The 72089-nt window shown below is 43.6% G+C and overlaps 1 protein-coding gene across 2 annotated transcripts; it reads right to left on the bottom strand.

Moving 5' to 3' along the window:
- Window positions 1-23759: 23759 nt before the first annotated feature.
- Window positions 23760-56778, bottom strand: BTBD3 (BTB domain containing 3). 2 transcript variants are annotated; one of them, XM_065920871.1, is made up of 5 exons: window positions 56652-56778; window positions 31980-32912; window positions 31408-31498; window positions 30742-30860; window positions 23760-27701 (listed from the first exon to the last, which is right to left on the bottom strand). In XM_065920871.1, the coding sequence occupies exons 2-5, from the start codon at window positions 32315-32317 to the stop codon at window positions 26669-26671; spliced, it is 1581 nt and encodes a 526-aa protein (XP_065776943.1). In that variant the 5' UTR covers window positions 32318-32912; window positions 56652-56778; the 3' UTR covers window positions 23760-26668. The 2 variants fall into 2 exon arrangements, with proteins under 2 accessions (XP_065776943.1, XP_065776944.1); XM_065920872.1 differs by having other exon boundaries at window positions 31980-32738; window positions 56652-56737.
- Between the last annotated feature and the right edge of the window lie 15311 nt (window positions 56779-72089).

The raw sequence follows: 72089 nt of genomic DNA, 5'->3' as shown, positions 1-72089 counted from the left end.
CACAGTGGCTGAGTCCAGGATGCAGGCGGGTGGACACAGAAACTCCAGATGCCTGTGTGGGTCCTGGGGCTTGGCTGTCTTACTGTCTCATTTTGCAACTGGGTCCCCTGAGCTATGACACAGGCAGGTGGCTCTAAGCCTCTGGGGCCAGCCCCACAAGGCTTCACTCTGATATAGGCTCTGTCCATCCGTGAGTAGACTTATTTGTGGAGGCAAAACTGTGAGCAAAAGTGAAGGTCTCAGTGAAGGTGCTAACCTTGGTCACGAGGCACAGCCTGACCGTGTCTACGCCAGGTAGACGGCAAGCATCAGCCAAGAGTCAGGGCCTGAGAAGCAAGTACCGTCACGGCCTCAGCAATGAGCAGCCTCATTTAAGGCAAGATCTCCCTGGGGTGGTCTCAGGTGAATGCTGAAGATGACATGTAGTTTGTTCTTGGAAAACATCCCTACATCCAAGGGACATGGGGAGGATACTTACGCCTAAAGTCCAGTAACAACTCATGGACACTGTACCAGTTTTCTACTGCTTTATAACCAACTTGTGGATTCAAACAGCTATCTTTGCCTTTTCTTGGGTTTCTGGGTGGTTCTGTTGACTTGGGCTGGGTTCAGTCCATCTCAGCAAGGCTTGCGGGTGAGTCCACTCTCTGCTAACTGGTGAGCTGGGGACTGGCGGTTCCCACGTGGCCTCAGCTGGGATGACTTGCCTCCACTCCATGTGTATCTTAGATGCCTCTTCAGGGGAGCTGGGCACATTCTCTCAAAGAGGAGTGAAAATGTCCCCGTACCGTGCCAGTCCCCGCTGTGTCCCCCCAGTGAAGGCAGACCACATGGCTGAATGCACAGCCAGGGTGGGCACTCAGAGGGACCCCGTCATCACCGGGGACCCGCCCTCTATGGCACCAGGACCAGTTAGCTGCAGGGCTTGGTTGTGTTAGGAGGTGGGAGAGGGGGTGACGACGGAGGAGAGATGGAGAATAATCACTAGTGGCCTCCACCCCACCCACCAACAGACTCTCTTTTCAATAGACGTTGATCCTGTATTCAAAGAACAGCACAGTGAAGGAAAGACATGGTGAGCTGGCCCTCATGCCCATGTGGCATGGTCCAGAGCTGGTTCTCCTCTCTGCCCCAGGCCCAGCCATCATCTTCCAAAAGCGGAGGTGGAAAGCACGCACTGGAACTGAGTCACTCACAGCCTTTACCATCACAGTTATTCTCTGGGAAGACAAGGTAAATGGAAGAGTGGAAGGGATGAGGAGAGAGGGGGGCAGAGAGATCCATTAGCAGTGACAGGAGTTTGTGGAGCTTGTGTGTTGACGGTGGGAAAGGGCTTGATGAACATTTAAGCAAACAGCTTAGTGGGATGAAGAAACGCCTCTCCCAGGAAGGAGAGGAAACACATGTATCTGACTGGTAACTGATTTCTCTCAGTCCGTGAAAGAAAGAGCTGGTTGGTGGGTTTGAGATGGATGCATCCACTCCCCTTTTCCAGCCCTCTCTGGTCACGTCTCCTGGGAGAGGCTTGAGGACAACAAACTTCAGAGCTTGGGTCCTTAGGCTTCGGACAACAAAGGGGTAATGATGTCTCAGACACATTTTTTTCCTTAATAGGGAAAAGTTTATGCTGGGAGACTGAACAGCCAGGGCAAGCAGACACACAGTTTCTGACACTGGACAAGGCTGCGCCAACCCTATTAACAAATGACACAGGGACTTGTGTGTAGGGATGTCATACATGGGTGGGTATAGTGTACCCAAGGGGGCCGTTCACATCACAGACTATGCAAACACTGCTCTCCGACGTTGTGCAGTATACAAACCACACAGCTGTACGTGACGGCCCTGCTGAGGTGGACCTTTGTAAATTATTAAGCTAATGTGAAAATTCTGTAAGTTCCTTTATTGTTAGTGCTTTGAAACACTAATAGCTTTCTCTCGATGAGGCCTTAATTCAAACTTGATGCAACATTTGGAATAGTTTTTCTACCAAGCCATTTTTCTTCCTGAGAATTTGAGCAGATCTGAGATTGTATATGATCTCCCATGCTCAAAAAGAGTGTTCCCATCCCATGCCTGCCTTCCCATCACAGTGGAGTGAAGACGACTCCCTGAGTCTTCCAGGCCATGCGCTGCTGCTGAGGTGAATGTTGTCTTGTAAACTGCTTGCAGCTAGAGTTCAAGTCAGTCAGAAGTACGTCTTCCTAGTCTCCACTTGAACTGTGGAAGTCTGCGAGTGAGTGAAGGAAAGGGCTAATTCTGATTTGATCAACAGGGCAACTGTCCTAGGAAGTCCTTATGTGACTTGCCTAAGGCTTCACAGTCCTTCAGCAGCACGACTGGGTTTAGAAGCTTTGTGCCTGGGAATCCCATCAGAGCTCTTGGAGTTTGAAACTATTTATACATCATTTAGGCAATGATGACTTACAAGTATCCATTTGTTGTTTAAAGGAATGATAAATAGAGTAGACAGTTGAGACTTGGGAAAAATATGTCCCAAGGTCGTTTGTGAATCTAGAAGTGTTAAAATACCATTGAAGCTATAATTCTGAAACTAGGTGGGGGAATTTGAGGTCAGTGCCCCCTAGACATTTTTGTTGGAATTACAAAGAAATTGTGTATAGTTTAAGAAAAGACTATTTAACATACCAGTGGTATTTTTAATAAAAGCCATAGAACACAAAGGTCAACAAAATCTCTCGATGGGTGGGAAGAGAGAGAAAATAAGCTGAATGCCTCTCGAAAGACATAATTTAAAAGAAAAAAAAAAACAGCTTGAGTAACTGTCTACTGAAACATGTAATTTTTTTCCATAAGAGACAGTAAATTATAACTGAAAATTTTAAGTGACCCGTTCAGACTCTTGAATATTCCATAAATATAGGATTAAAGTCACAGATGTGAGCTTCTGTTGAGTAAGATATTTTACTCTTTAATTTATAGGAAACTTTGACTGTCCAACTAAGAACAGTCTCCCACACATCTCTGCATTTGTTTGATTTTTATAGATGCACTAGCAGCTGAATTTCTGGGGGTAAGGGCAGTTTTAAGGGAGAAAAAACAGCTACTGTTCGGTTGAATTGCAATATCATTTAGGTACTTTTTTGTTCCAAAGAGAAAACTCCAATCATACAGGTTGGCACAATATCAGAATTTACTTAATTTGGCTTAAGTATCTGTAAAGTCCAGGAGGAGAGCTGGCTTGATTCAGATGTCCACACCATCATGAGGGCTGTGGCACTTTGCTTCTGCAATTCTGGTGGTTCTGTCCTTGTTTTGAGGCTGGCTTCAAGCAGCTCTTCCATCTACTTCCTTGTTGATAAAGAGAAGTGAGACAGACAGAGTGACAGCCAATCTTGATCTTGACATTTCACTCTGGCTCCAGTAGACTGATTATAAAAAGGATCCCAATTCCCCACTTTCCCCTGAAATCACGCCCCTTGCAATGAAGTGGAGTCTGTATCTCTATTTCTTGAATTTGGGCCAGCTTCCTGACTTGCTTTAGGCAACAGACTATGGAACAAGTGACAAGGGGTTAGTTCTGAGCATGAGCCTCATGAGAAACATTTTCACTCTCACTTGGAACTCTGTCTCCACCACAAGAACAAATCATGGTCAATGAAAGACCACATGGAATAGAGATAAGCTATCTTCATTGAGACCAACCTCAACCAAGCTACAACCACCCACCCACATACATGTGAGAGTCAGGCCAGGAGCAGCAGGGCCGCCCCCTGATCTGCAGCAGACTACAGACACATAGGTAAGCCCATCTGAGGGCAGAAGAACCACATGGCTGACTTGCAGAATTATAACAAAAGCTCATCACTTAAGTTTTGGGGTGGTTTGTTACATAACAATAGTTAAATGACATGCCGATCTTCTTTTTAAATCACTGGGTCAACCCACAACCAATCGCTATGATTGACTCTAATCCAAACAAGGCCACCTTGAGCTGTGATGCAAAAAAAGTTCATTTGGGTTTTTCCGTAAGATAATACAAAAGCCCGAGCGAACTTCTGGACCAACCCAACAGAAGTGGAAACCAGAAAGAACATCACAGGTTATGAGAAAGGGGATAGGAGGCAGCTGGACGGTGGGGACGGCTGTGCTGAGCTCTGCTTAGTCGCTCAGTCGTGTCCGACCCCGTGGACTGTAGCCCGCCAGGCTCCTCTGTCCATAGAGATTCTCCAGGCAAGAATGCTGGAGTGGGTGGTCATGCCCTCCTCCAGGGGATCTTCCCAACCCAGGTCTCCCACATTGCAGGTGGATTCTGTACCAGCTGAGCTACCAGGGAAGCGTGGGAATGGCTAGGTGGTGGCAGCACCCTGGATACCACTATGACTTCAAAAGAGCCCCCAGGTGGGTGAGGATGGGACGGGAGGATGAGGAGTGCCCCTCCCCCTGGAGAGGTGGGGGTGAGTGGCTCTTATCCAAAAGCCAGCCTCACAGTACATTCAGATATTTCATCTGGCTCCACAAAGTTACAAGTTACTAACAGCCCTGAAATTTCCAGTTGTTTGAGAACTCCTGAAACGAATATGCCAAATCCACCAATGTCAACGTTTTAAGTGCAAATGGTTTCTCACACTCCATATTACAAATATATATATATATATATATATTAAGAGGCCAAATTCCACATCTTTTAAGTTCAGAAAGCCTTCAAAGAAGAGAGCTGACTGTACTAAGTAGGGCACATTTCCCCACGAGTATCTGATGCAGACTTTCAAGGCCCATAAGTCACACATCATTTTCTTCAGGAGCTTTGTGCAGCTGAAGCTTCCTCCTGCAATACAGATCAGTGCCATGAAACTGCCTTGTAACAACTGTTTTTGGAGTTAAAACACCATCAGATTTTGTTTAAATATGTCTTTCAAATTTTCTGTTCTAGGTGTTTTTTCTTTATGCAAGTAGAAAAAGATAAAAATTATGCTTAACATTTTTAAAAAGGGAAAAGAAAGCATATGCAATATAAGCATGCTAACCCGACAGGTATAAATGTTACAAAAGAATCACCCAGGACAAAATCAGCAATGGCAGTTGAACTTCAAAGGGCCAAGAGCTACCATTAAGGAAGGAGGATGGTATTTCTTTCCAGTTGGGGGAAGAGATAATCATGGGGTTTCTGTGAGTCCACATCCCATGCACTGCATTTTCTCTTTTGAATCTCCCTTCTGCTTCTGGAAGAAAAAGACCTATTGCATGCATGTACTGGGAGAAGTGAGCTGCAGTCCTAAGAAAATTATTTAAAGGCATTTTAAAAATTGTATTTGTAAGCAGTCAGGCTTTTATTACTAGACAGCATATCAAGCTTAGGGGAAGCCTCTGGCAACTGATGAAAGAAGGAATTTTGGTGTGAAAACTGACCAAATGGACTGGAGTGGATTTAATGTTAAAAACCCTGTGGACATTTAAGGACTCACTCATTAAAACTTATGGAAAATTGGATTAGATTAAACAGCTGTGGAAAACAGGGACATGTGAATAAGAGGCCTTTCATCTTTAAAATGTTCCTATAACTTGACATATTTAAAGCGACCTCAGTAGATTATTGTGGTGCATTAACCATACTGATAGCCTCGATTCATCACAACTGCCTGTATCCATGTCCTTCAGTATTAGCCTCCCTAAACCCTACGCTTGGACATGTGATGCTCTTTGGCTGACGAAACCAGTCAACCTGACACATACAGATGCTTCAAAAGCGCTCGTGTGTTTTCTCTTTCTCTCTTTGATTCCTATCACTCTTTGTTTACAAGTCCAGCCTTGCCTGCTGGAGTCAGTCCATGAAGTCCACAAAGTCACCTCAGTTCAGTGGGGTTTGAACCCGTGAAAACACTGCATCCAGAAAATTTGGGAGAAGATACAGTCATAAAATCTTTAAAGAATCTTTTGTCTGACCTCGTCTCTGCTGCAAAAACCTGTGTTAGTTACCACTTGAGACATAACAAGTTACCCTAAGATGTAGGTAATTAAAAAACAATAAACATTTATTATCCCATGGAGTTGCTGTGGGTCAGAAATCTGGGTCCAGCTTAAGGGGAAGGGTCTGGCTTGGGGTTTCTAACGGAGTTGAAGCTACGGTGGGTTCAGGCAGCTGAGGACTTGACTGGGGCTGGATAACCTGCTTTCGAGATAACTAACTTGCAACACTGTTGTGGACACCTCAGTCCTGTACCACATGGATCTCTCCCCAGCACGGCTTGAGGCTCACAACATCACCGCTGACCTCCCCAGAGCGAATGGTCTGAAACAGCAGCTCAGAATTGATGGTGTCTTCCATGGCCTGGTTGTTAGAATCACACACCATTGTTTGTGCGATATTCTGTTGGTTTCACAAATTAGTTCCATTCCATGTGTGTGGAACCTCACAGTGATCTGAACATGAGGACGTCTCAGAGGCTGACTTCCACATATGATTTTATAGATTTGATCTACAAGTCAGTGCTCAAAGAACTGTATGTGTCCTTCCAGGTGGATTACTCAAAGTTTTCTCACCTTACCAGCTTGCGGGATCCACGGAATGCTACTTCAGTGGCTTACCCTGAAATCTGTCACTGGCTACCAGGCGGCGAGATCTCAGTCTGTCCCTTTCTTTGTGTCTCTCCGGCAGCCACCAGCGTTGGCAGATGATAGTCGCATTTGTCTCATGTTTAATTCTTTCTAAGCCCTGCTTCTGTCAACTGCAGTTGCTTCTCTTACACCACTGGTCCACATGGCCGTTTCTGCACGGAGCTGTCCTGGGCGCCTGTTCTCTCTGATGCTACTGCTGTTGCTGCCGCTGCTACCTGAACCTCCATTCCCAGGTGCCTCCAGATGCTCTGATGCTGAAGAGGCTTCCAGTGGATCATGTTCTCAGAGCCACCAGCCACACTCTGAGCTCTGGTGTTCACCTCTCTGGCTGAATGGAAGGAACCTTCTTTTCCGTCATGTGTGCACGTGTATGTATGTGCTTGTGTGTAGAAGTGCATGGGGGCGTCCCTGGCGGTCTAACGGTAAAGAATCCTCCTGCCAATGCAGGGGGTTCGATCCTAGGATGGGGGAGACCCCATATGCTGTGGAGCAAATAAGCCCACATGCCATGACTACTGAGCGTGCACTCTGCAACAAGAAAAGTCAGCACCGTGAGAAGCCGGCATACTGCAACTCGAAAGTAACCCTCACTCGTGCAACCAGAGAAAGCCCATGTGCAGCACCGAAGACCCAGCACAGACATAGATAAATAAATAATTTAACAAAAGAGGTGTGTGAAACGCATTTTATTGTTTTAATCAATCTACATTTTCCTCCTTACTATGATGCAGAGGAAGGTGGAAGAGGACATTTTGAGATGTCCTCATTTGAGATTCAAATGAAGTTGTAAGAAGGTAGCTATACATATGACCTGGAACTCAGGTCTCAGCTGGAGATACAAATTTAGAACTCAGTATACATCCTGCCCCCAAACAGTGGAGCTAGCTCTTGGGCTTTGCCATGTGCCTGCCATTTACACATTTTATCCTGTTCATAGACACAGAGCCAGTCCTGGAGGAGGCACAGTGAGCACAGATCCTCTCTGTCCCCTGATGTCAGGGACCTCAGCTGGAAGTGATGAAATGGCTGGGGCTAGAACAGCAGGGCTGCAGGACCCACTTCCAAACTGGCTTCCCTCTCCCATCTCATGCCTGGGCAGAAGGGCCGACTCAGTTGGGAATGTCGACCAGAACACCAACATGTAGACTCTCCAGCATGGTGGTCTCAGGATATTTCCAATGAACCATGCAAGGCTCTAGGAGTAAGCATTTCCGGTGAATGAGGTCATGTCCTTTGTTGACATAGCCTTTGAAGTCACACAGCATCACTTCTGCTGGATTCTAAGGACCGCTGGAGTTCAAGCAAGTAGCCGTTGACCCTATCTCATACTGAACAGAGTAACAAAGAATTTAGGGTCGTGCTTAAAGCTGCCACATCTTACTCATCATCTATCTCTGAGTGGAAAGAAAGCTCTGTGATTCAGAGATTTTTGTCTCTTTTTTTAAACTACTGTATCCCCAGTACCTAGAAATAGGAATATTTGTTGAATGAATGAATAGGGCTATGAAACCATGAAAACAAACAAGATCACTTAGGAAGAAAGTACTAGAGGGTTACAGAGCTCAACACTGAGCCCCGGGGGACATACCAACAACTGGGGTCCGACAAAGGAGGAGGAAGAGAGAGAGCTCTTTCCTATGGATCCCCTTAACCCTTGAAAATCAGTCAAGGGGACATGTCTTCCTAGAACATTTGCTTCAGTCTCTGGATCACATAGTATCTGGTTTTCTGGAATTCTCTGTCCTCGTGGCCTCCAGCTCACTTCTTCATAAGGACAGGACAGGTGAGGACTTGTGCACCTCCAGGCCCCAGGGTTGGCCACGGGGTAACTCTTTGGTGTTGGACTGGGATGGACGGAGTTGAATGGATGGGCTGAGGAGACCATGCATGAGCAAGAAGGCCCCTGTTTTGTGCTGCGAGATAAAGACAGGCTTCTTGGAGAAAGGATGTGGGCTATGGGCAGGGGCCCAGGAGCCACGGACCACCTCTCCTCAACCACCATGGTCCCTGGGGCAGGCCTCTCAGGGACTAAGGATTCAAAATTTGAGCCTGGCCTTACAGGCCACTACAAACTCATACTTGTCACAGTAGAATACTAGAACATATTTTATTTAGTGGTTTGTTTGTAGCTGGACTTACAGCTTTTAATGTTTAAACACATAATACTCAGGTAGCCACTTGTACAACTGTCCTGGGCTATATAACTCTTCAGGTTGGGTTTGGTTCAGTGGAGGGTCTAGGGTAGAACGGTTGGTGGTACTACACCCAGAAGCCAGAATATCTCAGACTCAACTGCAGTTTAGACAAACCCTCACAGCACTTGCAATTAAAATTTGCTAAAATTAGATTAGGTTGCCACCCAGGGAACTGTAAGAATGCCCTAATGGAATCACGATCTAAATGTCCAGGCTTCTTCCAGATATGATTAACAAAGATCAAGAATGTAGAGTGCTTTTCCCATTTAATTAAGAATTTTATGAAGTAGGAGTCTTCATTTAAGCAACTAAGCATACATGTCAATCCCTGCATTTAAGTGGATGTACATTTTGTTTTAAAATCCCAAAATCCAGCATTTATGAAAAACTTAGGCTGTATTATATGATACAGAGGTGGGCTGATCAGGGACCCCTTTGCCCACAGGTGTCTGAAAAAGCCAGGTTTAGTTTCAAACATGCTTTCAGCTGTAACTGACTGAATGGGTCCTGTCAGCCTAGCTAGTTAAATTTAGGGGGGAAATGGTCTCTGCCTAGGAACTACTGTGCCATGCATGATCTCTTTGATCCAATTCTTACCACAATTTAAAGTAATTTTTTACTATGGAAATTTTCAAGTATTCACAAACACAGATTGCACAGCGAAATTCATGTCTGTCTCTCTCACCCACTTCCAACTATCAACATTCTTTTCAACTTTTAGTTTGGTAGTAATTTTACACTTCCACAGTTCTCAAACTGATTCCTCTTCTTGATTGAAGGCAATAAGTTTTTTATCATTTTGGAATTGCTTTTACATTCAATTCAGTTCAGTCGCTCAGTCCTGTCTTGACTCTGCGATCCCATGGACTGCAGCATGCCAAGCTTCCCTGTCTATCACCAACTCCTGGAGTTTACTTAAACTCAAGTCCATTGAGTCAGTGATGCCATCCAACCATCTCATCCTTTGTTGTCCCCTTCTCCTCCCACCTTCAATCTTTCTCAGCATCAGGGTCTTTTTAAATGAGTCACTTCTTCGCATCAGGTGGCCAAAGTATTGGCATTTCAGCCTCAGCATCAGTCCTTCAAATGAATATTCAGGACTGATTTGCTTTAGGATGAACTGGTTGGATCTCCTTTCTGCCCAAGGAATTCTCAAGAGTCTTCTCCAACACTACAGTTCAAAAGCATCAATTATTTGGCTCTCAGCTTTCTTTATAGTCCAACTCTCATATGCATACATGACCATTGGAAAACCATAGCTTTGACTAGCAGATCTTTTTTGATCAAGTAATGTCTCTGCTTTTTAATATGCTTGGTCCTAACTTTTAATAGGTTGGTCCTAACTTTTCTTCCAAGGAGCAAGTGTCTTTTAATTTCATGGCTGCAGTCACCATCTGCAGTGATTTTGGAGCCCCCCAAAATAAAGTCCGTCACTGTTTCCACTGTTTCCCCATTTATTTGCCATGAAGTGATGGGACCAGGTGCCATGATCTTCGTTTTCTGAATGTTGAGCTTTAAGCCAACGTTTTCATTCTCCTCTTTTACTTTCACCAAGAGGCTCTTAAGTTCTTCTTCACTTTCTGCCATAAAGGTGGTGCCATCTGCGTATCTGCTGCTGCTGCTAAGTCACTTCAGTCGTGTCCGACTCTGTGCGGCCCCATAGACAGCAGCCCACCAGGCTCCCCCGTCCCTGGGATTCTCCAGGCAAGAACACTGGAGTGGGTTGCCATTTCCTTTTCCAATGCAGGAAAGTGAAAAGTGAAAGTGAAGTCGCTCAGTCATGTCTGACTCTTCGAGACCCCATGGACTGCAGCCTACCAGGCTCCTCCGTCCATGGGATTTTCCAGGCAAGAGTACTGGAGTGGGGTGCCATTGCTTTCTCTGCTGCATATCTGAGGTTATTGATATTTCTCTCAGCAATCTTGATTCCAGCTTGTGCTCCATCCAGCCCAGCATTTCTCATGATGTACTCTGCATATAAGTTAAATAAGCAGGGTGACAATATACAGCCTTAACGCACTCCTTTTCCTATTTGGAACCAGTCTGTCATTCCATGTCCAGTTCTAACTGTTGCTTCCTGAGCTGCATATGGATTTCTCAAGAGGCAGGTCAGATGGCCTGGTATTCCTGTCTCTTTTAGGATTTTCCAGAGTTTGTTGTGATCCACACAGTCAAAGGCTTTGGATTAGTCAATAAACAGATGTTTTTACTTTACTTCTTTATTTTTGTTTATCTTGTCACCTGTGTGATTCATCCTTCTTTGTAGCCCCAGAATCATGGGGCCTGGGACCAGGGCAGAAATAAATGCCTTCATTCCAGTTAGGGGTTTTCATAGAATTCTTGTTTGGCTACTATTCTCTTCTGATTATTGTGCAAATGTTCCCATTGTTAACCAGAATGGAAAATGCTTCCAGGAAGGAATTGAAAAGATGACATCAATTTAACACTGCCTTTGGGGGTTAGTGCAAAATGACAGGACAGCAGGAAGCAGTAGGAAGAGCTCCCCCCACAAGAGAAGCTAAAAATGATTCTGAGAGTGGCTCCCAATCAGGCGTGGCATTGACAAGGCCCTGATAATGACCTGTGAAAGACTGCTTTCTGGTTGCACTTGGTAATTTGTTTCTCCAACCAGGGTGTCTTAGCAGGAGTTTAAGAAGAGGCACAGCTCCTTGTAAATGGCAGGCACAGGGCAAAGCCTGAGAACTAGCTCCTTTTATCTTTTTAGGCTGCAAGAAGCCCCGTGTCCTGCCTCTCCTTGTCCACTGGCTGGTCTGAGACCCGGGGTCTGGCCGCAGTCGCCCAGGGGCCCACTTGCCCTCGTCATGAGATGGGGGCCTCTGCCCCTCCCTCTCCCCACCTGTTGTGAAGTGCTCTTGTGCCGTGAGAGGCTAGGGCGCTTCTCACCCCCACCACCTTTCCTGATGAATGTGGGCACGCGGTGGGGCGGAAATGGGATGGACTGCCTACGCTCAAGGGTGAGAGCTGGAAGCCGGGGAGCAAGGGGGTGCTGCCATTGAGGAAAGACACAGAAAGGGGAGGAACACGCGCAAGCCAGGAGGGTCCCAGACTTCCCAGATGAGGCTGACTTCAGGAAACTCAACACCGTCAGAGGCTCTGGGTATGTGTGAGGCTCCCCTGAGCAGACTGGGTTCTTTCTTTTAAATTCATTCTTATTGGAGTGTAGCCGCTTGACAGTGTTGTCTCCGTGTCCCCTGAACAGCAAAGTGAATCCGCTCTGCGTCTCCGTATGTCTCCTCTCTTCTGGAAGGTCGTTTAGTTCACTGCAGAGCACCCAGCGGAGTCCCCTGTTCTTTACCGTAGGTTCTCATTACTCTCTACTTTATGCATACTTTGTACAGACTTGGTTCTGTCTGGTGAAGGACATGTCTTTGCAGCGCCTCCAGGCCCGAGGGCAATGCTTGACAAAGATGAGTCAAGGGGGGCCCGGTTTCTGTCTCCCTCCTCATCCTCAAATGGCCGCTGGGTCCGCCCTGCACTCTGGGCTCTATTTACAGGCCCCGAAGCTGAAGAGCCTCTGAGAAAAAGCCCTGAGGAAGGCTTGGCAAGCCTCAAAGGCTCCTTGGAGAGTGGCCGGGGAGGGTCCCAGCCCTTCTTGGCTTCCCATGATTCAGTATCACTCCCTCCACCCGAGGAAGCCCACTTCTTCCTTCCTCCGCCTTCCAAAGACTTCGCCTCTAGAGGAAACTACATCGGTCTCTCTGTCTCTCCCCCTCCCATCCCTTTGCTGACTAATCTTGCTGCACCTTCCTGTTTCTCGTCACGTTCCCGCTCATTTCTGAAGCCGTCAGGAGCTGGAGGCCAAGGTGACGTGTAGATGGAAGATCTGGTTTTCTCCATCTGATAACTGTCTGCCTGGAACGGAGGGAGTTTCTCTGCCGGTACAGCGAAGAGCTCCATCCATTTCCTTCCTGACTTCGGAACTCGGTCTGAATAAACACTGAAGAATGGCAGTAAAACCCACCACAGACAGCCGAAATCCACCCCAAGTTAAGAGTCCCCTTGCACGTTTGGCCCGTCTGGACTTGGGAATCTTACAGAAACGGCTGCGTGCACTCTCTGCTGTCTCGGAGCCGTCTGTGGAGGGAAGCAGGTTCCTCCTGAGTGTGAAGAGGGGTAGGAAAGGGTGATGGGAACCTTCCACGTTGTGTCGCTGGGCAGACATTCGGCCCAGGAGATGCTCATGTTCAGCCCAGGTTTCTGACTGGGTGCATGGCAGCCAATCTCGGGGAAGCCCCCGGGCCTGAGGCACCCATTCACATTGGATGCTTCCTCCAAACCAAGCTGGACCTACAGTCATGGGACGTTTCCTAAGGGGAAGACTGATTTTTCTAGGGCGTGAGTTGCTTCTTTCTGGATTTTTGATAAACGCGTGTGGCAAATAAATCTGACATTCGGGGAAGGCATGCAGCTCTCCCCCAGATGTATAGCAACTCTTTTAGCAACCGAGGCTCTGGCTGGTCACTAACAGTAACCAAGCATAATTCCTCAGTGGGGAACACTAGGATACTCCACCAGTGAAAACTTTCTGTACTGTGGGAGAGGGACAGAGAGAAAGCAGGGAGGCTGGTGAGGGAGGGCTTCCTCAGAAAGGAGAGGAGTGGAAGCAGAATCAAGGGCATTGCCTTGTTTCCCAAAAGACCAGAGAGGCAAGAGCGGACTGACAAATACACGTGTGAGGTGACAAAGCAATGCGACAAAGGCCACAGAAGACACTTGTTCGTTGATAAGGTCACAAAAGACAGAGCAGATTAAGCAGGTTCTCGCCAAACAGACCTTAGGAAAGCAGGTGATACAGCCAGCCCATCAGCGCTGGGCTCTTCCTAAACTTTTCCACCTGCTGAGCTTCTCCTGGGTAGTCCCAGGTCAGGAATTCTCTAGGAGATGTGGAAGTGAGCAGCTCCCAGGAGAGAAGCTACATGGCATTTCCTGCTCACCTGGGACCCCATCCTTCCTCTGCTCCTGCCACCCCTCTATCTATATCCCCCAGGACTGGCTGAGCTGTGCTATCCCAGTCCAATCCCCCTTTCCTTCCTGACCCTCTGAGGGCCAACGCTGCCCGTCTTTGTTCCTGGATGAAGCTCATGGACCAACATAGGTTTCCTGGGGTGTTGCTGTTAATGATGACGAAGACATTCAAAAGGGGACTTTCTTGACGGTCCAATTATTAACTTCACCTTCCACTGTAGGGGTGCAAGATCGATTGCTGGTTGGGAAGCTAAGATCCCACATTCCTTCTGGCCAAAAAACCAAAACATAAAACAGAAGTAATATTGTAACAAATTCAATAAAGACCTTAAACATGGTACACATCCATATTTTTTTAAAAACCTTAAAAAAAAAAAAAAAGAAACCGCACAGAAGGGAAAGGCTCCTTCCCACCCACCTCCACAGCCCTTTCTTATTTCCCCAGGGCCTGGCTTCTGAGGATGGATGACTGCAGAGCAATGCCAAGGGCAGGTATACAAGAGCGGAAGGGATGCTGGAAGTGAGAAGACAAATCTGACACTGAGGGGTCTACCAGCTCCAGGTGAAGGCTCCAGGGTGAGGAGCTGGAGCTAGCGGGCAAGAAGTGGTCTGCGGAGAAGACACAGCTGTGCCTGGGGGACTGGGCACCTCTCGTTAGAACAACCATCTAGTTACCTGCGGAGGAGACCTGCTCAGGGAACGTTTCAGCAGTTTAAGGATGTGAAAGGGATTCCTTCTCCTTTCCCCTACGAAATAATCATGTTCACTAGTGCCTTTTGCTCAGGTGGATGCTCTGTGGACAACTTCAGCAGGAACTGAGTCTGGGGGCCAAGTTAGAAGGAGCTCCGTGTATATATGTGGGCCCCTCCCATATTCCAGGGAAATGTGCTCACTGCCTGATGGCATAAATGGTCCAATTAAATGAAATTGGGTCATTCGTAGAGACACGGATGGACACAGAGTGTCCTGTCCTACAGAGCGAAGTAAGTCAGAAAAACAAACATCCTACACTAATGCATATAGGTGGGATCTAGGAAAATGATGTAGAAGACCTTATTGGCAAAGCAGAAATGCAGACACAGCTAACAAATGTATGGACCCCGAGGGGGACAGGGGTGGGCGGGAGGACTGGGGTTGGCACACACACACTATGGATGCTATGCCGTCCACGCCCACCTGTGTCTGATTCTTTGCGGTCCCACGTACTATAGCCCGCCAGGCTCCCCGGTCCATGGAATTTCCCAGGTGAGAAGACTGGAGTGGGTTGCCATTTCCTCCTCCAGGGAATCTTCCCGACCCAGGGGTCAAACTCGCGTCTCCTGCAATGGCAGGCAGATTCTTTACCACTGTACCACCTGGGAATCCAAAGCAACTACACTCCAGTAAAACTTAATTTAAAAAATTTACTAAAACTTTTTAAAAAAGGAAATGCGAACATAAATAAATGGACCAATCAGCCACCCCTTATTTACTCACAGCCTTCGTCACGTGCCTTTTGCTGCACTTCTCAGTAAAGAGGTGGAATCTAACGGGGTGGGGGGGCCTTCTGACCTATTCTGGCTGATGGAACACAAGTGATGACACACAAATGCTGAACCCAAGCCTCGAGAGGCCCCCCGTTTCCTCCTGATGCAGGTGACCTTCCTGTGCCTCGGTCACCACCACGGGACCACACCTGGCTAGCGTGCTGGAGGACGGACCGAGCAAAGCCGCCCAGCCGAGGCGGCCAGCCCCCACACGTGAGGCCGCCAGTGTGCAGAGCGGCCCAGACTGCCCGCAGCAGCTCCAGAACTTGGGAGCACAGACGGATTTCTGCGGGCCGCTGAGGGTGTGTGTGTTTGTTATGTGGGCAGACGAATGTATTGTAAGTACGCCATTCTGGGGATCGGGTCAGAGGTATGAAGAAAAGAACAGAGTGTGACAGCTACAGAACCAGCTGGAGAGGAGCTTCCACTAGCACCAGGGGGCAGGGAGATCGGCCTGGGCCTGGAGGAGAGGCGGTCAGTTAGCCTGAGTGGCCAGCACACTCCTGAAGGAGGCGGCATGTTCCAGAGACAGGGCTGAGAACTGGTGTGCCAAACGTGGGCAGGCGCTGAGACCAGTTAATGGTGATCTGAACTTAAACAAGCGGCGTGGTCCGTGGGCCAGACACTGATGAAAGGGCTGGGTCTCTAAAGTTTGGGGTGCAGGTTAGAGGGCTGGAGGGGTACAGTGACATTGACAAGAGTGAGCCCAACAGGCAGAGGTCAGGGTCCAGAGGTCAGGGTCCAGAGGTCAGGGAATCAGAGACTGGGCCTTCTGAAAGCCCGAGTTTATTTCATCCACTAACGCCGACAGCAGTTTGGTTTTGTTTGGGGTGAGCTGCAGCATCCATGGTTTCAGAACATAAGCATCAGACTGATTTTAGGGCATGTGTGATGCTGGAGTCCCCAGCAGGGAAGAGAGTGCAGAAGCTAGATGTGCACATGTGTAAAAGTTTTACCACAACTTGTCTACACCAGGGGTTCTCAACCTTTCATGGGCATGACAGTCACTCATTCATGCTTTGCAAAGAAGTGACTGGCCCCTAAAAGAGGATCTCTGGGGGTGAGGCTCCTGAAGTAATATTTTGTAAAACAGAGAATACAGAATAAAGGGATCAGAAGCGAACTTCTGGGAAACCAGGGCCCAGCTCTGATCCTGCAGGTGGGTGCATCGCGGGGAGGTGGGGGCAGGAGGAGTGCCACCCTCGGGGGGACACGACTCAGCTGCCGGGGCTCCTGACACACCTGTGTTTACCTGAATAAAAACAATCAGCCCTTGAAACAGTCCCTGTAATAGTCACATCACTCATAATAAAGGTCAAACCTGCTCTCAACACACAGCAAATCATGTCAAAGCTAAAACTGATTTTAATCCCCAAATATTTGGAGGAGTTATATCCAAAATTGTCTAAGATTCTAAGCCAAGAAAAGAGCTTACTTTGACTCCAGCAGAACTAGGAAAGGGGATATTCATTTACTTGCAAAACAGACTCCTCCTGAAAAATGTCTTCAAAAGATCTTTCAAAAACACCAAGTGCTCTCACATTCAGCTTTTCCAGGGTACTTTTCGGAAGAATCCTAGATAATTTTCTAGCACAGAAGCCATTTGATACACTAGAATCCATCTATCTCATTTGCCTCTCATTACCATCACAGAATTTAAATAATTATTAAAAATTCAGTTAAAATATGAGAATTTCACAACATAGCTCCTTGTAACTTTATACACTCCCTATTTGCTGGATATTTTAAAGGACAGCAACAAAATGACTTAATTTTCGGCACTGACAACTTCTTAAAAGTGTGTGCAAACTGGTTTTTGTACAAGCGTACAGAAGAGGAAAATGCATGGGTTTCATTTGTGGCGTTTTGTATTTTGTTTCACATAACACTATAAAGATGCTTCCTGTTTGCCAGGTACTGTCACAAGCTCCTTAGAAATATTTTTATTTAATCATCAACATAACTTTGTGAGGAAGCAGTTATTACTGCCTTCTTAAGCGAACTGAGGCTCAGAGAGGTTAAGTAACTTGCCTGAAGCCACATGCAATTAGAGCTTCAAATCCACGTAGTCTTCCTGCAGCCTGAGCTATGAACCAGCACCGTAAGTGGACTCTCTTGTTTTTCTTCTTCCTAAAAAGTCCTGAGTGTTCATTGGAAGGACCGATGCTGAAGCTGAAACTCCAATATTTTGGCCACCTGATGTGAAGAGCTGACTCATTGGAAAAGACCCTGATGCTGGGAGGGACTGACGGCAGGAGGAGAAGGGGATGACAGAGGATGAGATGGTTGGATGGCATCACCGACTCAATGGAAATGGGTTTGAGTACATTCCAGGAGTTGGTGATGGACAGGGAGGCCTGGCGTGCTGCAGTCCATGGGGTTGCAAAGAGTTGGAAACGACTGGGCAACTGAACTGAACTGAAAAGAATCTTAGAATCAAGGATGGGTACCTATAAACCATCTACAGAGGATGGTAGAATAAAAGTTGTTTTCTTTCCCTCTCCATAAAGGTAAATATGAGGCTTCACTCCAGTTTCACAAGCCCGCTTCTGACTGGGTGTTACAGCCACTGGACCCTGGCTGTCTCTCCTGTTTTTCTGGAATCCTCATCCTCCTCTCCGTTCCCTAGCCCTCTCTGATCTTTGCGTGCATTACTCATACCCTCTCCTTCTGCCTTTAGTCTGATCCAGGCTGGCCTTCCTTAAGTTCAGAAAAACATTTTTAAAACATGAAACTGCTGCCTTATCTATCTCAAATATGTTCAATGTCACTGCTTTATTCTGCAGATAAAAGCCCATAATTCAGGCGAACGTGTAAGTGCTCCCCGTCCCTGCCCAGGTCATTATCCTGCACCACCGCTGGCACACAGGAGGCAGTCTTGTTCTCCCCCAGGTACCCTCTACGTGAGCTATATTGTTTCCAATACTACCCCTCTGCTCTCTCTTCTGGAATTCCCCCTTCATCCCCATCTCTGTGTGTGTGAGTGAGCGCTAAGTCACGTCAATTGTGTCCCACTCTGTGAGCCTATGGACAGTAGCCCACCAGACTCTTCTGTCCATGGAATTCTCCAGGAAAGAATACTGGGTTGCCACTTCCTCCTCCAGGGGACCTTCCCAACACAGGATCAAATCCGCGTCTCTTATGTCTCCTTGTATTAACAGGGTTCTTTATCTGTTCTTTACCAGGCAGGTTCTTTACCACCAGTGCCACATGGAAAGCCCCAATCCTTATTCCTTCCCTTTTAATTTGTGTCATGAGTCTACACTAAGTAATTCTAACACATTCTTCAAAGTCCAGCTCAGCATTGCTTTTTCTTCCACTGGTGGCTGATCTAGATGCTCCTTCTCATTGGTAACCAAGGCATTTTTCTACTGCCTCTTAGAACTACTGTTGTATTCCTGTACAGACTCCTCCCGATCATCATTCACTTAGGTGGGAGTTACTCAAAGTGTGATCTGCGGACGAGGCTGTCAGTCAGCATTGTGTGCATGCTCCTAGGAGAGGCCATTTCTGAGGCCCCACCCAAGAGCCAGCAAATCAGCACTTCTGCGGGCGGAGGCCAGTAGTGCACAAGGCCCGGCGCCAACAGCAGGGCAGTGCTGCGCTGGGCCAGCGCCTCTACTGCCTGGATGAAGCCAAGGATCCACGAATGAGTAATGAATGAATGAATGCCGAGTTAATCCCCCGAATGATGCATTAAACCTATCTTTCCTGAGAAACTACAATGCTAAAATTCTTATAGTCCACTAATGCCTCCAAATAGTCACAGAACTGAAATTTTTCTTGAGTTTTGAATTGGGTAAGGCTCAGGTGTTCTGAGTGTTTGTTTCAGCATTATTGGACAAGGTGCAGAAAAAATTTTAAGTTTGGAGCTGGTTAAGGCAAGCACAAAAGTGAACATTCTCTAAGATGTAAAGAATCTCAGAAGTGTATTTTTTTGTATTCTACTATACAGCAGAAGGTAGTACCCTCCATTTCAAGCTTTGAAAGATTATTTGAAGCTCCCTTAAGTAGTTATTATCTTCCTTTTGATTATTTTTTGAACATAATAGTTTAGGACGGAAAATGCAAATTGTACAGCCACAGTGAAGACTGCCACATATCAAAATATTATTCTGTACTTTTCTAGTTTCTTCCAAAACAGTCTTTATGCTGTATACTGCTCATGAAGATTTACTGAAGCACTTCTTGTTAAAAGGAACAATCAATGAGGTAACACCTCCTGTCAGTCAGAATGGCCAACATGCTGAGGAGGGTGTGAAGACAAGGGAACCCTGCTACACTGCTGGGGGAATGTAAATTGGTGGAGCCACTATGGAAAACAGTATGGAATTTTCCATAAAAAAACTAAAAATAGAGCTGCAATATGATTTAGCAATCTCATCCCTGAGCAAGTATCTAGACAAAACTCTAATTCTAAAAGATACAAAAAGATAATTCAAAATGATACTTTATTTATAGCAGCAGTATTTACAATAGCAAAGACAAGGAAGCAACCTAAATGTCCATCAACAGATGAGTGGATAAAGAAGATGTGGTGTATATACAATGAAATACTACTCAGCCATAAAAAAGAATGAAATAATGCCATTCGAAGCAACACAGATGGACCTAGATTATCATGCTAAATCAAGTCTGAAAGAGAATACCATGTGATAAAGCTTATATGTGGAATCTAAATTTTAACATAAATGATGGTTGGGTAGTTTAGTCGTGTCCGACTCTTGGAACCCCATGGACTGTAGTCTGCCAGGCTCCTCTGTCCATGGGATCTTCCAGGCAAGAAAACTGGACTGGATTGCCATTTCCTTCTCCAGGGGATCTTCCTGACCCAGGAATCGAACCCGGGTCTCCTGCATTGCAGGCAGACTCTTTACCGACTGAGCTATGAGGGAAGCCCTGGACTTATCTCTAAAACAGAAACAGACTCACAGATAGAGCACAGACTTGTGGGTGCCAAGGGGAAGGTGGTGGGGGGTAGGATGGATTAGCTTGAGATTAGCAGAGCAAATTGCTATATAGAACAGATGAATAACAAGGTCCTGCTGTATAGGACAGGGAATTGTATTCCCCAACAATCTGAAAAAGACCATAATGAAAAAGGAATGTGTATGTATGTGTTCAGTTCAGTCACTCAGTCATGTCTGACTCTTTATGACCCCATGGACTGGAGCATGTCAAGTCTCCCTGTCCATCACCAACTCCCAGAGTTTACTCAAACTCATGTCCATTGAGTCAGCAACGCCATCCAACCATCTCATCCTCTGTTGTCCCCTTCTCCTCCCACCTTCAATCTTTCCCAGCATCAGGGTCTTTTCAAATGAGTCAGTTCTTCACATCAGGTGGCCAAAGTATTGGAGTTTCAGCTTCACCATCAGTCCTTCCAATGAATATTGAGGACTGATTTCCTTTAGGATTGACTGGTTGGATCTCCTTTCTGTCCAAGGGACTCTCAAGAGTCTTGTCCAACACCATGGTTCAAAAGCATCAATTCTTCGGTGCTCAGCTTTCTTTCCAGTTCAACTCTCACATCCATACATGACTACTGGAAAAACCACAGCTTTGACTAGCGGACCTTTGTTGGCAAAGTACTGTCTCTGCTTCTTAACATGCTGTCTAGGTTGGTGGTAACTTTTCTTCCAAGGAGCAAGCATCTTTTAATTTCATGGCTGCAGTCACCATCTGCAGTGATTTTGGAGTTTCCAAAAATAAAGTTTCTGTTTCCATTGTTTCCCCATCTATTTGCCATGAAGTGATGGGACCAGATGCCATGATCTTAGTTTTCTGAATGTTGAGTTTTAAGTCAACTTTTCACTCTCCTCTTTCACGTTCATCAAGGGTGGTGTCATTTGCATATCTATTGATATTTCTCCTGGCAATCTTGATTCCAGCTTGTGCTTCATCCAGTCCAGCATTTCTCATGATGTACTCTGCATAGAAGTTAAATAAGCAGAGTGACAGTATACATCCTTGAAGTACCCATTTCCCGATTTGGAACCAGTCTGTTGTTCCATGTCCAGTTCTAACTATTATTTCCTGACCTGCATACAGGTTTCTCAGGAGGCAGGTCAGGTGGTCTGGTATTCCCATCTCTTTAATAACTTTCCACTTTGTTGTGATCCACACAGTCAAAGGCTTTGGCATAGTCAATAAAGCAGAAGTAGATGTTCTTCTGGAACTCTCTTGCTTTTTTGACGATCCAATGGATGTTGGCAATTTGATTTCTGGTTCATCTGCCTTTTCTAAATCCAGCTTGAACATCTGGAAATTCACGGTTCATGTACTGTTGAAGCCTGGCTTGGAAAATTTTGAGCAATACTTTGCTAGCATGTGAGATGAGTGCAATCATGCAGTAGTTTACATATATGAGTGTGTGTGTGAGACTTTAGCTGTACGGCAGAAACTAACAACACTGCAGATCAACTATACTTCAATGAAATAAGTCAAAAAATACAAAATTAAATTAACAAGCCGACTAGTATGACTTACTTAAAATTTTTTCCTGGTATAGTTTCATTCTTCTAAAATAAACTGATGTAAAAGTGATGGTCTATTAAATATAAACCGTTCATCTAAGTCATAAAAACAAAAAAATACACCTTTACTTTGAAATAATTTCTGTACTGCTGCTGCATGAAGTGAAAAAATCTTCCCTGCCATCTAAAGCACAGCCCCTCATCTTACCACTCAGCTTGGTTCCTACTGGAGGTAGTAGGAACAAACCAAAGATTCAGGGGTAGTGGTTTAACAGGAAATGTTAACTATGTCCAATACACAAAGTATGGATTTGACAAAGTAAATGGTGGGTTTTTTTGTTTAACTATATCTCTTGATATTTGGTTTTTCAGACGGCCAAGTATAAAACAGTAGCATCTGCTGGTACAACTGCTGTCCAATGGACATTTAAGTAAACAGGCAAATAGAAAACTACCATTTTAAGGACATTTAAGATCTGCATAAACAGGAATGGTACCTTCCTCATCGCCCCCACTCAAAAAGGCTGAGAAGGAACAACAGGGGGGTGCCCACCTTAGGCAAACGTACCCAGACACTTCAGTGGGTAGCCTACAGATATCAGAGTCACATACTGCTTGTTGTATGTATGACCAAGTCAACCCCTGTCTTCCTCACAAATATTTTCTTCACACCTACTAAACTGTATCTTGGTTGAAACACTTTTCTCACCAGCCCTTAGGGCAGTTATAGAAATAAACAAAGAGATTCTATTGTTGAAATTTCCCCCCAGTTTTAGTTTTGTTAGATGATCTTCTCTTAAAAAAATTGGAGGATAACATGAAGTTCTGAGCAAAGAAAGTAGCTGACCAATAAATGTAAATGGCTCAGAAAGTATGCTAAAATATATTGATTAGAAATCAAAAAGCACAGTCATCTACTGCAGCACCTCAAAGGCACACACAGCGCTCTCTAATACAAGATACTGCAGGTTCTCAGAGTTACTTCCTTGTTTTGGCCTCTGAGTTTCATGCTACTTACTTCCCCAGGAATAATTTTTCTCCTTCCTGTTTTGTTTTTTTGTTTTTTTCCTCCTCAATGTTAAGTCCATGGCTTTTGTAGGGAAGTCAGAGTCACTGGGAAGAAAGTATAATTTCGGTGAAGTGTTGATCCTGAGTGCCAACAATAAAGGACCATCACTTCCAATTGTCTTGGGATACTGAAACAAACACACGTGGATTAAGCTTAAAGAGCAACAGCGAGGAGATAATAATGGCTAAGACTTTGCTGGATTAAAGATCTTTGCAATTAAGGCTGTAATTAAGCTGATGAGAATGGATATTTCCAGTTCTTTTATTCTACGGAATAATTCCAAAATTCCTTTGAGCAGGTTTGTTATAGAAACTGAACTAAGGGTAGAAGAAGTGGTTAAGCAAATACACAGGGTTCCATAATAAACTCTAATATAAAAGTAACAGAGAGTTATAGTGAAAAAAAAATGCGTGTATATAATTATGTGTGTATATAATGTACTTGATATAGGGAAATATAATGGAAAACCAGTTGAGGACATAAAATTATATTCATCACTGTCACATCACATTGATCTTTACTCCTCGATGTAAGCTGTTGTAGCAGCAGGAGTAAGCAGCACTGGCCACACTGACACTAGATGTGATCTGCTGTCGGCAGCAGTGAGCGCAGGCAGCTCTACAGGTCTGTGAGCAACTGACACCAGAATGCCAGCCAACTGCAAAACTCCGCAACCAGAACATGAGCGCATCCACTCACTCTCGCATCGACTTAACACTCGGGTTTCAACAATGCAACCGATTAACATGTCCATTATTCTATTATTCTTTACCAGATTTTTACTTCTTTAGGGATCAGTGATACGCGAGTAACTTAGCAAACAAATGCTCCTGCAAAAACCATCTCTGTAAAAGGTTAAGTGGCACCAAAATGCCAGAATGGGTTTTTTACTACTTTAAGGGACCTACAACAATGTTAAGGAAGACAAATATATGAACCGGTTTTATTTTATTTGCATTTAACATGATTATACACATTCATGTGTCTAACAAGATCTGCACTGTTACATTAAAAATACAGTACAATAACATTCAACATGAGGTACTTCATATTTATATATTTTTCCTTCATAAATAATGCTGTAAGCTCCTGAATTCAAGCACTCTGATGCACAACTGGCTGTGTCTTGAATTAGCAAGCTTATTTAGACACCTTAAAAAAAAAAAGACATTTCAGTGCAATAATTATGTAGAAATTAGACCATTTACTTAAATACTATATTAAGATATGCTTAAAGAATGTCACATTAGAACTGCTAGCCTAGTTCCCCTTATCCCCAGGATATAAACGACAACAAAGACTGCCAGATACATGGGGAAAAGCATCTACAGGGCAGTGTTTCATAAAATCGTGTTTATGCACTACAGTTGCCTGCCTTGTCAGAACAATGGTTTCTAGTTTTAAAAGCTACAAAATTTGAGATTACCAAAGAAAATAAAGCGAGCACATTAGCCTTAATTCCATGTCATTGAAAACGCAGAAGGGAGAATAGGATTTAAAAGATAACATTTTCTTATTTTAAATACAATCTTCAAATTTATACCACAGCTCTTGGCACCAGCCAATCAGATGACGGGTTTTTTTTTTTTTCTTTTTCAAGTGACAGCAATTATCATATAATTAAGTTCTTCCATACCCAGTATACAGGCTCTCGTGGGGCTCTCACCAGCAGTTTCCCAGCCTCTGGAGGGCAGCTAAGAGGAGCACTGATCGTGGGTGTTACTGAATGAACAAGGTTATCACACTCCCCCCCAACAACAATCTAGTATGATGAAATTAGTGCCAAAAAGTTTCTTCTCCTCTGGCTTATACATAAGTGCCTTCCAATCAGGTAAGTCTATAGTCTACCAAACGCAAGGTAGCTATGAGTTACCGAAACGTTTAACCATAATTTATAAACAAAACCCTTTGTAGAAGTATTTTTTTTAATTGAAAACGTACCTCCGTTTCATAGACGGTTTGCCACAAATACTATCTGTCATCTTGCTAATAAGAAATAACTGTTAGACAACTCTGGAAGGTAGTCCCGGGAGCACTCATCTCTTAGTCACCGGTAACAGCTTCTGACCCTCCATGCTAACAGACACAGTAAGGGCAAAGACGATTAAAGCACTCCTGTAATCCAGTGTTTTTCTCCATCGGGGAAGCCGGCCGAAGCAGCAGCCCACGTCTACGGGGGGGAGAAGCGGCCCGGAAGCACAGGCAGTCCTCTGCGGGCCGGGTGGGCCGGCAGGGGGACCCTTCTGTCCCGGCCCCGCTGGCCGGGCGCCAGGAGACAGTTCCTGCGCCGCTGCGCAGTGCATGCGCACGGGCAGCCACGCGCACACCCACCCCGGGACTAGCCCCCGCTCCAGAGCCAGCTTCGGGCTCACAGAACAGGAGAAGGAGGTGGCCAGGGACCACACTCTGGGTGGCGGGGAAGCCATCTCAGGACCACACTGGGCAGAGAAGCTGCCCAGAAACACGTGGATACTTCAACTGGGAGCGACCGCAGTGGGCACCACTGGGGTCACGGGCACTAAGCCAGCACAAGCCTTTGCTGAAGGAGAATGTTTTGATGAGCTTTTCCCTCCTTTGTTTACACTATCCATGGGAAAAAAAAAAAGAGAGAACTGGATGTGATGCTGAGGCAGTGAACATTAATTTATCAGAGTTTATCACTCCAGACCATTTTTTTAAAAACCCTGCAGGCATACATTGGCTCGTTCAGATGGTCACAGGCCAGATTCTAGCAGTCCAGGAACGGGACAGAATCATAATTAACGAAGAAGAGAGAGTGTGGTCAAAGTAGATTAGGTAAAATATATTTCAGATTAAAAAAAAAAAAATCAATGCATAAAGTATCTTATTACATTAACATGTGGCACTACAAAACTAACTGTTATTCCATTCATCTGAAGAAATCGTTTGGTCCTCTTTTCATGGGAATGGGGGAACAGGAGTTCTATACAGTACAACTTTTGAAAACCAGCAAGTGGCGGGGATCAGAAGCTAAGCAGGGAGAAAAGAGCTTGACTTTTTCAAACTCTGGATTATAATGTGCCATCAATTAAACTATTTGTCATGTGGGACCTTTTCAGGCTTCCTTTTAAGACTATTTTAGTTTCAATTAACAGACCTGCAATTTTTCTCTAGTTGACAATAAAGTTTTGCAATTTAGTTACTTTTAAAAGAAGCCTCTGTACTGGAACTGCCTGTCTTCTAAACTAAAAGAACATAAATTTGCTTGTAGCAAAAGTCGTAATCTAAAACTTCCAATTTCTTACTTATTTTACCTTCCATCGACAGCTGCAGTTTAAAAATTTAACAAACTTATGAATTTAGGATTTAAGAAAAAGCAATGTCCAAAAGCAAATGCCCAAAATATTTAAAAGGAAATAAGAAGGTAAAGATGACTACTGTCTACTTTCTAAATTATTACTTATTATCAAGCAAAATGTCTTTCAAAATTGTACACTGAGGTTTATCTGTTTGGGGAGAGGGAGGGTTTCCATTTAAAAATAATTGCTACTGTTATTTTAGAGTATTTCTTTCTCTTTCTCAAAATAAAGCGCAAAAGGAAATCTGAGGTGATCCAAAAATGTTCTTAAACTGGGAGGTCAGTGGGGCAGTTGGAGAAGAATGCAAAATCTCCCCGGGTGGATAGATGCAACTCTAAGAACCACAAGCCTTGCTAAGAATTTGGCTTTCCGGCATACAGTTAAAAGCTGAGTGCTGCATTTTTGCCTGTACATAATGAAAAAGGTTGAAAGAAATCAGAACCGCACAGCTCCGACCCTCACGAACAGCCCGCCGACGGCTGGCTGCGGCCGAGCCGAGCGGAAGCGGGAGCCGGCGCGCTCAGGCGTAGAAGATGAGCTCGGGGATCTGGCCGCCCTGCACGCCCGTGCCGTTGGTGCTGTCGGACGAGCACTGGAACTGCACGGTGACCTTGCCACACTGCACCTCCGTCATGCCTTCCTGCCCGAAGTAGCTCAGCTCGTTGCCGTCCAGGATGACGCTGGCCGTGTAGAAGGTGTCCGGCTCGATCTGCACCGGGTACTCGAACCACACGGGGAACGTGCTGCTCGAGCCGTCCGAGAAGTACTTGCTGAGGTTCTGCCCCAGGACCACGCCCTGCCGCTTGAGCTCGATCTTGGCGCTGTACTCGGCCGAGCCGCAGCTGGAGCCGTACAGCCCGAAGCCCGCGATGAAGACCCTCTTGTCCACGGCGAACTGGATGCTGTCGCAGCGGCCCCGGTAGCGCCACTGGTTGCTCCGGTAGGCGCAGGACTGGAAGCGGTGGCAGCGCTGCGGCACCAGCCCCTTGCGGGCCTTGCTCACGAACTGCAGCTCGGGCTTCTTGGCCGCCGTGTACCAGAGGAAGATGTCGTTGGTCTCGTTCAGAGTCAAGACGCCGGACTGCGCAGCACCGTTGGCGAAATCGTCCAGGGCCATGGTCGGGATGCGGATCAAGTAGAGCGCCTTGCCCAGCACCTTGCGCTTGTTCTCAATGCTCAAAGCCAGGTCCTGTCGCTGGCATTCCACCTCAGCCCAGTTGAGAGCGGCCTCGAAGACCACAATTTCTTTGGCATTCAGAGTTTCCCTGCGGAGGATGCTTTCCAGGGTCTGGAAGTCGATGTCGCAGAACCCCTCGGACTTGAGCGCCAGCTCGGCCTGGGCGTCGATCACCTCCCAGCAGCGCTGCGTGAGGTCCGGCTCCTCGAACAAGCAGCTCTGGGACAGGAGCACACAGGCGTTCTTGGCGCTCAGGCTGGTCTCCAGGAAATTGACGCAGGCCCTGGCGAGGTGAGGGACGATGTACTTCTTGGCAGCATAAAGAGTGGCCAAGACCGTGTCAGCAGCCAAGTCAATTTCATCACAATAGATGTATCTGCAAGAAAGAGTCCGGCGTGTAAATGGAATTTTCACCAAATGAGCGTGTCCAGCAAGAAAAGATGCAACTACTTTCAAGTTAGTTCCAAGAAAATCATCTTATGTGGCAGTTATTACAAAAATGATTAGACATTGTAGCAACATCTGAAATACATTCATAAATCATCAGCACTTCAATTTAGTAGCAAGTGTGTATAATTAAAGACATTAACTTCATGTAACCACTGTAGCCTCTATCTTAAAGCTATGTTCCCTGTCCTCTCAAAGGGGGTAAAAAATCGAGGATTCTAGAAGTGTTTGAGAAAGGGCTGAGATAAAAGACAGTTACTATTAGGGGAAAAATAGCAAAATTATATTATACATATATACTGCATTATATTTAATTAGAAATAATTCCCATGTTTTAGAAGAAATATATGTATATAGTTTTCTTAAAAATTTTTCTGTGCATTCAGATGGAAACAAACATCTTTAATATTGTAATGTTAGCAATGATTGCATCTTGATGCTTTTAACTAAGAATGACTTGGATTTTCCTGAAGCACAAAATAAAATCTGATCTTAAAAAGATATTTTTCAAGTAATCCCAAGTTCAATGAGTTTTAAGTATGGGCTTTGATGCTTGATGCTATCTCACAGTTAACTTTACATAGAATCCAATGCAGGCTTTGTATCTGCTTTTTTTTTTTAAAAAAAAACCTCTAAATTCTTTCTTCTCCTCCACACATTCCTTCCACCTTCAGAATTAAATAATACATCATTTCCAGATATATTTAATTAAAAGACAAAGTAAGAAAGCCTAAATATGCACTATTTGTGTGCTTCTGTGAAGTGTCTGCATTCCAGGAGACACTTCTTACTGTTTTGGGGGACAGTGGCAATCTCCCAGGATGGTATGTCAAGGTAGAAATCATCTGCTTCTTTCATATTCTATCGTTGACCAAGAGGTAAGTCAGTGAGAACTGCACACAGGTGAAAAATACATACTAATAAACATAATTTTTAAAAAGTTTCTAGCTAAGGTGTTTAGCAACTTGGCTATGAAGTTTTCCTTAGTGAAACAAGAAATTAGAGGGCTTCTGTGAGAAAATACAAAAAAAAAATAAGGATGGCAATGAGAACAATGATTGCAACTACAAATGGAAGCTGCACTTTTGCTCCAAGGAAGCCCTTACTCTTCTCTGAGAGACTAAGACAGCTACTGGCAAGATGGCAAAACTGCTGGCCAAGATGCCCGCAGCAGTGATGCCCTGACCGGAGCTCGGGGACCGCAGGAGGACTCTGCAGCACGGTCAGCACCCTGCGGCTCTCACCCTGGACGGGCAAGTGAGCAGCCTTCTCTTCCTTCCTGGCAACGCCCTTCTCAGCAGCACTGCTGCTCCACCCACAACACAGGGGTGAAGCAAGCCTGGCCTCCGCTCGCCCAGGTGATCACGCAGTGCTGATCCAGCACGGCACGGCAGTAAACGGCGCCTGCTATGTTTCTGATCCTCACCGCTTTACGTGGACTGCACGTATAATTTTAAAAGCTGTGTCAAGATATATTCTAGGCAACACATTTATAAGAAAAGATGTTTGTCAAATGATGAATCAAACGGCTTTGGTGAAATGGAACTGTGTGACTAGTACTCAGGCTTTCTAATTATGCACATATTTCTGCAGCAACAGAACACTCTGCTTGACTACAGTGACGCCAAAACACCAAACTAGTGTCAGCATTCTCCTCTGCAACAGAAACAATGTCAAATATACAAAGCTAACTTCCCGGGGGGAAAACAGCACACAAAAATTCCTACAGGTAAGACAGGTTTCTATAAGTAGATCTCTAAGAGATTACAAAAGTCATAAAGTCTCTGTTGGTTGAAAGAGGTGGATTAGTTTATGTTTTGGTACTTTACATGCTCATTTGCCTCTGATTTCCCAACATCTCCCACTGTGAAAGTTCTAAAGAGTAACAGACGGATTTCAAAACTAGATTATAAATAAAGAATTACAACACTTTAAAGTTTAGGAATTAACTATAATACTTATTTTTCAGTAGGCAGAAAACAATATATATTAACATTTTAATTGTTTGTGGGATTACTGTCCAACTTGACCCAATGAATATTTTTTTTCAACAAACACTGTAATGCACTCCAATGACTCAACAGCCCTACAGCAGCACATAACCTTGAACTCTGATATACTTTGGTCTGCTAGAATAAGGCTCAACAAAAATCACCTAAACATCACTTAAAATAATCACTGGACTCTAATCACACACTGAAGACTATAACATTGTCCAGCATCAAGCCACGTCAGAGAAAAAGATTCTATTTACCTGGTTAACATGTACTGGATTTTGAAAAAGACTCATGAGATAGAAAACTATTTTTTAAATAAATGTGTATCTTATAAGTGTATTTCTGAATGACCAATTAAAGTTTTTCTGAACAAATCCATATAAAACTATAGAAAATTAATCAAATCTTTCAAAAATTTCTCCTTTACTACAAAATGCAAATGCTTCTTACCCTTGAGAAATGGTATGTGACTTTATGTGAGAGCATGTGTATGTATGTGTGCATCAAGATCAGATAATTAATTTTATATTTGCTGACAGGAAACAATAACTTCTAGAAAACTTAAAAACCTCCTAACTGGTAGAATTTAAATAATGCATACAATTTCTGGAATTGTGACACCAAAATATAACTTATGTGTTTCTAAAGACTTCACACACACAGAGAACATATTCTGTTAGATAATCCCTAACCAGAAAGTTATCTTTAATTATAAGTCATTAAAGATGAAATCACTGTATGCCACTTGCCCCTAAATCCCACACCAAGGTGTGATTAGAAATGCCTGCTTCATCCCACATGCTTTCCACGGCAGGATGCACAGGAGTGTTCTTTGAAAACATTTATTAGGTAAAAGCAGCGCCCCTTTCTTCATCAGCCTCTTTTGTGTTACCTGGAAGTTACATTTAACTGTGAAGCCAGCAGAGCACAAACACAGCACAAACTCTTCCCAAACACACGTGTGAGGCTTACTTCAGCATGGTGAGGAAAGCTGCAGGGTCGACATCTGGTATACGGATCTCATCTTTGTCCTCGGCAAGTTCTCCGTAAAACATTGCATGGAACACAGAGCTCCCAACAGCTAAGACGTACTGTGGAAAAGGGGAAATCTTATTTCATGCACCAAATTGAAAACATTTTCAGCAAATCATTCCAGAAAAACAACTCTAAAGTGATCAGTGGACACAGAGCACCTAACACCTGCTCTACTGACAAAGCCAAGGTCCAGAGGATCTGGCTATGAAAGCAAAAGACAGAAGTTCATGCAAACTAGTCTCTGTGCTGCTAATTATCAAGGCTTTCAGAGATTAATACACAGGGTCCCTCAGTATAAAATAAACAAAAGCATATCTAACTGATTTCTAGAAGGGTCAACGTATGACTTTCCCAAACTATCACAACAACTTCCCATGACTGGGGCGTGAAGAGGGCATGTTTTTGTGGGGGATATAAAGCAGGGTAGAAGGAAACAAAGAAAAAAAAAATTAAGCGTGGCCAAGGCCCTCTGGAGAGGCTGTGCCTGCTCTGCGATGGGGAGCCGCGCACTGCCTGCAAGCTGCGCGGCGCCGCTCGGGGCTCAGGGAGAGGGCCCCTCGGTGGCGCGCCCAGGGCGAAGCCGGCAATGCAGCTGCTGCTTACTTTGTGTCCTGGCAACCGCTGAGTCCCGCCTGGTGGCCCAACCACAAAGTGGACGTCTGCCATCAGATCATTATTGAACATCACCGCATTTCTATAAACAGAGGCGACCCATTAATTCACAGCATTGTAACACCCCCTCCCCAACATAAAAAACCCAGGGAAGAGTCACAAGATAAACACCCTTTGAGTAACTTCGGGATAAAACTACAAATCAAGGTTCCAACTATACAACTGCATTTGTAATCACTGCAGACATATGAAAGTAACTAAAGTTAAAAAAAAAAAGTTATCCAAACTTTTTTTAGACCTAAGGACAAATAAGAGGTTTCTATCTCCTATAACCCAAAGACACAACCCTGTCACTTAAATGTTACAGCTTACAAAAACATTTTTATCTAAGAGGAAAACAGCTGTACTGCTCTGGAAAAGATACAAGGCAGTTTTCCATTACCAATAAAGCTGCTGGGAAAGAGGAAACACAGATTTATGTTAAAATACATTACAGGTTGTGCAAAAGCAGAGACTTCAACACAGGAAAACTTTTCCAGTAAATATGCTGGCCCGGCACTTACCTCTCCCTAATGGTGGGATAGAGCCCCTGCCAGTTCGGGGCGGGAATAAGGTTGTTGTTACTGAGATTCTGCTGGTGGTACTGCTGGACAGTGGTGCTGCTGGAGCTGGCTGGCTTTTTGCGGGGGAATATGTCAGCAGCCATCTTCTTCTTCTTTTTAGTCTTCAAGGTAATTATTTCATAACAAACTGGAGGCAACTTGCTGCTGCCGTTGCTGCTGCTGCTGCTGCTGCTCTGATTTGTTTTCTTCGAGCTTTTCTTGGACCTGTTCTTTACCGTCTCTGGAAGCATCAAGAAGAAGGTGAGACATTTCATGTTCCTTTCCTTGTCATCTACCATGAGTACAGTGGGTCTCTCTTTATAGCCAGATATCCCAAGTCGGTGCGAGCATCGGGGAAAAGAGGCTAGCACGAGCTGAGATGAGAACTGAAACCAACAAGCTGATATTTTGCTTCTTTTCTCAGGCAGGCAAGGTGACCTTTTTACTATGTTGAATGAGACACTGGTTTTAAGTTTTATCCAGTACTGGGTCTGTTAAGTACATCCCCATCATGATTCCTGTTTCTCTTATTTGCTCATAAAAATAACCCAGTTTCCTAGATCGCCTGAAAACGCTACACTGAGAGGAGACGACAGGCAGAGAGAGCCGTGGTGCTTGTTTTCTGAATTAGGTTATCAAGATGTGCTGGAGCTGCGTGAGTCTGTTCAGCCGGCTGAAGTTGTGTGGTGAATGGACCGGAGGAGAGTAGGTATTACAGCCCTGCAGATGGAGTCAGACAGCCAGTGCTCAGAGCCAATAGCTGAAGTCACCAACCATGATTGGACCAAGCCAAACAGTGACACCTATTGTAGCGTGCATCGTTCTGACGTTAAAGGAACAGCAGTTGCATTCTCTTGGCTACTATATGACTGCACACTTAAATAAGATAAACACCTATGAAACATATTTGAAAACAGGAAGAGTTTATGTCCACAGAGTTCTCTTCAGCAGACGTGCATTTTTATTTCCCCAGTTAAACAAGCAGGATCAATTAACAAAGCTTAGGGACTGATATCTACTCTATGTTTCTAGTAAAATCTTTCTCCTAGCAGCATTTAGTTTCTAGTGCTTCAAACAAAGCCCTCCATTTTACCAGCTAAAAGGGATTATACATAGAGAAGTCATATTAAACACATTTATTAGAGCTTAATGTAATAAAAGAATGAAATTTTTCTTTTTCCATTTTTAGTCTCTTTGAATGCAAGCTAGAGTCTAGTGCAAAACAGGAGATGAGGTCATGTGTTCATTTTACCTCCCAGTGTTTTTTAGCTCCTATAATGAACTTTGACAGGAGTCCCAGATCACAAAATACTGTTAATTAGACTAAAATGATACCGGCAGGTTTAGCTGCACTGGAACATAAGACACATTCTGAATGTAAAAATAAGATTCAAACGAGACCAATCTGGTAATCAGCATTTAAAGGTTACAACTCACTAAAAATATGTGAAATGGGGCCCTGTTCAGAACTTCGAAAAATCCAAACTAAATGTTATGGTTACAGTTAGCTTCATCACAATTTTAAAGAATATAATCCACAAATTCTAACACACAGTCATTAACAAGACTATGCAAAATGATGTATGTTCTGTTGCTATGTAGTTAAGATGCAAACAGGTTCCCTCTGCTTTGAATCAGAGTAATACCAACTACTGGGTGGTTTTCACAGACGTGAATCCCCCAACAGTTTCTAGCTTCGCTGGGTAAGGACAGGCTCCACACACGCACAGGTACCTCCAGGGGGACTGACGAGACAAGCCCGGCACTCTGGCTGCTCCCAAGGGCGGTCCCATCTGCTGCCCCTGCAGGACCACAGCCCAGGACTGCAGCACTGCCATCCGAACAGCCAGTGCCTGACAGCGAGGGTCCAAGGAACTAGCCCTTCGGTCACCGTTATGACCAACCGTCTACTAAAGAGCGCATGCTGGAAACCAGACTTTAAGTCCCTGGGACCCTGAGTCACTAAGTGAATTGAGGCATGCCCTCCTTGCTGTCATCATGTTACTCTCAGACCTGCTTACAAAGCCACTGCAGGACCGACTGTGAGCACAGAATCATGGTCTTTAGCACAGGTTCTCCATCCCTGCTTCTGCAGACCCTGAGGCGCCGCTTCTGCACGTTCACAGACGTGAACATGCGCACACACACTTCACCACAGAGCGTGTGTGTGAGAGAGGAAGAGAGAGGGAGGGAGCAACACACACGGAGAAAGGCACAGAGAAGAAACGAGTGAGTTCCTATCAGAGCTGACTCCTCAGAATATAATTAGAGCCAAAGGGTTTCGCTCAGGCTCAGGCGCTACTGAGCTTCCTGACCACCACCCTCCCAGGAAAGGCTACACGCCAGGGAGCTCCTTTTGACTGGGATTAATTCCCTGCGTATTTCTAACAAATCTAGTAGCTGGCATTTTAGGTCAGAAGTAATCAGTTAGAATGGAAGGGAAATGAAGGTTTTTGAGACAGACTTACCAGCAGCTGGAAGGACAAAATAGAAAAGGTATAATAGGCAGACACAAGCATGTAGTTTCGTGGTTTTTATTCATTTTTTGCATATAGTTCAACAGCCTTCACCTGTGCCTACAAAAAACACTGCTCTTATGTGGCTAGAATAAAGGGAAAAGCACACGTAATAATTTAAGAAAGAAAATTATATAATATTTTAGAAAATGCTCTTTATTTAGAAAATGAAGTTTTGCAGAGAAGCCTGGAAATGTGTGTTAAATTGGAATCACCTAGAACAGTACTGCAAAGAGGGGCCTTGCCCTTCCTCTCAGATGTAGGGACTGAGGAGATGGCTGTTTTAAAGACATGTCTTTCACTACAAAAACTAATCCAGTTTTTAAAAAACAAGAAAGGCATTTTAATTTTTGTAGCCAATTTGGAAAGGCATGAAAATGCTAATAAAACCACGACAGCAGCTTACTGAGAGCTCCCTCTTCTTACCAGGATAATGAGGCAGTTAATGTATGGCACTTGCGCCTGCACATGTGGTCCAGGGAGCAGCAGCATCTCCTGGGGGGCTGCTAGAAACCTCGATCTCAGCCAGCGTCTGCATCAGAACCTGCGTCTTCAACAAAACCCTCCAAGTCATCTGTATGACATTCGAGTCTGAGAAAACCTCATACAGATGATTACGGGAATGTTGTAAGGTCTTCTCAATGATTGGTATCAACATCTGGGGCCATCTATCACCTTCAATTTTCAAATGAATGGACAAACAATTCAAAATAACTTCATTTTGAACCTGCATGTCTTGTTCTGAGATTCTGATTAGCCCCTCAGAGTCAGATTCTATGATTCAGATGTGCAGACCGAGAAAGCCAATGGAGAGGCCCCCAAATACTTTTCAATACTCAGGAAAAGAAGCTCAAGCCCAAATTATTTTAAAGGGTGATGAAAGAGATAATTAGTGGGAAAAATGGAGGCTTAAAAAAAATGCCAAGTGTGGAACATTTGAACAACTTAATTTTAAAAAATCATCTACCAAAAAAAAAAAAAAAAAAAAAAAAATCATCTACCTCACAGTTGTATTTCAAAGACTTGGCACTCTGCTGCAGCACAGTCAGCAGTCAAATCGCCTGGCTGAGTCCTGGCGAGACACTACAGACCAGGGCTCCGGGTGCAGCGCGTGCATGCGTGCTGGCCGGGCAGACGGGGACAGGGTCCGAACAAATCGCTCAGCCTTGAAGGCGCCTGCACAGTGCAGACGTTCATCCAGAATTGAGGAGTGTTTCTCAAACTTCATCCTCAACCCACAGTGAGATATCTACTTTTGTCTTCAGACCTAGTGCTGACACACATAAACACACAGATCTATACACAAATGAAAACACAGGTTACAAAACAAAACTTACACTTAGCATGTTATGAAACACTCTGATATTTTGTTTTATTCTTTTCTTTTAAATATTGGTTTTGATACAGTCCCTTGGCTTAAAGACCACAGTTGAAGAAACACTGGTCTAGATTATTTCTAAGGACTTCTAAAGCTTAACATCCAGGGTTTTTTCCTACTGGGAATTTGGATTAAGAGCCACCAGATATGGAAAAAAGACAAGGCTTCATCAACCTAATGGAGCCCATGAAACCCCTCAAACTGCACGCAAAATTGGGAGTCTGCATTTTTTTTTTTTTAAAACAGAAGCCATACCTGTCTTTTAGAATAATTCATGATGCAGAACAACATAAAGTGTTATGGAAATCTCAGGTTAATCTGAACAGTCAAAATATTCATATCATTTTTATTTCTATAGTTTATTTATTAAACACAAATAATGACTTCTTTACTCCCCTTGAAATTCAACTCAAATAGTTAAAACCCCTCTATTGAATCTGTAATCCAGAAACACCACCCACTGGGTAGAAGAATAAAGACTACCACCCTGGTATCTACCATCAAATTTCGCCTCTAAGATTTCTTTCTGTCTAGCATATCATTTGTTCCTACATGTTCTGAATTTTCAAAGCTGTTATGAGACATGGTTAATTTGCCCTAATAAAGTAAATAAATAGGTCAAGTCAAGAAGCCCATCAATTTTTTATGAAAGTATTCTCAAAATACAACATGCTGATCATGCAGTGTAATAGGTGTCGAGCATGCAATGGTGAGTAAGATTAGAAGCCAAGCTTAAAAGGTTAGCTGACAGCAGTGGATTTCATATAATTTTATAACTGCCGGAAAGTTCAATCATTTTTATCTCTTTCCATCCAATTCCCAATAATAATAAAACTATGAACAGGATTTAAACTCACTTAGTTCATCTTCCTTACCACTGGAAGGTTTGCCAGACACCCTACCTTCATATCCCTTGGACTGCAAGGAGCCCCTTGGGCTGCAAGGAGATCCAACCAGCCCATCAAAGGAAATCAGTTCTGAATATTCATTGGAAGGACTGGTGCTGAAGCTGAAACTTTAAAACTCTGGTTACCTGACGCAAAGAACTGACTCATCTTGGAAAAGATCCTGATGCTGGGAAAGACTGAAGGCGGGAGGAGAAGGGGAAAACAGAGGATGAGATGGTTGGATGACTCAATGGACACGAGTTTGAGCAAGCTCCAGGAATTGGTGATGGACAGGGAAGCCGGGTGCGCTCCAGTCCATGGGGTCACAAAGAGTCGGACATGACTGAGCGACTGAACTGAACTCAACTACCTTTATATAGGAGAATCTAGTTTATTCAGTCTGGGGACTTGAGTAAGGTTTGGAACTAAAAAGATGAGAGCAATCATTTAATTGCAACTCTGTCCCAAAGATAAGGTAACCAGGGGGTCCAGAAGATTAAGGGATTTGAGAAAGCTCCACAGTGAGGTTGTGGGCAATGTCTGGACTAGGGTGCAGATTCCCTGACTGCTTTTTCAACTGTGTCTGTTCTACTCACTCTAATTTTCACCCACAGTAATCACCCCACATCCTTACCTAATGCTTTATCTTTGTATTTCCAATCTACTTTAAAAGAAAACTACAGGTCCAAATTTACAGCTATGAAAATCATGAGCATATACATACTCTCTGCCCTGCAGGAAGAAACTGCTAGACAAATGTGAAGTCCCTTTCTGGAAAGAAATGGAGAGGGCCTGTAACAGGAAGGAACGCAGGAGCAGCAGTTATGGGGAAGCAGTAACAGAACAGGCTCTCCAGCAAGATGAAAATTACAAAACCAGCCATTCATGGTTAGCACCAACAAATCCTATGTCAACAACTGACAACACTGGCAACTCTTGTTTAACTTGCTCTAACCCTGCACTCCTGCCTGGACTTGTATTTGGTTTACTGCAAGACATCTAAACAGCTACCGCAGGGAAGGTGACTGAAGTTTAAAGAAGGTAGGCTGGACATTTCCAGAACCTAACAGAGAAGAGTAATGTAATCTGATATATTACGATGGAACAGTGTTTTGGTTTTGCTTATTTTTCTCCTCAATACTGAGCAAAAGTTATGCCTGTGATTTTGGAGGGAAAAAAATACATATATAAGTGAAAAAATGTTGACAGTTCCTAAAGATAGAAGCAGTTACTGGAAAACAGGACTATATGTATGCTAAATTTGGAAATAAATATTGAGTCAAGCATTGGCAACACAGTATAGTGAAAAAAGTAAGAGCCAATAACACGTGACCTTTGGGTTAGTTACTCAGAATCTGTGAGCCTCATTCTGGAGTCTGTCAAATGGGGTGATTCTGCTCAGCTCAGTCCTTTCAGGATAATCCTGAAAGCTTACAGGTCTGTGAAAGCACTTTGATAAAAGCTGAACACACTCTGCAAAGGTAAATTTCCACTATTAGCAACAATGGTACCCAAAGCAGGGAACATCTGGAATACAATCTTCCCAAACACAAACACCCGAAGACTGACCCGGCTCCCTGCCCTCCTCATCCTCCTGCTTCACAGCACGGACACTTCGCCCATCCGCAGGCTTGTTCTGCCTGCCGAGCTGCTCGCCTCTCCTCCCGACGCTGCAGGTGAGGCTCAATCAAGGTGTCTGTGGCGCACTGTGACCAGGTCCCGCCCAACGCTCGGCCGTGCCCCTGGAAGACACGCTCCAGGCCGAGTGACCCTGGACTTCAAGACCACTCCTGGTAGATGCCGAGCTGTGCCCTCCGCCTGAGAGCCCAAAGCGGCAGGCCGTCCAGAGCCACCCAGCAGTGTCCACACCAGCAACTCAGTCTGGCCTCTCCACAATGATCCGGCGTGAGTTCTAGCACCAGGTATGATGAAAGCCAAGACAAACCCTTGGGCAAGGCATGCCTCCCTGTGGCTGGAGGGAGGAAGCTCATGGGCTGTTTCACTGCATTTCCTTTTCTTTCCTCCACACCAAGTTCCAGTCAACCTTAAACTGTACATTTGGGTAAACTGTCCAAAGGTAGAATGTGACAATTCTGTGAAGGCAAGAACAATGATTCTTTTAAAATTTCATGTAACAGTTAACATGATATTTGATGATTATAGCTGTGTCTGGGTGTACTTTGTTTGGACTATTAACTCACCTAAATGCAAAATCATTGTCTATCATATGCTAAATGAGGTGATCCTGAAAAACACCATATAAAATATATCATACAAGATACTCTCATGATAGATATTTAAAAGAATACTACTATGATCTATTTTGTAAAGTTTAAGATACTTTAGTAAACCAGGTAATCAATTGCTAACTTATATGTACTCTAGGTGATCTCATATTAAGTTTCCTGATGTGTAAAATTACTGACTACATAATCTCTCTTATCTAGATTTCTAGAATTAAAGAATCTGTATCATGTTTGGCAGAAATAATGATTTATTTAATGTAGTCTTCTTTTATATTTAAATATTATGATTATGATCAAAACCCATCTAAAACTCTATGTGTGTATATATATATATAGACATGATCTACTGATTGTAAGATTCCTTTTTCTCTCACCACCACCCCCTCCCCCGCCAACATTTTAACATCTCTGAAATTGGACTGGATCTTATAATCGATGGCATTCTGTAACTTTAAGCTCCTCCACCTTCTTGTTGGTACATAAAAGCATACCTTGCAACTGATGGCTCCTTACAGTCAGGGAGATAAAGTAAAAGATATACAATTCAAAAGAAAAAAAAGGGCTTTCTGCTTTAGGTTGGCTAATTATTCTGCTAACCAGGTAAGATGATGGCTCAAAATTCTGGCTGAACTGCATCGGGCTTTCATCAGGTAGTCATTTGATAAAGCATTAATATATAATCGAAATTCTCAACTGACACTGCTACTGTTGACAACCGATGACATGGCAAAGCTTATTTTGGATAAACTGAAGACAGTTTACCCAAAGAGAAGTACAGCCAGGCCTCAGGAGGTCTCTTCTGAGGAGGCCCAAGGAGGAGGCTGCTCTGACCCAAAAGAGGGCATTAATTCCATTGGAGACGCCAGAAGGGATGGCCCTGCCCACCATGGCTCCAGCTTTCTCCAGGTTTGCTGTTGGCTTTAGTTGACAGAGGAGGAAAATAATGTTTTAGTCAAAGAAAAAAAATTTTTCCTAAGTACTTTTTTTACTTTGGCTAGTATTTATTTTTTCTGCTATTTGGAAGATAACAAAAAATATCTCCATAATCAGATCATTAAAATTCAAAGGCCTCTTCACTACGCACTTAACTAAAGCATGTGTAGCTTTATCAGATGAAGTCACCCTTTCCCGAAGAGCACATGGGCCAGGAAGAAGCAATCCCAGCAGCCTTCACACCACAGAGGTTCTGTATCAGCTCTGGCCGTTAACAGAGGGAGGGCATGCACACTCCGTCACGGTGACTCTTTGCAACCCCATGGACTGTGGCCCGCCAGCCTCCTCTGGCCATGGGATCTCCCAGGCGAGGATACTGGCACTGAGTTGACAGTTCCTTCTCCAGAGGGTCTTCCCGAGCCAGGGATCAAGCCTTAGTTTCTTACCTCTCCTGCGCTGGCAGGCAGGTTCTTTATTACAAGCGTTACCTGGGAAGGTCTATTAACAGGGTCGGTGTCGCAAACCAACTTCCCCAACCTCCACAAGGTAGTGAAAATGCTCTGCAAGATAAAATAAGACTCCCAAATACAAGTCACATCACCATGTGTGTTTGCCCTAAGTCACTCAATGGCACTTAGAAATAAATAAGCACTGCCCTGGTGGCTCAGACGGTCAAGTGTCTGCCTACAATGCGGGAGACCTGGGTGCAATCCCTGCTTTGGGAAGATCTCCTGGAGAAGGCAATGGCCACCCACTCCAGTATTCTTGCCTGGAAAATCCCATGGATGGAAGAACCTGGGAGGTTGCATTGCAGTTCATGGGGTTGCAAAGAGTCGGACACGACTGAGCAACTTCACTTCACTTCTCCTCTCCCCCGGAGCTGGTGGCTCAGCGGTAAAGAATCCGCCTGCCAATGCAGGAGACGCGGGCGGGTTCAATCCTTGGGTCAGGAAGATCCCCTGGAGAAGGAATGAGCAACTCGGACTAGTATTCTTGTTTGGGAAATCCCGTGGCCAGAGGAGCCTGCTGAGCTACAGTCCATGGGGTTGCAAAAGAGTTGGACATGACTTAGCGATGAAACAGCAGCAATAACAACACAGCTCATTGCCCTGCACTGCCTCAGCCCTTGGAGGGGTGTACCACCTTAAGTATTCTTATCACTGTAAAAGCAGGAGGGTACGCTTGGTAAAGGCAAGGCCAGATTAAAAGAAAAAAATTTAATTTCCTATTTGAGCAAAGCCACTGCAACAGTCCATCCTAAAGGAGATCAGTCCTGGGTGTTCATTGGAAGGCCTGATGCTGAAGCTGAAGCTCCAATACTTTGGCCACCTCATGCGAAGAGCTGACTCACTGAAAAGACCCTGATGCTGGGAGGGATTGGGGGCAGGAGGAGAAGGGGACGACAGAGGATGAGATGGCTGGATGGCATCACCGCCTCGATGGACATGCATTTGAGTAGACTGCGCGAGTTGGTGATGGACAGGGAGGCCTGGCGTGCTGCGATTCATGGGGTCGCAAAGAGTTGGACACGACTGAGCAACTGAACGGAACTGAACTGAACTGACAAGGAAAAGACTAGTTACCAGTTTTCTGTTTTGACCATCAGAACACATGTCCACAAGGGCCTCAGTTAATGACTATTTAATGAAATGCCTTTCCTTCTTTTTTATAATGTATGTGACTAGAATGAAACACAGCTATTTTAGGCAAACAATACAAGATCTAAACATAAGAGATGTGCTACAGGAAGACACACACACATCAGAAATCACCAGGCGTCTTCAGGCCCAACTTTTAACCTGTCTTTTCTGGAGTGGAGACCATCAAATGAAAATGAAAAACGCACGTACATTTCTATACTGAGTCACAAAAATATCTTCTAACAAATAATCCAAGTAGAATTAGAAGCCTGTGACAGAGGGTTATTATAGAAACCAGTTTCTGGCAAAAACTCAAAGTAAAATCTGTTTCTGCTTTAAGTCCAAATAAAAAAAATATGTTTTATGCTACTTTTAATTAGCTTTAAAGTCTACAATTCACCTCCCCCCACCCCGGTGTTTTGAAGGACACAGACTGTAAATGTTGGCACAACCTTAACTACATCAACGTCAAGTCACATTCACAGACAGCCACCGTTTGCTGCAGGAATACTCATTGGCACCACTGACGAGCCCCTTGTTGCTTCCCTCTCACGCTGTTCTCATCAGAATTAAAGTTGAGGGGTTATACACAGTTCTATTGCATGTGTCAGAACTAAGAAAACAAGGTGTTTCAAAAAAAATTCTATTCTAATACTATATTCAGCAAGTTGTTTTTTTAATTAAAAGCTACTCCATAAGTAGGTCAATACTCAAACTGCCCAGAGATATAGAATAAAATCACTGCTTGTAAAACAACACTCAACTAAGCCTCACTTAGAAAGTCAAGACTATTCATGAAAATGTGTACTCAAATTTGGGTCTCCCCACTCTCTGCACCACATAAAAATAGGCAGAGTATTTACATAGGCACCTCAACTACAATGAGCAAATTAAAAACATTCAAGTCAAAGTACATCTTCAAAAAGTAGCAACTTAACTGTTAGTACCTCAAATTTTTCATTTGGGATATTTTTTTTTTTAGTTAACACTCAGAGAGGCAACCATTTCATCACAATCAAGAACTGCAAGGACTCATACAAGAGCCACTGTTATGATGATGACTGGAACCAAACCAGGGCAGAGCTGACAGTTTCTGAAAAGGGTGATCAAAACTTACAAGGGCCAAGTCTCCGCATAAGCACTCCACTAGCCAGCGGCAGGGACGCCGTGATCCACTGGGCCTTCAGTACAGGAGACCTGGCCGAGGTCAGTGTTTGTTTTAATGCAACACTGTTCCAAAGAATTTAAACTATGGCATAAAAAGGAAATGAAAAGTGATATTTAAGTGGTATGTGGCCAAGTCTTAACCAACTGCTCTGTGCTGCTCTTCCGAAAGAGGCTATCATGCGAAGAAGGGTGGTCCTGTCTTTGCAACAGCATGCCAGGGGTGCGCACCAAGCACCTGTCCAGGAAAAAAATAAAAGAAATCCCGCCTCCCCTTTCTCGGCGAGGGGGAGCCACACAGTCCGCAGTGCTTTCTGGATCTCCACGACCTGCCTCCAAGCCCGGGGACCTGTCCTCTCACTGACTCCTTTTACAGACAAGGCTGTTCTCGGACTGCAGTGAGCCCGCCGCTTCCCGCCATCCTCACTGTTAGAAGCCGTCCGTCCTTCACACCGCAGTCCTGAGACACCTCGACAGGCAGGGTCTCCGGGCCTCCCCTGGTCTCCACTCCAGAGGTCTCCACTCCCCAGGCGCCCCGTCTCACACTTCACCTGCCTCGGGTGGTCTGACTGGGTGAGCTCTCCGAGGGCCGCCCGGCGAGACCCAACAGCACCATTCCCGCCGCTGGCTTCCCTCCGACTGCTCCACCGCAGCCAAGAGCACGCGCGGCGCTTCTGAATCCACCGGACCCTAGACCGCCTCGTGGAGTGCAGCTGGTCCTGGGCTGAGGCAGGGCAGCGGGCCTCGAGCTTTCTGAGACGCAGGCTCTCACAAGAGACGGGGAAGAACCGAGACATCCGGGCAAGTGGCCTGAGGCTCCCTGAACATGTCAGCACAAACACAGCTTTATGACCCTGCATCCACCGAGCATCTAGTCCAACTGAAAACAGTAAAGCTCGACTTAAAGCAAGTCCCCACACGCGCTCACACCAAGGCTTCGCTTCATTAGCATCTAAAACTTACTGTGAGCCAGATCTTCACACACTCAGAAGTGCGGGCTAATGAGGAGCAAGCCTCTGTTACCGGGACAAAGCTGCCTTTATCAACGGGTCTCAGCTCATGGTCTAGCGTATTTATTCATAGAACCAGAAGAGAATTTTAGTGATTTAATGAACTAGGAAGGATAATAAATTCTCAGCGACTCACATGAAAGGAGGAAAGCAGTCATATGAATAGTCTTAAAAAATGGGTAATTAAAAAGACGTTTATATGTGGCTTTGAAACGTGTTTCGTTTGTACTTGACGCTGAATGGGTGAATTTCCACTACATTAGACACACCCAACCTTCAAACAAAGTAATAAAACAGGCTTGTGTGTTTAGGGCTGAGTATATGAATAGTCTGGAAACTCACCCCCAACCGGCAAACAAGCCACACAGCTAGGGACGGGCAACACCACATTTTAGATTACTGCACAGCAACAAGCAGAAAAACTCACTTCTTAACATGTGCGTGTCTCCATGAAAACACTCTACTGTCAAGAACTGGAGTGTTAAGTAATCATGTGTTTGATTTTTTCCCCCAAAATAAAGAATTCTCAACTTCAGTTTACACACTACCTGACATCACTGGAGTGAGCATAAACTGAAAGGGTCCCGTCAACAGTGGAGGCGCTCAACAGCCTAGCCACGGCTGCAGTCTTTTGCTGGTGCATTTATTCCAGTCTTACCACCAGCAGCGATTTTTAAAATCATTAGTAGGGTTAAACTGCTAAGAAGTAACGGCTTGAATTGTGTACTGGTAAAAAACATAGCTTGAATTTCTAAATAACAAGTTCAACTGGCAAGAAAAACACACTTTTTTGGAAGGTGGGATGAAGTAAACACATTGTTTTGCATCTGTTGTTTAAAGTGTGTGTGTTTTAACGTATTAAGTATTTTAAGCAGGTCTGAACTGTACTGGTTCAGAAGGTAATTGACATACTGAAGCCCTCTGCAACTGCCTTGTGATACTGGCGGTGGTGACGCCTCACCAAAAGCCCTGCCTTCTGCCCGGAACCAAAAAGGGAGCTTCAAATATATAAGGACTGGTCCACCACCGGGCTCGGGGACCCTCTTTCCCTTTCACAGCTGAAATTGCTGGTTCCTAAACCTGGATGGTCACTCTACTGGACCCTCAGCAGCCAAACTGAACATCACCGAAAGGCATGTCAGGTGGTCTTGACTTCCCCATGCTTCCCCAGCTCATACCTGGGGGACTTGGGGGACTTAGGAACCGTGATAAAACAGCTTGTGTGAAGGCAGATTAGCTACTGTGTGTCCTTTTGCCATAATCAATGGACTATCTCACGGGGAATCTCCGGGAGATGCGGCAGTAAAAACTTTTGATTTTATTAAATCTCAACCCTTGAGTATATACTTTCTTAACATTTTATGTGATGAAATGGAAAGTATGCTTAAAGCATTTCTGGTGAAACTGAAACAGAATGGTTGGCATGGGGAAAAAAAACAAACTTGTGTGAGAGCTGAACCAGCCACTTATTTCATGGAACACCAATGCACTTGAGAAAATATGCAAAATATGCTTATTCACACTTAGGTATTTAGAAGACATTTTCTAAAAATGAATGCAATGAGCTGACTATTTATTGCAAACGAAAAAATTCAAACCTTCGAACAAAAGTTAGAATTTTGGAATTCTTGATTATGCTACTATGAGCTTGATAGCTTCCCAAGACTGTCAAAGACTTCTCAAAGACCATTTCTGATTAACGGTTGGTGACATTAGTTTTTTAATATTGTATAAAGAAACATGTCAACATTTTAAAGATTTGCATAACTCAGTGAACCAATATTTTCTAATAGTATTGCAATTACATTAAAGAATCATGCATGTTGGTAAAAGGTTCACTCAAAGTACACAACAGACCAATGGACTTTAGTATAAGAGGAATACAGAAAGTTCACTGATGGTTTCATCAGTTGATTCCACACAGCAATCAACCTTTAAGAAATTATCATTCAAGTTTCAAGGAGGCATCAGAGAATATTCACAATTATCTCAAAAGACTATTAAAATGCTCCAGCTGCTATCTGTGTGAGGTCATATTTTCTTCATAAGCTTCAATCAAAACATTTATTTTTAAACAAACAAATATTTAAAATTTTTCTTTGTTTTCAATTCTATTTCAGTAAATATTACATAAACAAAAGCTCTCCGGGTTTTTTGAAATATTCCAAAGTATAAGAATCCTGAGGTCAAAAAGTATAAGAACCACTGATGCCCACTTGACATAAGGAGTTTGGATTTTAGTCTAAGTGTAATTGCGGTAAGCTATTAGCAGTTTTAGTGAATATTCCTAAGGAAAAAAAAAAAACTTAAGAGATTAGGGCCAGGGTTTTAAGCATACCTGCTTTTTGTTTCTACTCTTCCAGAAAATAATAATTAATTCCCAGAGCATAATTCTCAACTATTAGGTAGACAGAATGGAAGACACGAGAAAATGACAATCTCTGTCACAAAAAATTAACAGCAGTCAAGGAGCTAATATTCCATTGGTTTTATTACATTGCTTGGCACCTTAACTTTGTCCTGTCCTCAGAAAATTCAAATGTAAGCTGCAAGATATATCAATAGACATCTTCTTCGAAGATCTTAAGAAAAAAATTTAAATGAGCTTTGAGTAGACTATTGTCTCTAGTAGCGTCACATAAACCAGCAAGAAAGAAGCAAGTTTTTCTCTGATAGTTTGCTCTCTGCTATGCAAAGATGAGAAGTAGTAACTTCTGTAAGGTAAGCATGGTTGCCAACATTTAGGAGAATTTTGTTCACATTTGCCTTCATTTAGAGATACATTAGACAGAAACTGCCTCCTCTTCCAATACCATTTTAATTGTGATTTATGTATTATCAAAATATTCCTCTATATTAAATAACTGAAAACAGTGTGATGGAAATAAAGTTTAGGTTAGGACTCTGCAGAAGTCCAAACAAAGGGAATACTTCATCTACCAGCTGTAACTTTTCCTTTAAAAACTGCCTTTTCTTAAAGAGCTGGTGTTCACTTTCTCAAAAGATTTTAGAGGTTGTGTGTGTCAGTAGGTCTTTGATTCTCCTACCTACCCTACATTCAGTAACTAATTACTATTAAAGAAAGACTATAAAATCAAAATACAGGTTGGTCTGATCTCAAGAATCTGATTTTTCTGCAATCCAAACACCACTAGGTTTCAACATCCCTAGCTGACACCCTCCTGGTCGAGCACACGGCGATCTGGGGAGGATTCTGAGAATGTGCTGGGAGCTGTGTGCTGTCCCAGAGCCCAGGCCCGACTCTTTGAGGCATCCTTCCTGGCACAGACAGGGGGAAGCAGCCAGCAACATAGCCCAGAGTCCTCACGTACACACGGGCTGACCCCATAGTCCCAAAGAAAGACGTGTTCAGTAGTGTTACCTTAACTAGAAAATCTCCTCGTTCCCATAAAGGCGTTCTCCAGCATTCACTAGTGTGTGCTGACATCCTCCGGCGGAGGGGTGGGGACTAGGTCGTCAGAGACCCTGCGCAGGGAGCGGGAGGAACTGCCCTTCCTGTGCCTGCAGCCAGGCCAGCTTCCAGCTCCTCAGCTCATCTCCTGAGGCTGCAGGAGGGGTGAAGAGGCCAGGGAGGGGAGGGGGCACTTGGGGTGCACACAGTAGGCGTGTTACACGGGGGTGGGGAAGGCGGAGGGCTGTGCCAGAGAGGAAGCAACAGCCAGAACAGTTGCTGGGTGTCCGAACCTGCAAGGGCAGCAGCTTCTCACATTTTTAATGTGGATGTTAACATTATTTTAAGAAGAGAGGCCTGCTGTAACCCTAGTCAAGAATTTTATTATTTTCTCAACTTTCTAGGAATACAGGTCATTTCCCAGTAACACATCGAGATGGGAGTTTGACGACTACACTTAACTTTCCACTACACATCCCATGAACACAGGTATGAAAATAGGTAGTGGTCTAGATGTAAGCCCTTGTCTTTCCAGAGACCCATAATGGCTGATGGCCAAAAGCAGCCCCTTGCTACAGAGTAGGTGTGTTTGCTGGTGCTGGACAGGCAAAATCACCACTTCTAAAAAACTGGTGGATACAAGAAAAGGTGGCAATTAAAAAGAAAATTTTCACAAAGAAAACAAACATTGTACTTACCCAGGTCCCCAGCCCAGGTGTGTAACTATAAAAAGCAAGGTGTGCTTTCCAAGTGGGCTATCCATTAACAGCCTAAACTAAGGGGCATTTTGTAATTCAACAGCAGAAAGGTAGACCAGGGCTTTCCATTCAACCTTGGCCAAACAGCACTGACTGTTAAAGAGTTCAAAATAAAGTAAACTGTAACAATGATAACTCTTAAAGAATGAATCTCTGTACTAACGAAACACAAATACAAGGATTGGAGCTTCAAAGATAAGGCAGATTCATCAAGTGATGCATTCAGAACAGTGGTGCTTATGACATTTTATTTCTAGTATGTATGGTAATCATGGTTAAAATGTTTACACAGGGACCTACCCTGCTCACATCACTATTACTGAAAAATTAAGATTTAAAAAAAATAAGGAACTAGATATGTTTTGTAGGAAAACATTTAGAAATTGAAGAAAATGTTCATGTTTTTGTTTAGCTCACTGGTACTGGGTTTATGCATTTCTAGAGATAACACACATCATGGTTCTGGTTTATTGTCTATTCTTTGGCTGCTGACATGATCCCTTAAAATCATCTTTTTCTGGCACGTGACCCCACTCAATTGCACAGCAATTCCAACAGTATAAAACACAAATATTTCGTGCCCTATAGAAAGAGAGGGAGTCTGATGTTTCTGAGATGTACTCAGATTTGAAGCACAGCAAACGCGACTCTAGAGACTAAGAGACTGTACGTAGAACATTAAATGACTGCTCTGATGACTGCTGCAGGGATGGCCACAACACATGCTTGGCGGGGAAACTGAGGGCAAAGGCCTGACTGCCTTTGATTTTGTGGATTTAATACCACAATACACGCTTCTCTGTGGCTCTGAAGGACTTCAAAATCATCTTATAAAAGAACTTATTTTCAGCTAGAACATTGAAGGAAAAAGCACTTAAAGATGGGGAGAGAGATGGGCTTAGAGATGGGGAGATGTCTGAACAGCCAGAAAACACAGAAAAGAGCAAACGAGAGGCCGCGTCCCATTCTGAGATGGGTAGCAAATAAACAACCGGAGATCGCCGATACTCACCAGGGATCGCAGGCCCCTTTATTCCGAAATGTTCCTCACCCCACTGGTTAAGACTGAAAGCCAAAGACAGCAGATTCTAGAATCCAATTCACATCATTCAGATGTGAATTAATGCAGTTGGCTAAGGCTTTCTGACAGCTAAGTGGCCTGTTCCTACACTCTGGCAGGGCTCAGCACTTCACAGACAGTACCCTATTTAATCCTCATAACCACTCTCTGTATTATTATATCCATTATGAATTATACATGTTCTGCAACTTCTGTCTTGCTGGGGGGATGCTAAATCACCAGTGTTGGATCCACAGATGCTGTACAACTACCCTGCTTTATGAGAAAGTCATTGGAAAAAAATGGGGTAGACTTTATTAATTTATTCAAAAAAATGTTACTGACCACATTCCGTGTATCAGACACTTGAAGTACATAAATGAACAGACATTAAAGTACTTGGCTACATGGAACTGACTGTCTAGCAGCGACAGGTAGATTTACCAAAAATAATAAATAAATAGGTCATACAGTAATTTAGATGCTACAAAAAATGGAAACATAATGCATTCCACGAAGGATGCAAGGCATAGTCCGCAGCTGTAAACAGCGGGGACATCACTGCTGAGACTGTAGTTCAGTGAAGACCTGAAGGCGCGGAGGGACAGAGGCAGAGTGAACACCCTGCACAAAGCTCTCTGGGGAGATGCGCCTGGAGGGTCCCAGGGTCAGTCAGGAGGGAAGGCTGGCTGGACAGACAGCATTCCATTCCAGGGAAAGGACTGGAGGGGAGGTCAGAGCTGGGGGAAAACAGAATGCACTGGGCTTTGCGAAGCATCATGAGACTCTGACTTTTACTCTGAGGGACATGGAAAACAGGTAAAGAATTTGAAGCATATCTAACCTATGTTTTAAAAAGATCACTCCAGCTGTTATGCTAATAACATACTAAAGGGAAGTAGGGAAGGTGAAAGGAGAGGCCACTGAAACCACCCAGGCAGGAGGTGCTGGAGACCTGGAGGAAGGCACTTGCAGCAGAGGTGGGAAAACGGGCAAACGGGCTGAGCTCCCGGGTTTATCCTGAGGACAGGATTGTGGATACATCTGCAAGATGGAGCAGCAGGATATGCTAACAGCCTGGATGCAGAGTGGGAGAGAAAGAGAAGAGTCAGGAAGACTCCAAGGTTTCTGACTTAAATCACCTGAAAAATGGAACTACCCCAACACAGACAATGGGGCAGGCTACAGGGAGGACAGATGTGCAGAGGAAGATCAGAAACTTTGCTTTAGTCTTTAAAAGTGAAGTATCTTTTACACATTCAAGTCAAGAAAGGAGATGGGTAATACACGTCAGAAGTTTAAGGGCGCCACCCCAGCTGGAAGTGTACGCTAGGAGTCTTAGGAAGCTGCATGGTATTTTATTAAAATCTCACAACTGTTTGTGGCAAGACTCCTACAAAAACTGAGCCCTAAGCATTCCAAATTAACAGGCTGTGTGTGTGTGTGGGGGGGAGCACACATTAAAATAAAAGAATGACTGAAAAGTCAGTGATACATAAGGAAAAGCAGGAGACTGTGGTGTCCTCAAAATCAAATGAAGAATGTCAAATTAAAATGGGAATGACCAATTAAACCAAATGCTGCCAAGAGACAAAGATGAGCGATGACTATTGCAATTTGCAGTATTTTCTTTTGAAAACTCCCTGGTGACTGTATCCCCGCTGCCCCACCCCAGAAGACATGAATATTGTATTAAATACATTATCTTTTTTAAAGATTTCTAAAATAATTTATTATTTTATAATAATTACATAATGTATAATTATATAATGATAATTAAGTGTTTATTTGTTTTGACTTTGGTCTCTGCTGCTGCATGGGCCTTTCTGGTTGGGGAGCCCAGGGTTAGGGCGCGCGGGCTTCAGGAGTTGTGGCACGAAGGCTTAGCTGCTCAGCAGCGCGTGGAGATCCTCCTGGACCAGGGATCAAACCCGCCCGTCTCCTGGGCTGGCAGGCAGATTCTTTACCACCGAGACACCTGGGAAGCCCCGAATATGACGTTACCTTTCAGTTTCGGCACGAACGGAATTTATTTTTCTAAAGAACTATTCAAAAGGGAAGGATTTACTTCAGTTCAATATTTGGGACTCAAGTCAGTAGATTTGCTAAGAAATACTAGTGATAAACTGTAGCAGCTAACAGTACTCTGCTAATATTTCATTCCTCAGTTCAGTCCAGTCGCTCAGTCGCGTCTGACTCTCTGCGACCCCATGGACTGCAGCACGCCAGGCCTCCCTGTCCATCACCAGCTCCTGGAGTTTACTCAAACTCATGCCCACTGAGTCAGTGATGTCATCCAACCATCTCATCCTCGTCCCCTTCTCCTCCTGCCTTCAATCTTTCCCAGCATCAGAGTCTTTTCAAATCAGTCCTATCTCTTAAAAAAAAAAAAAAACCTCTAGGTTAAGTTGGAAATAAAAGGATAGATTTTCTCTGTCCTGATGAGAAATTATGATAAACAAAAGCCAATATTGTACTACTGTTTTTCCTGTTAAAGAACAAAGTTTGCACATTATTGCCATTACTATTTGATAATGTTCCAGAAGTATTTTATAATATTCCAGAAGGCTAACACTAGTGCAGTCTGCCATAAAACCAAAATAAAAGGTATAATTATTAGAAAGAAGTAGATACAAGTGTCACTGTATACAACTGATTATATAACTAGGAAACCCAAGAAAATAAACTGGAAAGCTCTTAGAATAAGAGCCAGGTATAATACAAAGAACAAAAATCAACAACCATCTTACCCAACAATAGCCAACTTGATGAACCCTTCACAACAGCAACAAAAACATAAATACCTAAGAGAACCCTAACAAGAAATGGTAGGACTTAATAAAGATTAAGCAAGCAAACAAAACACCTCCACTAACAGATAGAAGGTCTGTGTAAATTCACAATCCTTCAGGAAAACAGACTACTCTATGTATACATGATGGTCCTTATCAAAGAACCAAAAGAACTGGATACTTCTCAGTTCTAAGGATTCATCTGCAGAGTCTTCCAGGTTAAGATGGCATGTTTAACAAAACATCAAGCAAACATCCTCTTTCTACATTCCATATAGAGTCAGTAAAGAGATCTTTCCAGAAGACACGCATCAAGCATATAAAACCTGCAGTGAAAATGACAACGGAATCATGAAAGCGGAAAGCAGACAGGCAGGCAGAACTCAGCAGACCTGAGTGAGATGTCCCCGATCCGTGAGGAGGGCTGAGAAGCACTCCAGTTTGCGCCAAGACTGGAGCTGAAAGGGTCAAGGTGGGGTAAACTAAGCCCAACTCCCTGGATGCCCTTTCCACCTTCTCACTGTTGAGTTCTGGCCCACAGTCCCCAGAGCCGAGCCAGACGGGACCTGATTAAGTCTTCAGACTTCGAGAGCACCAGAACCTTCCCCAAAGTGAAGAGGATGCTCAGACTCCAGTCAGAGGTCTCAGGAACACTGGCAGCTGGACCCTCTCCCCAGCATAGGGTGCCACCAGAGGACCAGCCTCTGACTAGCCCAAGAGGAAAAGACTGTACTTGTGGCCCCAGTGAAAACTCAAAAAAAAAAAAAAAAACCATCAAGAGCCTAAAGGCTGCCACTGAGGAGCCTAAGGGGATGTAGAGACAGCCACTTATTTTAAGTAAGTATTTTAGTACTCTTAGATTTAATTATGTGCATGCATTAGTATAAAGATAATAAGATCATCTTTATCTGAAAGGACAGATGGCTGTAAGAAGGATTTTTAAAAGAACAGTGTGACTTGCTCTAGCAGATATTTCCATATATTCTAAACGTACAATTAAAAAGATTTAGCATTGATTAAGATTAGAGATCAATCACTGATGAGTAAGACCTAAAACAGAATCAGACCCAAAAGTTAGTCAAGATCTTAAAATGTAATAAAGGGAAGACCACAACCCAGTGAAGAAAGGGTGGAATGTCTAACAGACCTGCTGGTAGACAGGGCTGACTCACGAGGAGGGCGTGTTGTAAGACAATCCACACCCGTGTGCTAACAGAAAATTAAATGTACATACCTGTACTGTGCTAAGTCACTTAGCCGTGTCCGACTCTGTGACCCCATGGACTGTAGCCTGCCAGATTCCTTTGTCCATGGGGATTCTCCATGTAAGAATACTGGAGTGGGTTGCCATACCCTCCTCAAAGGTATCTTCCCAACCCAGGGAAGATCTCCCTCACCGCAGGCGGATTCTTTACCAACTGAGACACCAGGGAAGCCACTGTACAAATCTAATATACAGTACACAGACATTTTTAATTCATTTTTTAAAATCATCAATTAAGAATAAAATGGGCAAAGTACCTGAACAGACAACTCTCAAGAGGCAAATAAACGAATAAAAAGCAAATTACAAATTTCACTAGTTATCAAAAAAATGAATTAAAATAAGGCCAGATTTTTCCTGCAAATCAGGAAAGATTAAACACTGGAGTGCTGACACTACAGGAAGACCATCGGGCATGTAAGGGAATCGATGTGTCCTGGTATAAGCAATTTGGCAACAGGCCTCAAGAGCTATAAAAGAGTTCACCTCTGCCCCAGGAGTTCTGCTATAAATCTGGCCTGAGACGTCAGAGACAGCGAGGCTTTCAGACAAGCGCCTTTACCCTAGCTCGACCTGTGTGTCTATTACTTTCTGAGCCTACCTCCTCTGCCAGACTCTGCTGAAGACCTTGCACTATTTGGTTCATTCCATTGCTCCAAAACTATGTTGCAGGCACAATTATTACCCCCATTCTATGCATAAAGGAAGCACAATCAAATAATTAGGTAATTAAGGCCACGTAATCAGAAAAGGCCAAGATTTGCAACTAGAGTTTAATATCATATTCCCAAACACTAAAAATGGAATATGTCAAACAAGAGAAAACTAGTTAAACAAACTTTGACATATCCAACATTTAAAATTTTACTTTTGAGGATGATTTAAGGGTACAAGAAACGTCTGTGATATATTAGCAAAGGGGCAATATTTAAACTATAAATGAAATTAAAGTACCAATTTTGCTTAAAAGTGTCTCTATGCAGACAAATAAAATGGGATCAATGGAAGCATATTATGCCATGTACAGCTGTTTATTTCTGGAAGATATCGCTGTGATTTTTATTTCCTTAAGGTTAGGTGAGAAGTTACTGCCTTAGCTGCACATTACTGCTGAACTACAAGGTCCAGCAAATCAAAGGGTTTTCCACTAATTTTCTTTGCTCAGAGTAAAATGGGGGAAAATCAGCATTTCAGAATTTGCTTGATAGTCCAAAAGTTAACTAGCACATTACACCAGAGTAGAGAAAACTTTTTCAATCCCTAATACATGCTGGAGATCTCTCTACTACCATAAGCATTTTGGGTTGACTGATCAAATTCTGATCATCTACACAGCAAAGTTTGAAAGATTACAAAACACAAGAAAGCCTGAAGACGCGTCTGAACTATTTTACATGAAGAGTTTTAAGAGTTACTTGCAAAATAAACTGCGATGAGTTGGCAAGGGAATAACTGTTCTGTGCATAAAAGAACAAACATTAAAAAAAACAAAAACAAAAAAACCTGTCTTTGTTTGGATGTGTGTGTGTTGGGGAAGGGAAGGAGTGGGTGAATCTGTAGAACTGTGCCTTTCCTTCGTTATTTTAAAGTATAACATTACAAGTGTTCTAACTTTTTGCAAAGAATCATGGCAAAGAACTTTCTAGGAAAGAAACTATTTACAAGCTGACAATGGTATCTGGTCACAAATTAGCAAAGGTTTTGGCAAGGACGTAGGGTTGTATTTCACTTTTAAAATTTCTTAAGTATGTCTTCAGACTTTAGAAAAATAATGCTTACCCTTTGAAGATTTGTGTGCCCCAAAGGAAAATCAAAGGGTTTGTTTTTTTTTTAAAGGTGCTTTTCATCTCTTTTAGAACTTTGTTACACAAGTTCTTAGTGCAGAGATTGGTAAAGATAATCTCTTCAGGGGAGAACAGCAGAGCTGCTCGTATTGTCACTCCATACAACAGCATTGATAAATAATTCTGCAATCACTTAGAAAGAAAAACTGGGACTGTGTGAACTCACCCCTACCTGAGCCGGGGCCAAGAAAAGGGAGATTCAAACTCTTTAGAAAAGGAAGAGTCCTATTCAGAAAACCAAAGGTAGACCCGCCCACTTCCCCTGGAAGACCCGTTACTATGGTAACCCGCATCAACCCCCCCCCCAAATAGTCAGAAATTGGTGGGGGAGGGGATCCTCCCGGGGGTTGAGGGTTGGATGGTTAAAAAGGGGGAGCTGGGGAAGGGTGGGGAGGAAGGCTGAGAGCGAGTCAGAAGCAGCCACGGCAGGGGTCAGAGAGGGTGGCCTTACTACTAAGAAATTCAACGCAGCAGTCAGAACAATGTCTGGACGCCGGAGTCGTGTTCAGCTAAAGTTTGAACCTTTAGAGACGCTTCCCTCCGTCCCCACGGGGGAGGGGGAACAAGCTACTCTTTGTGAGTTCCTGCCTGTGGAGAACGAAGCTAGCGTTTCATCTCAGCAGTAAAAAACTGCTACTTCGCAAAACTCAAAACTTGACTTTCTTTTATTAAACCGGTGCTTCCCAAACTCTGCTGCACTGCTGGAATCACTGAGGGAACTTTACATAGTGCGTTTTAATTGGTCTGCAGTTTTGAGCCTAGAGTTTTAAAACTCCCCGGTGACGCTCTCTTGCAGCCAGTTTTGGGAACTACAGTACTCCAAGATGTGACCGAGAGTATTTAAATCAAAGGATAAAAGACAGAGAGAAGGGGGGGAAAGAAAGCACAATCATCGCTCTTTGTCTTTTCACGGCTAATAATAGAAATTAGCTGGCTTTCTCCAAGCGCACACAGGACAATAGGTTCCTTGATAAACAGGAGTCCCCGGCATGCCCTAACAATACTTTCTTTGAGATAAAAAGACCAGGCAATATACGTCTATTCTTCCCAAGAGAGCAAACACCCTTCTTACCAAAACGCCAAACCTGCACATCTATCTCAAGAGCGAACGGGCCGTGAACACCGTTCAGAACTTGGAGGACGAGCCGCAGGGCCACAAGGAAGCTGCACTCGCAGAAGCCCAGCACCGTTCGCCGGGGCCCCGCAGCCCCCGGGGTGGCCGAGGCCGGGTGTCGGCCCCCGGGACCCTCAGCGCCCCGGGACTGTCACTCCGGGGAAGTTTGCTCGCGCTCAGCCCTCGACTCCCAGGCGGGGGGCGCGGCCGCCACCTGCCCGACGGCCCGGCGGCCCCTCCCGGGCCCTGGCCGCCTCCCGGGGTCGCGCTCGCGGCGGGCGCCCCAGGGGCCGGCAGGGCCCCGGGGGCTCGCCTCGGCCCTCCCGGGGTTCCGGGCTGCAGTGGGCCCTGCCCCGGGCCGGACGCCGGCACCAGCGCGGGGCCGGCGCCGACCGGGGGAACCCGTCCGAAAGCCGTCTCCGCGGCTCGCGCCCCCAGAGCCAGCGCCCCCAGAGCCCGCGCCCCCATGCCGCCCGCCGCGCCCGCAGCCCGGCCCCGGCCCGCCGCGCTCGGCCCCTGCGGCCCGCGGTCGGGCGCGCGCCTCAGCTCGGCTGCCCGGCGTTGCGCACGCGCGGAGGTACCCGCCCGCCCACCCGTCCCGGCGCCCTCACTCACCGCGCGCCGGTCCCGTCTCCGCAGGCGGAGCCGCCGTGCGCACCGCGCTCCGCTCGCCGCCCGGGCCGGGGGCCGCTGCTCAGGCCCCGACCAGGGCTCTCGGGGATGCGGCGCCCGGCGGGCTCGGCGGGGACCCGCACGCAGAGCACGCTCCGCGGGGCCGCGCGCGCGCCCGAGTGCGGGGGGGCGGGGCCGAGGAGTGCGCGCGCCCGAGCCGGGGGCGGGGCCGAGCGGTCTGCGCGCCCGGAGGCGCCCCTGGACACCGGGCATGCGCACTGCCCTGCCTGCCCTTGCCCAGGCGGCGGGCGCTGACCATGCACCTGTGAAACTTAGGCCGGTGGAGGAGCGCCTAAAGGCAACCTTCATGGAGAGGCAAGCTCGCCCTTATCCCACAGGCTGCAGTCTTCTCCTCGGTGTCATTTGTCAGTTAAGGCGTTAAATATTTATTGAGCACCTACTTTGGTAGAGCCTTTGTGCAGAACGCGGGACATCCTCAGGTCATGGGGAGCCTGTTGCATTTGGCTTTGGGATTCCTTTTCGGGCGCTGGTTCCAGCCCTCTCTTTGACCAGGTGAGAAAAGTGCATAAATAGAGATTACCCAGTATCTGAACCTGTAAACCTTAACCACACTGTTAAGCAATTTGGGGAATGAGAGTTGCCGCTGGCTGGGGTCTTGAGAAAACTTGGAGAAGCCTGGAGGGGTAAGAGATGGAGTCAGAAGATAAGGTCTCCTGGGTCAATGCAAAGGCAGAAATCACACACACACACACAAAATCAAATAATACATGAACTCATGAACTTTTCTTGGGGCCAAAATTGAACCCTCATGTCTTGTTCATAGTGAAGGGCAAAAACGGTGGCTAGAAAGGTAATTGATGCTCCTCTGGAAAAGACTGTTGATGCTGCACTTCAAATTTTCAGTGGACAATTGAGAACTACTAGAGATGTGGGGGCGAAGCGTCCGGTGGTGTGGTGGTCTGATTAATGCCGAATTTTGAAACATAAAGTGAAGACCAGACATGAAATGCTATAGAAGTAGTAGGGTCCTGAATTCAAGTGTTGGCCTCAGGGAATGCATGGAAAAGTTTTCAGAGATTGTGAAAGACAGAACTCCCTAATTTTTGTCACTGCTTTCAAGCAGTCTATTTCTCATGACGGATACCTACTTCATTAGACTTGATCATCATCCTTGGTAGATATTTATTAGTGGATAAATTAGACCTCTAAAATATACAACTACAAGCCCTAAATATTGGGTTGGCCAAAAAGTTCATTTGGATTTTTGGTTAAGATGTGACGGAAAATCCCGAACAAAATTTCTGGCCAACTCAATACTTCTTTTAAAATGAATTTGGTCCTGGGAGAATATACTTCTTAATTGAAAAACAACAACAACATTAATTTGGGAGACAGTACACAAAATGAAATATAAGTGGATTTTGGAAAACAAAAAGTTCTTTTATAAACTCCAGATCCTCCTGAGCAAACTGTTGGATGTTGTGCAAATTGTTAAGTGCTTACTGTGTTCCTTGGTAATGTCAGGGAGGAAGAAATTTCACTCTACCCTTTTTCTGGCTGGTCTAAGAATTAGGTTGAGACAGAGTAACAGGAGAAAATGAGAACAGAAGTTTAATAATGTGTCCATGGGAGAGAGCCAGAAAAACTGAGTAGCTCACCAAAATGGCTGAAACCCCACCTTAAATATCTTCAGTTTAAAGACAAAAGGTGTTACCAATTGTGGCTGGGACCTCAGAGGGGAAGAAGACAATTCTCATAAAGGTGGAAAAGCAAATGTTTGGTAAATAAATGTTTTCTAGGCCCCACAGAGACAAGAAGACGCTGAGTGGACTCTGATCTGTAAGCTCTGTTCTCCTGCCACCCTTAGCCCATATATATATATATATATATATATATATATATATACATATGTATATATATATATATATATTTTTTTTTTTTGGCTGGTGTCTCTGGTGATAGCTGTATACCTGGAATATGCCTTTTATCTAAAGTAATTAAAAAAATTTTTTTTGGACTGCACTGCACATCATGTGGGATCTTAGTTCCCCAGCCAGGTATCTAACCCAAACCCCTTACATTGAAAGTGGGGAGTCCTAACCCCTGGATCACCAGGGAAGTGCCTAACTAAAATTTGTTGTGGTTATGGGGAAGGTCAAAGTTTCTTCCTGAGTCTTTTGGGTTTGATTGTTTTCAGTTTGAAAAAAATCTGCATACCAAAGAGACATTTGGGATGGCAAGTTTCCTTCTGGCAGTAGCATGGAATCATTATACTTACCTTTTATGATGGTTAATTTTATGTGTCTATTTGGCTAGGCCACCGTACTATTATTATTATTATATTAGGTCAAGCATAGGCTGCATGTTTATGTGAAGTTGTTTTTTTCAGGTGAGAGGGACATTTAAGTCAGTGGACTTTGAGTGAAGCCGATTGCATTCCTTAATGTGGGTAGGCCTTATACAACAGAAAAAGACTGAAGTCCCTTGAAAAAAAAAAAATTGTGGACTTGAACTGCAACTCTTCCCTGGGCCTCCAGCATGCCTGCTCACCCTGAAGATTTTGAACTTGTCAGCCTCCACAATCACGTGAGTCAATTCCTTATAAATAATAAGTCTCTCACTTTTTCTCTCTCTAATTCTGCTTCTCTGAAGAACCCTGATTAATATACCTTGTGTGGTTTTGAATGTAACATAAATTATCATCTGAATCTAAAAAATGAGTATTATAATCTTTAATTTATAAGGTTGTAAAAAGTTAAATAAAAATGAGTAAAGCACCCAGCAGATGTTAGGGTCTGAATAAGTGGCAACTACTATTACTTTAGGGCTTCCCTGGTGGCTTAGAGGGTAAAACATCCACTTGCAATGCGGGAGACCCAGGTTCAGTCCCTGAGTCGGGAAGATCCCCTGGAGAAGGCAATGGCACCCCACTCCAGTACTCTTGCCTGGAAAATCCTATGGACTGAGGAGCCTGGGAGGCTGCACTCCATGAGGTCGCAAAGAGTCGGACACGACTGAGCGACTTCACTTCACTATTACTTTTGAATGAAAACCAAAGGTAAAAACCAAAAGAGGAGAAAAAGTGGCTATTGACCCTGCGAGATTTTTCTAAGTTCCCTGGGTAATACTATTAAATTTAAAAAATTGATTTAGGAGATAACAAAATTTTGGTCTCCCTGGCTGTGATATACCAAAAAAGGTGATACACTGAAAAGGTGATAACATATGAAGATTTTAATTATTTGCAAGTAAATGCCTAATGAGTCATTAGCTAAAGATCGCTGTACCAGACATGCAAAGCAAATACGTGAATTCACATCTGAGCATTTTATTTCAGTTCAAGTGCCAGTTCAATTAACTGCTGGCTACTAGTAAGGAGAAACCTTTAATTCCCAATCTCAGAGTAGGTGCGTGAAATAGCACTCGATCACTGTGTCTATTGATCCCTTTTGGGACAAGCCTATAGCTATTAGGAGCATGCAAAAATGGATAAGATATTCCATTTAATCTACAAATATTGCCATTTATTACATACTAGGCAACATTCCTGACCTCAGGGAACTGATCAAATAGCCTGTGAGGAACCATAGCTGTAATTTAAGGCAGAATGTGGCAAGAGCCTCAGGAGGAACATAAATGATTGAGCTATTTGTACCTCATTCAGGAGCTGATGCTGGGGGCTCCTTCTTCATCCTGCCTCCATTGTGGGCCCCAGTTTTGCACAGTTTGGTTTGATGCAAATCAATGGGACAGAGGAGTATCTTTGTTTTGAGCAAAGTGATAAATATTAAATAGAATAACCTTCTCATTCCCCTGACTCATTCACTTTGGAGCTTACAGGGTATAATAAGAAAGGGTGCGGCAGGCCTTTTCAAGCCATTCAGAGGTGAAAGCTCCTCTTTTCCTCATTGTTTTTCTTCTCATGTCAAGGCTGTTGTTTTGTGTAAAGGGGAATTTACTTTAGAGTTAAAAACAGAAAACAAAAACAAACCTAAGGTAAATTCCCCTGCCCTCATGAAGATTCATGAGGAAAATACATAAAAAAACGAACATGACAATAGCAAACGGGTGGGGCTGGTGTTCCTAAAACGACAGGGAATAATTGAGTTGGAAACCATGAATCAGATGGCTAGAGACAGCCATCATGTTTACCTGTAGCTGCTGCCATGATATGACCTCCTTTTTCCTTTTGGCTGAGAATAAAAGATTCCACCATGGATGAGAAGAAGCCAAGTGTAGGGCTGACAAAAGCAAGTGATTTGGGGGAAAATACACAGCAATTTTAGTCATTTTTAAATAATCAGGATGTTAAATTTTGTCATAAGAATTTGTGAATATATTCATTTCAGGAGCTTTGCCACAGTGAATGGGAAATAAATTAATCTGGGATTAAAGGAAACTCTATACTAGAAAAAGGAAGAGTTTTAATAAAATCACAAGGAATGGCCTCCAGCCATGGATGTTAATTATCATCTGATGAATAATAATGATAATAATAGGAGATGTGAAATAAGTTAAAAAAAGACATGCTGAGTCAAATTTTTTAATTTTTTAAAAAAATTACTAACCCTGGAATGGTGCATTGCAAATTTAACCAATGTGCTGGCTTTAAATGGTGTAAAATTAGCTGAAAACACAATTAGCTCTACACTACAGTTTCATACACAGCATCTTCTGTGATTCTTAAAATTATTATTTTAAAAATGTTCAAAAGTATTGAACTTGATTAATATCCTGAGTGTTGCCTACTCAATAAAGAGAACTGCAATGTACTTATTTCTTGTTGTTGATGTGTTTAGTCACTAAATCATGTCCAATTCTTTTGCAACCCCATGGACTGTAGCCCACCAGGCTTCTCTGTCCATGGGATTTCCCAGGCAAGAGTACTAAAGTGGATTGCCATTTCCTTCTCCAGGGGATCTTACCAACCCAAGGATCGAACCCAAGTCTCCTGCATTGGTAGGCAACTTCTTTACCACTGAGCCACCAGTGAACTTATTTCTTACTGTAAGAATATTTGATTATCAAAAATCAAAATTTATTAGAATGCCCAGCAGGCACATTTGCTGTTATTTTTTCAGATCCTACCTTCCTCTTCCCTTTTAATATTTTATCCCACTGACAAAGGTCATTGATTGACATATAGCTTCTCAATAAGATGACTTTGCCCATTTTAATTACACTTGTAATTTTAAATCCTAAGTAAAGTTTCCATCAGGGCTCTTGTGATGGCTCAGCAGTAAAGAATCTGCCTGCCCATGCAAGAGATGCAGGTTCAGCACTTGGGTCGGAAAGATCCTTTGGAGGAGGAAATGGCAACTCACTCGGTATTGTTGCCTGGGAAGTGCCTTGGACAGAGGAGCCTGGTGGGCTACGGCCAATGGGGTAACAAAAAGTTGGACATGACTTAGCAGCTAAACAATAAATTATTTTGCATAAGCAGTGATAAAAACAGTGTGGCAAACCCAGTACTGGGTTACAGAGGGTTATTTCTTTAAAAATGAACTGCCTACAGAATATTATATCTAGTTTGCCAGAATGTAAACACATACTTCATTAAGCAACAGTTTGTAAAGTCACATGACTATTAAAATTATTTATATTCTAGTTTAGTGGGAGAGTCAAGGTGAGTGCCATCTAATGGAAAGATGTGTTAGCCACAAATTCGAGCTACTTATGAATTTTAAAATTTTCCAGTAGCATTTTAAAGAGTAAGACTAGGTGAATTAACTTTAATAATGTCTTTTATTTAATTCATATATTCAAAATATTATCATTTAATCATGTAATAAATGTAAAACTTTATTAATGGTCTGTTTTACATTTGTTTTCATACTGCATCTTCAAAATCTGGTTCGTATTTTCCTCTTATAGCTCATCCTAATTCAGACAACAGTTTCAAATAGTTCTTGACAGTAGCTGCATGTGACTAGCTGCTATAGAACAACAAAGATTTAGGACTTGGTCATTGGGTCTCAAACTTGGCTGCACAGTGGAATCACCTGAGAAAAGATGAAAAAAATGTTGATACCTGTGTCATGGTCCCATGATTCTGGTGTATTTGCTCTGGGGTGTCAGCTGGGCATTGGGAATTCAAAAACAAATTCAGGTGATTCTAATATGCAGCAAAGTTTGACAATCACTAGTTTTAGTTAAGGCATTATTAAAACTGTAATGTTACGAAAGCAGTGTCAATTGTCCTTGAAACCAATAGAATTTAAAAATCATGCTGAAACGTACTAGTGATGTGGCATATATGGCACATGTGTATCAGTCATATTTTTTAAAATTTTATTTATTTTGGCTGCACCGGGTCTTTGTTGCTTCTTGCAGGCTTCCTCTGCTTGCGGACAGCAGGGTCTGCTCTCTGGTTGCGGTGTGTGGGCTTCTCATTGTGATGGTTTTTCTTGTTGCGGAGCATGGGCTCTAGGGCACGTGGGCTTCAGTAGTTGCAATGCCTGGGCTTAGCTGCTCTGTGGCATGTGGGATCTTCCCCACATGATCAGAGATCAAACTCATGTCCCTTGCATCAGCAGGTGGATTCTTATCCACTGTACCAGCAGGGAAGTCCACTAGTATTTCTTAATAAAATTAGCAATTGCTAATAAGATGTCAAGTTTTGGTTATCTGGCCATGAATTCAGCTGTAACGTGGACAATTCCAGTTAAGATTTAACTTCAGTTCTCAATGAAAACTGTTAAGTAGTGGCATTTCTGTATTTGTTCCCTGGAATTAATTTCTAACTTTATGTTTGTTCAGCAAATCTCCTAACAGAGAAATCTCCTCTGACAATGGAATCACAAAATTTTTCTATGATATCTGCATTTATTTAATATGTTTAACTCTTGTGCCCAACCTCCTACTGAAAATATAAGAGCTAACCCACATTCATGAGAAATATTTCCCCTCGTGGTTTCTACTCCATGATTGTTGATTATCTGTACCTAATATATCAGGTATATTCTAATACTGCTCAGTAACAAACCACTTTAAGAGTTAGTGAATTTAAAACAACAACCTTTATTATCAAGACTTCCATCAAGCCTCTGAGTCTGCTCTGCAATTCTGCTCTGGGCCAGGCTTGCCTAATCTTGCCTGAACAATCTCAGGCATCCTCATTTAGCTAGTGGGGTGTCTGGAGGCTAGTTGTCTGGACTGGACAACTGGAATAACCCAGCACTGCTTTCTTGTGGCCTCTGATCTTCCAGCAGGCTAGCCCAGTGTGTTCTCAGAGCAGTGGTGGCCTTCCAAAAACTGAAAGTATGCAGGCACATTTTATTTTATTTTTTTTTTCTTTTTTGCAGGCACATTTTAAAGCGTCTGATGGCATGAAGTTGACACTGTTTTATTGGCCAAAGCAAGCCATTGGCAAGCCCAGAGGGGTTACAGGCAGATTCATTCAACCTGCCCTGCCTTGGTCCTATTTGATTAGTCTTATCACACTTGATTCTGTGTGTTTCCAGTTGTTCTTAGTCTGCAGGGTTTGTTGTTGTTGTTTGTTTTTATAAATCTGTTCTGGGTATTGCAAGGTTGAATATCTTTTCCTATTGTAGATAGGATTTCTCTTTCTCTGAGTGTTACTAGTATCCTGTCTTATAGAACTTTTCTTTGGGGTTTAGTCATTTTGATACTTTTAAAACCTCTTTTTAAAATTGATTCTTATAGATAAATAGCAAAAACAAATACAATCTTTGATCAGTCCAACAATCAGTAAACGGATATAATGTGTTCAAAAGACTGGGCATTGTATTGAGTTTCAAAAAGGTTTCAAATGCTCTATATTTCATCAAAATTCTTAACCTGATTTCAAAGTCATTAAGTAAACCAGTGCTTATATGCATACAGTGTTGATAAATACTCCCTACTTGTCTGTTATCAATTTAACATTTGTAGTTCACATGTGTGTTTTCCAATGTATTTATTTGTAATTAATGGCTCAATTCATCATATAAAATCATTTCTGATTGAATTTTCAGGAAAATAAACTAAAGATTAATATAGAGAGATTTTCTTAAACCCAGACTTTAAAGTAAAAGGCATTGGATTTTATCACTTGGTTATATGACTGAGCTGTGTTTTTAAGAAATAAAAGTAAGTACATTTCCTTCTCTGGGTTTACTTACTTGGTATCTATGGAGGTTCAGAGTCCTATAGAAACCTTTATCCTTTTTCTCTTTAAACAGGCATTGTAGATTGTTTGTTACTAGACTGTAACCTTATAAGAGTAAATTACAGTTCATGGAGCTGTGAATTACCATGCAGCATTCTATGCCTACATGAGTAATGAGAAAAAATAGATGAAGAAAACACCACCTACTTGTATTGCTGTTTGCCATTCTTAAAAGGGTTATTACTGTGCAGCTCCCCATAAAGCTGGAAAAGGTATTATTGCTGATCAAATAACTTGGAATAGAAGAAGCCCTGAGGGGTCTAACTCTTCCAAGTTTAGTTTTGTAAGTTAGGAATATTCTGGAATGTGATAGCAAGAAGTCGTATCCCACCAGACAGTCTTGCATTGATTTTCCTCAGAACCAAGCCCTCCAAACAGAATTCAAGTGCACGTAGTGTCTTTGGAGGTGGTCCAAGGAAACACTGATGGTGAAGTGAAACACTGAACGGGAACAGCCAAGATACCATCTGGAGCTCGGTGCTATGGGCGGGGGGAGCTGGGATCACTATGCACCGATTCTCCTCTAGTCCATAAAGACTGAGGTTCTGCTCCCAGTTCAGTTCAGGTCAGTCACTCAGTCATGTCTGACTCTTTGCAATCCCATGAATTGCAGACCACCAGACTTCCCTGTCTATCACCAGCTCCCAGAGCTTGCTCAAACTCTAGTCCATCAAGTTGGTGATGCCAACCATCTCATCCTCTGTCATCCTCTCCTCCTGCCTTCAATTTTTCCCAGCATCAGGGTCGTTTCCAATGTATCGGCTCTTTGCATCAGGTGGCCAAAGGATTGGAGCTTCAGCATTAGCATCAATCCTTCCAATGAATATTCAGTACTGATTTCCTTTAAGATTGACTGGTTGATCTCCTTGCAGTCCAAGGGACTCTCAAGAGTCTTTTCTAACACCATAGTTCAAAAGCATCAATTCTTCAGCATTTATAATTCAACTCTGACATCCATATATGACTACTAGAAAAACTGGCTTTGACTAGACAGACCTTTGTTGGCAAAGTACTGTCTCTGCTTTTTAATATGCTGTCTAGGTTTGTCACAGCTTTTCTTCCGAGGAGCAAGCATCTTTTAATTTCATGGCTGCAATCACCATCTGCATTGATTTTGGATCCCAAGAAAATAAAGTCTATCACTGTTTCCATTATTTCCCCATCTATTTGCCATGAAGTGATGGGACTGGATGCCATAATCTTCATTTTTTGAGTGTGAAGTTTTAGGCTAGCTTTTTCCCTCTCTTCTTTCACTTTCATCAAGAGGTTCTTCAGTTCCTCTTTGCTTTTTGCCATAAAAGTGGTGTCATCTGCTTGTCTGAGGTTATTGATATTTCTCCCAGCAATCTTGATTCCAGCTTGTGCTTCATCCAGCCCAACATTTCTCATGATGTACTCTGCGTATAAGTTAAATAAGCAGGGTGACAATGTACAGCCTTGATGTACTCCTTTTCCTATTTAGAACCAGTCTATTGTTCCATGTCCAGTTCTAACTGTTGCTTCCTGATCTGCATACAGGTTTCTCAAGAGGCAGGTCAGGTGACCACTGCTGAGTTTTCCAAATTTGCTAGCATACTGAATGAAGCATTTTCAGAGCATCGCCTTTTAGGACTTGAAATAGCTCAGCTGGAATTCCACCACCTCTGCTAGCTTTATTTGTCATGATGCTTCCTAAAACCCACTTGACTTCATATTCCAGGATGTCTGGCTCTAGGTGAGTGATCACACCATCATGGTTATCTGGGTCATTATCTTTTTTTTTTTTTTAATAGTTCTTCTGTGTATTCTTGCCACCTGCTTGTTAGGTCCATAGTGTTTCTGTTCTTTATTGGGCCCATCTTCACATGAAATATTCCCTTGGTATCTCTAATTTTCTTGAAAAGATCTCTAGTGCTTCCCATTCTATTATTTTCCTCTATTTCTTTGCCTTGTTCACTTAAGAAGGCTTTCTTATCTCTCCTTGCTATTCTTTGGAACTCTTCATTTAGATGCGTATATCTTTCCTTTTCTCCTTTGCCTTCAGCATCTCTTCTTTTCTCAGTTATTTGTAAGGCCTCCTCAAACAACCATTTTGCCTTTTTGCATTTCTTTTTCTTGAGGATGGTCTTGATCATCACCTCCTGTACAATGTCATGAACCTCTGTCCATAGTTCTTCAGGCACCCTGTCTATCAGGTCTAATCCCTTGAATCTATTTGTCACTTCCACTGTATAATCATAAGGGATTTGATTTAGGTCATACCTGAATGGTCTAGTGGTTTTCCCTACTTTCTTCAATTTCAGTCTGAATTTCGCAATGAGGAGCTCATGATCTGAGCTCCCAGGAAAACTGATTTCCCTGAACTTCCATTCAACTCTTGCTCATGAATTAAAGGTGGTTCAGTGACCAGAAAAAAAGGCAAAGAATCTCAATTGCTGGCAACTGGAGGCCAGGCATCTTGCACCAGTAAGTGTGAGCGGATGTGAGCAGGGCAGCTCCACATGCGTCAACCTCTCAGTAGAGGTATGCCCTAAAGACCCACTATTCCCTGGTTGCTCAGATGCTAAAGAATCTGCCTGCAGTGTGGGAGACGTGGGTTTGATCCCCGGGCGGGACGATCCCCTGAAGAAGGGAATGGCTACCCACTCCAGTATTCTTGCCTGGAGAATTCTATAGACAGAGGAGCCTGGCAGGCTACAGTCCGTGGGGTCACAAAGAGTCTAACGTGATTGAGTGACTGACACTCCCTGCCCAGGACAACATGGGTTTGCCAACCACCCGGTTACTTGCGCACCTGAGCAGGGTGCCTTACATTCAGATTGCTTCCAGAAAGCTTGGCAAAATTGGAGATGATCTGAAGAAAGGGCATTAGGCAATTTCCATCCAGGGCAGTTGTTCTCACGTGGAGGAAATTTTAACCCTCTCTTCCTTCCTGGAGATGTTTGGCACTGGCTGGAGACCTTTTTGCTTGTCTCATCATGGGGGGAGGATGGTTAGAAGTCAAGGCTGCTGCTGAACATCTTACAATGCACTGGATAGCACCTCCCAGGCCACAAAGAATTAGCCATCCTAAAAGTTTAGTTGTGATAGCCTTCAGGGACTCTGATCTAGAGAAACAACATTAGTGGGAAAGGAAGAAGCTACAGGTTGTTCATTCCAATTTCGTCTCCTAATCTTTACTCCCAGTTTTTGCTCTAACAAAGTTTCTGTTGATTTCTAAAGGTGTTTCTAAGCATGTTGGGAGGCTCATTATGTTTGTGAAACTCGAGTAAACTGAATAAAGGAATAGCATTCTGACCTTTGAAAATGTTTTCAGATGCTGGGCACTGAATTGAAATGTTAAATCCGAAGAACCAACTAATGCCGATTAGTAGTGATATGGCAAAAAGGGCAGGTTTCTTTTGACAAACCAAGTCACGAAGGATAGAAAGAGACTGACACTTAGTGATTAATTTCTGGAACTATGGCTGAACGAATCAAATTATGGATCATTTGATGCCATTAAATTTGAGTTCCTGCATTATATGTGGACCTTTTGCTTTTCAGGCATTCTCAGTGTGTGAAATTGAATGTGCCATTTACAAGCTATCATGTAATTTTCTGTTTTCTGAAACAAAAGCAACAATCTGGATACATTAAAGACCATTATATAATCAACAAACCTGCTTTTTAGAACTTGATCTAAAACAAAATTACTGTCATATGCCAAAGGGAGTTATCCTTAACAGTGAGAAATCATTTAAAAATTAAAATTAAAACCCTCTTTGCTTTATTCCAACAAGAATGTCTTCCTTGTGTATGCATTTTCACAGTTTACAGAGTTTCTTTTTTTCATACCTGTTAGCTCACTTGATTTTCAAATTAACCCTGTGAATAGACAGAGTAGATATCATTTTTCCCATTTTTAAGATTAGGAAGCTAAAATTCAAAGAACATAATTCACTGAAATAAAAACTTGGTTGTCGGGAGTTCACTGGCAGTCCAGTGGTTAGGACCCTGTACTTTCAGTGCCGAGGGCGCAGGTTCAATCCCTATCTGGGAAGTAAGATCCCATATCCTGCAAGTTGAGCAGCCACCAAAAAGAAAAATAATATTGATTGTCTTACAGATAGCGAACACTAAGGGCTTCCCTGCTGGCTCAGATGGTAAAAACTCCCCCTGCAGTGCAGGAGACGTGGGTTTGATCCCTGGGTTGAGAAGATCCCCTGGTGCTAGATCCCACTCCAGTATTCTTGCCTGGAGAATCCCCATGGACAGAGGAACCTGGTGAGCTACAGTCCATGGTGTCACAAGGAGTCAGACACGACTGAGCAACTAACACTTTCTCTTTCATCGAAACCATACAGTGTTGCTATTTGTAATACAAGCACATTTTTATCACATCATATCACATTTCTTTGACAGTCTTTAATATCAAATTTTAAAAATGTTATCAAAGTATAACATACACGTGGAAAAGTATGCAGATCATAAGTGTGCAAATCAATTAATTTTCACAACCTAGAAGCATCCATGTAACTAGCACTCAGACCAAGACGCACTCACACCAAGAAGCAGAGCATGACCATCATCTCGAAAGCCCACCTCATACCCATTTTGAACACCACTGCACAATTCTCCAGGGTAACACCTTACTTGTTTCTGACAGCATTGGTTCATTTTGCCTGTTTTTAGATTTTCTATAAATGTAATCATACATTCTATCTCTTTGCTGTCTTTCTTTGCTCAGTATTAAATTTGTGAACTCCATTCAGATTACAGGTGTGGTTGTAGGTTATTCTGATTATTCATCCTATGTGTGACTATTTCAAATTTTCATCATCCAGTGTGACCATTGATGGGCATGGTGGCTGTTTTCCAGCCACAGTGGTGTACATGTACATGTCTTTGGTGAACACAGGGACATATTTCCATTGGACTTAAACCTAGAAGGGCAACCCACTCCAGTATTCTTGCTTGGAGAATCCCTTGGAGAGAGGATCCTGGCCGGCTACAGTCCATGGGTTTGCAAAGACTTGAAAACAACTGAGCAACTAACATGTATATACCTAGAAAGAAGATTGCAGGGTCAGAGGATTTGTGTATAAGACAGCTTAGTACACATCACTCAACAGATTTGTTGTACAAATTTCCAATTCCAACAGCCATCGTGTGAGAGTTGTTTCTTATCCTTGCCAATGCTTCATCTTATCTGTCATTTTTCATCTTATTCCTTCTGTTAGGTGTGGTATCACATCATAAAGATACTGCATTTTGTTTTAATATAATTTTTAAAAAACAGAATGTCTTTTATTTGAATACTCTGTTGGTACAGAGCGTGTGGAGGATTTTTTTTTTTTAAGAAAAAAATACCACTGGCAGCAATACAATTAATATGGGAAAAAACATAATTTCAAATATAATACAAATGACAGATATATTAGCATTCTCTGAAGCCCACTTAGGGCGGGCCATCATCTGATAAGTTTTAGTTTAATTTAAACACACTTAAAACATGAATATTTGGAACTGTAAAAAAAAATATACCACAATTATGAAAGATGACCCAGCAAATCAAAGAGTGTATCATAATTAATTAAATATCTTTATTGGAACCAGCATGTGAAAATTAGAAAACAGTGAAACCATTTGCTTAATAAAACACCTCAAACAGTGTTTCTTTTATGAAGTGAAAGTGAAAGTGAGTCGCTCAGTCATGTCTGATTCTTTGCCACCTCATGGACCATACATTCCGTGAAATTCTCCAGGCCAGAATACTGGAGTGGGTAGCCTTTCCCCTCTCCAGAGGATCTTCCCAATCCAGGGATCCAACCCAGGTTTCCCGCATTGCAGGTGGATTCTTTACCTGCTGAGCCACAAGGGAAACCCAAGAATTCTGGAGTGGGTAGCCTATGCCTTCTTCAGCATATCTTCCCGACCTGGAATCGAACTGGGGTCTCCTGCATTGCAGGCGGATTCTTTACCAGCTGAGCTATCAGTTGGTACCATAAAGTATGACTATGCTGGACATTCCATGTTGAAATTTATCTTTACAATACAAAGAATAGGCTCTGCCTATTACAGCAGGATGATACAAATTTAGTTTTCAGTTGCTCCAGATTCCCAGAGTGAGACAAGAGCCGCAGTGAAACAAGTCTTAGGATGATCTGAGACTTCAACCAGCAAGCAGCACAGCTGGCGTGATTTTCTCAGATCTCCTTAAACGTCATCCCCATTATGGTGGTAAGGAACAAAGCTGTCAAAGTGATATAGCTTACCATCTCGCTTTTCACTGGAGACACAGTAAGCTCCACTGTTTTGTTCGGTTGCTCTGTCATGTCCCAGTCACTCTTTGTGACCTCATGAGCTGCAGCCTGCCAGGCTTCGCTGTCCTTCACTACCTCCTGGAGCTTGCTCAAACTCAGGTGCATTGAGTCAGTGATGCCCTCCAACCATCTCATCCTCTGTAGCCCCTGTCTCCTCCTACATTCAGTCTTTCCCAACATCAGGGTCTTTTCCAGTGAGTCGTCTCTTTATATCATGTGGCCAGAGTATTGGAGTTTCAGCTTTAGCATCAGTCCTTCCTATGAATATCCATAGTTATTTTCCTTTAGGATTGACTGGCTTGATCTCCTTACTGTCCAAAGCACTCTCAGGGGTCTTCTCCAGCATGACAGTTGGAAAGCATCAGTTCTTCAGCACTCAGCTTCCTTTATGGCCCAACTCTCACATCCGTACATGACTACTGCAAAAGCCATAGCTTTGACTAGACGGACTTTGTCAGTAAAATAATGTCTCTGCTTTTTACTACAGTGTCCAGGTGTGTCATAGCTTTTCTTCCAAAGAGTAAACATCTTTTAATTTCATGGTTGCAGTCACCATCTGCAGTGATTTGGGAGCCCCCCAAAATAAAGTCTGACACTGTTTCCACTGTCTCTCCATCTATTTGCCATGAAGTGATGGGACCAGATGCCATGATCTTAGTTTTCTGAATGTTGAACTTTAAGTCAACTTTTTCTCTCTCCTCTTTTACTTTCATCAAGAGGCTCTTTCATTCCTCTTCGCTCTCTGCCATAAGGGTAGTGTCATCTGCATATCTGAGGTTATTGATATTTCTCCCAGCAATCTTGATTCCAGCTTGAGTTTTATCCAGCCCAGCATTTCCCATGATGCACTCTGCATATCAGTAAAATAAGCAGGGTGACAATATGCAGCCTTGCCCTTGCTGTACTCCTTTCCCAATTTGGAACTGATCTGTTGTTCCATCTCCAGTTCTAACTGTTGCTTCCAGA

This window comes from Muntiacus reevesi, chromosome 2 (assembly GCF_963930625.1).
Source record: "Muntiacus reevesi chromosome 2, mMunRee1.1, whole genome shotgun sequence".
Taxonomy (NCBI): Eukaryota; Metazoa; Chordata; class Mammalia; order Artiodactyla; family Cervidae; genus Muntiacus; species Muntiacus reevesi.
Note: the sequence above shows the minus strand (reverse complement) of the source record. Positions and strands in the feature narration are given on the sequence as shown.

Bases quoted from the DNA above. Each gene is read 5' to 3' on its own strand.
- BTBD3 (XM_065920871.1), bottom strand. From the start codon at position 32,317: ATGGTAGATGACAAGGAAAGGAACATGAAATGTCTCACCTTCTTCTTG. The intron at 31,499-31,979 runs GTAAGTGCCGGG...CTCTGTTTATAG, and splicing joins TATCCCACCATTAGGGAGAG to AAATGCGGTGATGTTCAATA. The intron at 30,861-31,407 runs GTAAGCAGCAGC...CCTTTTCCACAG, and splicing joins AGCGGTTGCCAGGACACAAA to TACGTCTTAGCTGTTGGGAG.